This window comes from Pieris brassicae, chromosome 14 (assembly GCF_905147105.1).
Source record: "Pieris brassicae chromosome 14, ilPieBrab1.1, whole genome shotgun sequence".
NCBI lineage: Eukaryota > Metazoa > Arthropoda > Insecta > Lepidoptera > Pieridae > Pieris > Pieris brassicae.
In genome coordinates, this window is record NC_059678.1 from 4,343,078 (window position 1) to 4,401,544 (window position 58,467).

The window sequence follows — 58,467 nt, forward strand, 5'->3', positions numbered from 1 at the left end:
ATTTTAGGTGATAAAAAGCATTATCTTTATGGCAATAACGTAGAAATATCCATGATATATGATCGTAGTAACAAAAATACCGCTTCGGTAAGCTTAAAGCTACTGCATCATGCTTTAAGCTGCTTCGAGATCCTTCAGTATGCTTCAGGACGCCTCGTCAACCCTAAGAACGTTGCAGCATACCAAGATATAGTTCCCGACAGTGTGCGCTTGCATGTAGGAGTGCCAAATTATCCCATTTCTTGCCCCGATATTAAAACACATTTTTGTTGTTTTGGGAAAATTTTTAATGTAAATAAAACAAATTCTCAATAACAATATTATTATTATATTATACAAATTCACAGGTTTTCGTGTAGAAAATGTAATAAAGTTGCCTCGTAATGTTTAGCCGCATGCATTGTACGGAGGGAGTGACGCTCGCCGGGATATACCTAAAAAAAATCAGTAATAATTTATATTACGGATTAATAAGTATATTATCGAGCAAGTTACTGGTAAAATTAAAAAGAAAATTGTCCATAAAGTCGGTTTACGGACGAGAGTTTTCACTTATTTCTACTGATACAAAGAAGCAGTGAATTATCTATCAGATGCGCAAGCGTACAATGAGCGTAACGGGACAATGAGCGTAACAGGACAATGAGCGTAACGGGACAGTGAGCGTAACGGGACAAAATGTGATAAAACATATAACACAAGTCAAAAATAAGTAATTTAATATAAAAAATTGACTAAGGAATTAATTAATTTCAATATTACTAGGTGATACGGTTTAAACAATGAAAAATAGTAAAATTAAAAAACAAAAAACTGTAGAGGTTTCAGTATTACTAGAGGTACTGGAAGTAAAGTAGTTGTTCTTAATAGTAATCGAGTAAAAACCCAAACATTTTAATAAAATATGTGGGTAGACACAAAAAATCTTGTCACCTGAACTCTATGCGGCTTTCCAAGTCGAACCAACTCCGAGAGCAGTGCCGCAGTATGACAGAAGTGTACGTTTTCATCAGCCAGTCCGTGGATTATTAACAGTCTACCCTCCCTATAAAATATATTATATATATATATATATATATTATCCCTCCTAGTAACACTTTAGTGACTACAAAATGATTATGTAAAAAAATCAAGTGAAAAGAAAATAGGGCAGTGTTGGCATGGTAGCTCCAGCAGGTGACTCTCATCCCTGAACCTCGGCTGTGCACCAATGGACTTCCTATGTGCACTTTTAACATTCGTATAAAGGAAAACATCGTGAGGAAACCAACTTGGACCCAACACGACTTTCCCATTAGATTGACATGAGAGATACGACTAACTCTTCAAAATTCGAGCGTACTCCACCCTCAAAGGCCGGCAACGGATCTAAAAATTAGTGTCTATGGGCTGCGATGCCCTTTTTGGGCGTTCCGCAGGCTCGTTTGCCCCCCTATTATATAAAAAAAATGAAACCGATACAGAAATCTCAGCTCCAGACCCGAAGGTCTGAAGAGAAATAGAAAAAAGATGGATTCAAATCCATCCAAGGGAAGTCAAGAGGGAGCGTCAAGTATATATGAGGAGGCTAGCCCAGGATATAAAGGGCCTTTGTCAGAACTTGACCATGAAACTGTTTAAAAAAAAATGTGTGCGTGTAGTGTACACACGTAAGAAGAGAAACTTCTTTATGACCTTATTTTTCGAAAAATGATCTACTATATGCAACTTGACAGGAATTGGTTAAATAAAGTTTAACAAAAGGCTTTTATTATCAAAGACATGAATACAAATAATACAATTATTTCATTTTAACTTATCACTACTAAGATTATTACAGAAATTCATTAATTGTAATAGAATTGTTACTATCATTGTTATCGTTATATATTTTGTTATAAATGTATTCGAATCAAGTGTGGTAGGGACAAGAAAAAGATGGCGCGTAACGGAAAAATGTGACGCGTAACCAAAAAACGTGACGGTAATTTTTTTTTTCAACAAGGAAGTTTCAGTTCAAAAATCTTAACAATTTGTTATTTACATCTGTGCCTCATATTCCTGTATCTGTTTCATTTGTCAATCCAACAGGCAAGTAGATGATTAGCCTTCTCTTGACACACGCCGTAGAATTTTATTCCTCACGACGTCTTCCTTCGTACGAAGACAGTCCAATGTTGAACGGCCAGGTCCTACCACCTAAGAGAAGAGAGTCGCTTGTCGAAGCCACTAGGCCAACACTGCGTTTTGATTACCAATCGTATTTGTTAACAGTTAAAAAGATACTTGTTAGTTAGAAGGATGTTTAACACACCTATCAGGGAAGAACGGCGCATGTGGTATGACGCTAGCGCGACTGTAGGCGTTGTGCCTCTCACTTGGCGATCCCATGTAGCGTTCCGTGTACGCCGTGTCGTACAGGCGCCAACTGGTGACGGGCGCTCCAGCAACGCACACTTTGAATATGTGCGGACGTGTTGCCAGGCCTAGGAGGGACAAATAGCCACCTGCAATTTGAATAATACAATGTAACACATTTTTGAATGTAATCGACGAACCCCAGCTGCAGCACGAAACATGACTCGTTGTCACGTTCCGCCTGTGGCTAGCGTAACATGACTCATTGTTACACTCCGCATGAGGCCAGCGTAACATGACTCATTGTTACACTCCGCATGAGGCTAGCGTAACATGACTCATTGTTACACTCCGCATGAGGCCAGCGTAACATGACTCATTGTTACACTCCGCATGAGGCTAGCGTAACATGACTCATTGTTACACTCCGCATGAGGCCAGCGTAACATGACTCATTGTTACACTCCGCATGAGGCTAGCGTAACATGACTCATTGTTACACTCCGCATGAGGCCAGCGTAACATGACTCATTGTTACACTCCGCATGAGGCCAGCGTAACATGACTCATTGTTACACTCCGCATGAGGCTAGAGTAACATGACTCATTGTTACACTCCGCATGAGGCTAGCGTAACATGACTCATTGTTACACTCCGCATGAGGCCAGCGTAACATGACTCATTGTTACACTCCGCATGAGGCGAGCGTAACATGACTCATTGTTACACTCCGCATGAGGCTAGCGTAACATGACTCATGGTTACACTCCGCATGAGGCCAGCGTAACATGACTCATTGTTACACTCCGCATGAGGCTAGCGTAACATGACTCATTGTTACACTCCGCATGAGACCAGCGTAACATGACTCATTGTTACACTCCGCATGAGGCTAGCGTAACATGACTCATTGTTACACTCCGCATGAGGCCAGCGTAACATGACTCATTGTTACACTCCATCAGTGGCCAGTTTAACAAGACTCATTGTCACGTTCCGCCTGAGGCCAGCGTAACATGACTCATTGTCACGTTCCACCTGTGGCGAGCGTAACATGACTCATTGTTACACTCCATCAGAGGCCATGCATTGTTGGAAATGCTTCGCTACCGCGTTTTAACGTGTGACGTCATCAGCAATGAAAGTGTCCAGATTCTCTAACATAAATGCTGTGGAGGAAGGTGACCAGTTCCTCCTTAAAGGGAAGTCCTGGACAAGTCTGAAAGGCAGATAATTTAAAAATAAGAATTATACTAGCTAGTCACTCTCTTACCATAACTCCATCCATGGATAGCAACTCTCTCCATATCAATACACCCTGTTTCCTTAGCGAGCCATTGGAGCACCTCCACCTGAAAACACCCTGTATTTATATCCAAATACCTCTTTACGTTTACGTTTACGTTACGTGTTTGATGAAACTAGCGATAGAGTCGGACATAGTTGGAGAATTCCCGAATCCAACTAGTATGAACTCCATGTAAAGATTCCAAACTACTCAATTACAAAATCTTCCATCTAAAATGTATGACGATGGAAGTAAACATAAAATTGGCAGAGATTTTTGGTACAGCAAAAAATAAAATGAAAAAATCATCAGCAAAACAGCGAATTAGGTTCGAGATAGACAATAACCAGCTCCAGATAAGTACTGTTTAAATTTGTTAAAATCGCAAAGAATTGGAAAGAGGCTTGGACTCCAGGTTTTTGTAGGAGGAATTTGGAAGGTATTTCTGATTTTAGACCCAGAATATCATGTAAGTGGTGCTGATCTGTATATGACCATTTAGTAGTGTAAACTCCATGTAACGTCACTCGATTTAACGACGAACTCACTAAAGCGTCGAAATCTTTGGCTTTGGTTGGTGTAGCTTGTCTTCCATACAATTACACACTACATAGCATTACATCCACTCTCAATAACGACAACAATTGAGTTATAAAGTACATTTTAAGTTGCTAAAATTAGTAAAAAAAACTGCGCAGCTGTGTACGTTCTTTTGTCGCTTTATTGTCCGAGCCCGCAATAAACTCAGCTGTTTATTGCGGGCATTACGCATCCGAAACTTTCTAAGAAATTCGTTGTTTTGTTTACAAATTGGTATTGATTTCACGTATACTATTGTTAACCATGACAAATAAGTAGGAGTCAAGGATTATCTATACGTTTTTCTTCTCTCCAGTTAACGACAATTCTCTATAACGCCATAAAATGCAGTCCCTTCAATGTCGTTATATAGAGTTTACACTGTATTTATAAAAATACATTTATACACGTCGTATTTAAACTAGTGAACCGATTTTGATAAAATTCCCCTGATTCAAATCGGAAAGGGTTAATTATATGACTTAGTTTCCGATAAATTTGCGGACAAACTTACATCACTTTTTAAATGTCAGTAAATTTTTGTCACTCTTCAAGACAACGAAAAATTAAAAATATAAACAGTTATATACCTGATCATCCAACTCGACCTGCCCCATTTTGCCTCTTATAGCAGCCTCCCAGGCCCTGCCCCTATGCTTCGAGCCTCTCGAATCAACTGATACGACCGTGAAACCTCGCGCCGCTAGCATGTGCATGCGTAACTGGCGTATGCCCTGAAATAATTATATTAATTTTATTAAAGGCCGGCAACGGACTCGCGAGCCCTCTGGCTTCGAAAATGTCTAAGGAGGTAGCACTTATCATCAGATGCGCCTCCTGTAATATATAAACAAATACTAACTATATCCGTCTCTTTTCACCACAGCTTCAACTGTTTGACAGAAAGAGACGACTGGTTCGGTGCATATTTTAATAAATAAGTTTTTAAACGAATCACACAACTATATCCTTCTCTTTTCACCACAGCTTCAACTGTTTGACAGAAAGAGACAACTTGTTCGGTGCATATTTTAATAAATAAGTTTTTAAACGAATCACACAACTATATCCTTCTCTTTTCACCACAGCTTCAACTGTTTGACAGAAAGAGACAACTTGTTCGGTGCATATTTTAATAAATAAGTTTTTAAACGAATCACACAACTATATCCTTCTCTTTTCACCACAGCTTCAACTGTTTGACAGAAAGAGACGACTAGTTCGGTGCAGTTTTTAATAAATAAGTTTTTAAACGAATCACACAACTATATCCCTCTCTTTTCACCACAGCTTCAACTGTTTGACAGAAAGAGACGACAAGCCGAGTGCATTTTTTACGAGTTAAAAGAGACGAAATAATTTTTAATTCTTTAAAGTATCAATAACTTTTCTGTAGTCAACATGGCGTCGCAGCTCTGTAACGGACCACCATACAACGGCTGCGTTCCCGCCCATTTAAAATAATTGGTCGTATCACATAAAAGCTAGTATAATTACCTTATAACTATTAGTGACGATTTGGACTTCGGGTCCACCATACACGTGCAAAACTGTAGGCCGTGGTCCCGCATGCCGACTTCGCCAGAGGGTACAATAAGCCGTCATACCACAAGAGAGACGGGTGGAGTATATCTGTGGTGGAGGCACTTCTATGGTACTGAGAGATCGTTCTGAAATTCAATCAAACTTCATAAAAGATCATCGATATACACGAAATACTTTTGGAGTGAAATACCAAGATCTTGATGGCACACAAAAAAAACCAGCAACAAAACAACCGAGGCTGGTCAATCGCTCCAGGCCACTGCTGCTTCACGACAACGCTGGACCACAGACGGCACTAGCGACAGTTATCAAGCAAGAGGAGCTTCAATTGGAATCAGACATGCACCGTAATCTCCGGACCTTGCTCCAACAGATTACCATTTAGCAAGCTAAAAACATCAACTTTGCTGGGGCAGTCGAAACCTTCAAAGATTTTATTACACCTTCCCAGAAGTTATGACTATATTATATAAACTAAATTGGTGTGTGGTGTATTTAAAGGGAGAATATTCGGGCCATAAGTTTTAACAACTGTTATAAATAACTTAACTGTTGATGAGTTTATTATAATTAGTATGACATATGCATGCCTATGTTAACATTTTAGATTTGTATGATAAATCGATCTGAATGAAATCAATAATCACGATTAATTAAAATATATTTATCCAGAATTCGTGCCAGTGGAATCGGACTGGTCGAGGGTCCCTTTAGATTGGAGACACCATACTTCCACTAAACAACTAAAAAATTAGCTGGACCCTGGTGTCTCCTGGTCTCTGTTTCTAAGTTACACGAAAGCTAGTAGTAATACGATAAATACCTTTGATAAGTAATGGGATATCATTATTCTCGTCCCCATCGCCCATTCTGTCCCAGGTACCATTAAATGGGGGGTCTAGATAATCTGTAAAATTTTCATTTCGCATTTTAAACAGATAACAAATTTGGTTGCGTATATAGTTAACTACTGTTTTAAATTTCAGAATATATATAAGAAAATTAACCAAATAGTAACATCATCGTATCATTTAAACAATTTGACAGCTGTCATCTGCCAATAGTCAAATATCAACACAAATGTAATGAGCTAACACAATGTATGGAGGTAGAAGAAAACTAATGTTTAGTAAAATTTTGACAAAACATTTTTTTTTTTACTTGCATCAGACACAAATATATTTTTAAGTGCCAGCTGTCACCTAATCATCTGTCCATGTCAACTGTCAAGTTTACGGTAGCATAATATGCCTGGACTACTGTGTAGTAATAAAAATAAATTTTAGGAAAATTTTGACATAAATGTTTTTAATTAATTTTATAAAACATCAATAAAGTGTAGTCAGCTGTCAAATGTAAAATGTCAACTGTCATGTTTACGTTAGCAGAATGCGCCTGGAGTAAGTAGTAATATAAATTTTAGGCAAATTTAGACATAAAAAATATGTTTTCAATTTATTTTACCAAACATCAATAAACTGTAGCGTCAGATGTCAACTGTCAAATAAAACTATGAAGTTTACGCTAGCACAATGCACCCTGGACTAGTGAGTAGTTAAATAAATTGTAGGATAATTTTGACATAACAAATATTGTTTTAATTTGTATTCCCAAACTTCAATAAACAGAAGTTTCCCTTGTCAACTGTCAAGTTATATCTGTCAAATGTCAAGTTTACGCTAACACAATACGCGGATGCTGCACTTGTGTAACTAATTGGCGATTGACGAAACGAAATATCTGAAGAAAGTAGCTATAATGTATCCAAATTAAATACTGACCTAACATAGGCCTTTCTAAGAGTGAGCCATACTGGGTCAATGTAACACGCCCGCCCGTATGACACACGTTGTAGACTTTCGTTACAGGCACACTGCTTATATTTGACGAAGTTATTACTGCCACTGTACAATCCTGAAAGTTAATCATATTTTGTATAGGTTAGGAGGCAAACAAACACCATAGACACCTGCACTATATGTGTGTTCAGATTTCATTTGAACATTCCTAGGCCTAGTGGGTACATACTTTAACAGCTGAAGAAGAAACACCAACAGCTCAGAATAATATTATTATGTATGTGTGAATAGATATTGTTTTATAACAATAAATCAGATTTCAATATAGCTTGATCAACCAACTCTGATCCTATAGGTCAGGTGATATTATAGGTCTCACCCATTCATATATTTAAATACAGATACTCCTGACATTTAATACATATAAATTTAAACAAACACACAGTCCACTGGCCGGCAAGCTGAGTTTGTGTTGCCGACCTATTAGGTGTACGCTCTTTTCTTAATCGAGTGTCTATAATTTCTATATATTAACTTTTTTGTTTACCTACTTGTAACATAGAAAACAAAAACATTACACAGACTAAAATCTCTATTTTGGCCATAGCCTATGTTATTTTTGAGGTTGAAGTTTTGGCCTCATAAGATGTAAATTGTCATTTCAATATTATTCATTGACTTTGATATTTAAAAAGTACTGTAAGTACCCTCAACATTTCCTTAACGTATATAACATTCAAATTTCTAATAATTATATAAACATATGTATGTGTGTGTGTGTATACTTACATCATCCATATCAACGGTATGCGAGTGACCGACAGTTGTAAGTAAAGTGATTCCAGATTCTGATGGAGTTATAGACGCCACATACAAATGCCGCTCCAGTGGTGTCTCCCGAAGACCAACGAAGTACACCAGGTCCCGGGTCTCGTCCACCTATGCATGCGGTGTTTTAATCTTCAAATGTATTAAGGCTCCCAATTGAAAGACACGGTGCTGATGATGTCATATTCCAGCTTAGGGAACAGTTAGTTTCATCAAAATCAGTTCAGTAGTTCAGTAGGTTTTGATGAAATATCCCATTAACTATACATTATATAAATACCGAGTTTTTTAGATCTGGGTTGTCTGGAAGACATTACTTATAGCAAAAAGACAGCTCATTTTTCTCCTGCTATAATATTTAGGAGTAGTTGAAAAAAAAACCAGTGGCCTTTTAGGTCTGGTCCTCAAATTTCAGTATTTTTTTCATTATATTTTTAAGGGCAAACGGGTAGGAGGCTCGCCTGTTAAGTGATACCGCCTCACAATACCATAGGGCTCGCGAGTGCGTTGCCGTCCTTTTAGGATTTGTGATGTTCACTTACCCATATCTTCCTCCCCATAACCTCCCAATCACCAGACGTGATCGCCTCTTTACTGATGATGTTTGGTCCACTCGCGTTGTTTTCGTCTTCTGACAGCATTTCTTCAATACCTGTATTCACAACTACCCGCATTTAACTTTTGTTTATGAGGGTACTTCAAATTTTTTTCATCAAAATCATTATTTTAATTATAATTACTTACCATTAGCTTTATCCGGTTGTATGTTAGATGTGATCACATATAAATGTAAAAAACCAGTCTCCTCGGAAGCCCAAATGAACTTAAAAGTGGCACACGTACAATTGGTACCAGTACAACTGGTACAATTAGTTAGAGGATAGAATATGTCGTGAACATTGATCCACGAGTCAGGGGCTGTTTCTCTTAGTAGCACCTGGATTTTCTGAAACATTACCAATTCTTTTAAATCTATTGGATGAGAAATGGAAGTCGACGATTTTAAATAGGGCTGGAGGCTCGTCTGATGTTAAGTGGTACCACCCATGGACAATGCCTGAGGGCTCGCAAGCGCGGGCGTTTTAAAAATTGCTACCATCTTTGCAGGACCTAAGTCGAATTGGTTCTTGGACATATATATTTTTTATTAATTTTCTGGTGATAACCACTAGCCCATCACCCATCTCCATCTTGACGATAAATTATGGGACACCTTGTCGTACAAAAAACTCCAAAACAACATCTTGACAAACTATTTCCTAGAAGTGATAGGTCACTACCGTGTAAATGCTTTCTTTAGGTGGTTAAATTTAAAGGCAAGGTGTCTTTAAAGGGAGAATATTGAGACCATAAGTTTTGACAACAGTTATGAATAACTTAACTTAATATTATATATGGCTGATTGTACGGTTTTTTAATAATTAATTAATCTAAATTTACACTTTCCTTGCAAATAAACAACTTATAAATTATATAATTAAATACAAAGTACTTTACTCACAGAGGGATCAACATTGTTCTGTTCGCTCATTTGTGTTGGATCATCATTTTGCGTTTCTCCATGCGAATAATGTGATGAAACATTAAACTCCGCCAAAGGTATGAGCACCAGTTCCAATATCTGTTGCTTACGGTCTAGAATTTGCGCCCAAACACTGAAAAAACATACAAAGTTGGTGGACCTAAAACATACCCCTTAAAAAGATCAAGGAAAATGTGGGTACAGAATTAGGAGGAGGTTCGAAGCTGCAATATGGGATCTAATACAAATTTGAAAAATACACAACATTTTTGGTACAAATTTATTTGGATTTAATAAAAACAATGGCGCTACAACCCACAGCTTGACCTCATATTTCTGTATTTGTTTCGTAATTTTTCTAGCAAATAGATGATCAAGTGTAGGTGTCACACGCCGTGAACTTTGGTGTTAAAATTTTCATTCATTTAAATATCTGATATTTTGATGTTATAGTCAGTTAGATTAATCCATTTTTTGTTACTGAATTTTTGAGAGCTCCCGCTAAAGACATGTCTAGATTTGAGCTCCCGCTAAAGACATGTCTAAATTTGAGAGCTCCCGCTAAAGACATGTCTAGATTTGAGCTCCCGCTAAAGACATGTCTAAATTTGAGAGCTCCCGCTAAAGACATGTCTAGATTTGAGCTCCCGCTAAAGACATGTCTAAATTTGAGAGCTCCCGCTAAAGACATGTCTAGATTTGAGCTCCCGCTAAAGACATGTCTAAATTTGAGAGCTCCCGCTAAAGACATGTCTGAATTTGAGATCTCCCGCTAAAGACATGTCTGAATTTGAGAGCTCTCGCTAAAGACATGTCTGAATTTGAGAGCTCCCGCTAAAGACATGTCTGAATTTGAGAGCTCCCGCTAAAGACATGTCTGAATTTGAGAGCTCCCGCTAAAGACATGTCTGAATTTGAGAGCTCCCGCTAAAGACATGTCTGAATTTGAGAGCTCCCGCTGAAGACATCTCGACTCAAAATGTCGACAAGTGTCAGGCACAAGGCTGTTTACAATCGCTATTTAAAATAATCACGGACACATAGAAACCCAAGCCATACCAACAAGGTTGTAGCGCCAACTCTTCAAATCAAAATTTCCTAAAAACTATTAAAAAAAAACTCACTATTGTCCACAAGAGGTCCATCCAACACGAGCAAGATACTCGAACCATGGGAACATTTCCTTCAATGGGCTCCTCATTTCATACCATCTTACATCTGTTACATCCATTCCTTCCGTTGGCGATGATGCTGAAATATATAACATGCTGTATGCTTCACGAATGTAGGCACAGAAGGCATTGCTAGGTCCCCTTGGAGGTGAGGGTGAGGCGCGGGTTGGATGCGTCAAGAACGAGCGTACGAACGAACGCGTGCGTTGCGTGATATTCGTAATCGGTGGGCTGAAAACTGAGGCTGTCACATAATAATAATAATAATAAAGCCTCATTCATTGCTTGCAACATTTACAAAATATACACACTTAAAATAAATAAATAATATTATTTTTAAAGACCTCTATAGAGGATTCTTCAATTGGCTCCACTTATACCTTGAGCATTCTCAAGATATAAGTGGAGGTTGACTTCTCCAGTGACAGTGACTACTGAAGATAACATCAGTGCTGTTCGACCATGATAGAGGAAGATAAGAGAGTGACCTATCAGCAGATACGGACATATAGGCATTGGTATGAGTCAAGTTCAAAAAATATTCCACATACATTTAGGTGTCAGGAAGGTTTGTACCAGATGCATTCCCCGATACTTTAACCGACGACCAGAAACACCTTCGCATAGACTGGTGTCGTCAAATCTTAGAGTTCAACAGCGGTGACTCAAATGCTGTATTTGACATCGTAACAGGTGATGAAAGCTGGATATATTGCTACGAACCCGATACCAAAAGACAATCAGTTCAGTGGGTGAAAAAACCTCGAAAACGAGGATCGGCAACTAAGGTAACGGAGGAAGAAGTCAAGGAAAAACGATGATTGGCTCATTCTTTGGTCGGAAAGGTCATTCAAGTTAGAAGAAGATGGAAGGACAGTTACTGCAGACTGGTATGTCAATCGCTTATTGCCTGTTGTTTTGGATAAAATTCGACAGCAACGCCCTCGAAGCAGGAACCTCCTTCACCACGACAATGCTTTAGCGCACTCCGCAAAACGGACTGTTGAAGACTATGGCAGGTGTCGAGATAATGAACCATACAGCCCTGTGACTTTCATTTATTCCGAAGAACTAAAGAGAAAATTCGAGGTATTCGCTTTACGAGCCCTGAAGATGCTGTGAAAGCGTAAGAAAATGCCATAGAAGAGACTCCTAAAGAAGAATGGGCTTTTCTCAATGGTTCCATCGAATGCGACAATGTGTAGAGAAGAACGGAGATTACTTCGAAAAACAATAAAAGTATTGGAAACTTTCTACATTCAGTCATTTTTCATTTTCTAAACATTTTCAGTGTTACCTAGGTATGTATTAAGCAAAAAGCTGTAAATTTTTGACCTACCCTCTCCTAAAACTCTACGGACGGTAATGTTGGTAGGCGAAGATTTCGTTAATCTAAATGTCACCAGCTTCAAAACTGACTTTGCATTGGGTGTGCCTGCTCTTGGGAACCTGGAAAAAATGAGAAATTAAAAGGCCGGACACGCACTTGCGAACCTGGCAATGTGTTAAGTGATGCCAGCCATCACATTCTTAATGCAGAAGGGGTGTCCGTAGCCGGCTTTTACATGGTTTAATGTTTTGTTTTATGGAAGGGGCAAACTGGCAAGTGGCTCATCTGAAGAGATACCATCCATGTACACAATTAATGCCAGATAGCGAGTGCGTTGCCGGCCTTTAAATGGTTTAATGTTTTGTTTTATAGAACGGGCAAACGGGCAAGTGGCTCATCTGAAGAGATACCACCCACGGACACACTTAATGCCAGAGTGCGTATGCGTTGCCGGCCTTTAAATGTTTTAATGTTTTGTTTTATAGAATAGGGACAAACGGGCAAGTGGCTCATCTGAAGATATACCACCCACGGACACACTTAATGCCAGAGTGCGTATGCGTTGCCGGCCTTTAAATGATTCAATGTTTTGTTTTATAGAATGGGCAAACGGGCAAACGGGCAAGTGGCTCATCTGAAGAGATACCACCCATGTACACAATTAATGCCAGATAGCGAGTGCGTTGCCGGCCTTTAAATGGTTTAATGTTTTGTTTTATAGAATGGGCAAACGGGCAAGTGGCTCATCTGAAGAGATACCACCCACGGACACACTTAATGCTAGAGTGCGAATGCGTTGCCGGCCTTTAAATGGTTTAATGTTTTGTTTTATAGAACGGGCAAACGGGCAAGTGGCTCATCTGAAGAGATTCCACCCACGGACACACTTAATGCCAGAGTGCGTATGCGTTGCCAGCCTTTAAATGGTTTAATGTTTAGTTTTATAGAATAGGGACAAACGGGCAAGTGGCTCATCTTAAGAGATACCACCCATGGACACTTAAGGCCAAAGGGCGAGTGCGTTGCCGGCCTTTAAATAAATTATTAAACTCTTTAAAAAAAGCTTATACCTAAATTCATCAACGTCTCCACTCGCTGTGTTAGAAGATGGAAAACTGAAAATTTTGACATCACTCTCATCTACTTCTTCGTACACTATCCTGTATATGTCATCTGAAAATATACATATATGTGTCAAGCAATGCTCGGCTTATCAAGAAATGTTGCCACGAACGTTGCTGAACGAGCCAATTCTTCTTACTTCTTCTATTGTTTGAAGAATTATTATTCAATTTGCCATCATTTTTACGTTTGGAATCATTGCATTGATATTGTTTCGCCCAATCAGAGCAGGAAAGACAAAAATATATATACATATATAACAATACAATAATTGCGTTCGTCAACATCTACTGAAAAGACTCACCATCGCTTTTCGGCTGCCACCAGAAGCCTGTATACCTCGAGAACTCCTCCTGCGTCACATAACATGGAACACCAGCTTGTAATGGGTCTTCTAATAAGCTGAAAACGTGGAAACGATAACAACTGGATATTTTTGTTTAACGAAACAGTGTGAGCTTTATTGTCTCATAGTTTGATTGACCAATCAGAGCAGAGCAAATGTCTCGAGTGGCTTTTCATGCCAAATTTGTTATCTATGCTAAGTCAAACTTTGTGTTAATGAGTGTCATACCCTATCATAGGTGATAGACAGATGACCAGCCTTGAAAGTCAAATGTCAAAATCCGTTAAATTCATATTCGTATTTTAAAAAGATAGAACTGACGAGACTCAGCAAATTTGGCGCCACCAAACGGACAATCGTATAAGCTGCCGGCCAGTAGACTGACTTACACTTGTGATACAGATACCGGCAAACTTCTTGAGTATTAAACAAGGGAGTGGGGGAAAGTTTGCGCATCGTACAGCGCGGGACGCAAACGTCAACTGATTTGACAATCACGCGATCGACACGTCACTCCCCCCTCCCCTCAGTGATACCTAAAAATCGCTTCTGCGCAGGCAAGGACATTTGTTCAAGATGTTTGCCGGTATCTATAAGTGTTAGTACTAACTATATCAGAGTCCTAAGCTCTACACAAAAGATAATCTAATTAAATAATTATCACTGAATTCAAAACTCTCGTTAAACGTAAATTAATCCATAAAGATTTTCATAAATTTGACGAATATGTCAATCCTAAACCTTGGCATTGATTTGTTCCAGTTCAAACAATTTGTATGACTCAACACTTGGCGATTAAAAAGAGTGGCAGAGTTTCTTGCCAGTTCTTCTTGTCTGCTCTACTAACCACTTGCAAACCAAGTACTGAATGTTACTTAAGTATCAATTTAACGTTCATAAGTGTACTTGGTTAGCGCCCAAAGGCTTTCTTGGTAAATAGACAAAAAATTGTTTGTTAGACATATGGTCGCGGAATTTTTGTCTTCTATAAAACTGTAGAACATTGCACACAATTGTCAGTTTCCGCAGCATTTAGGAATCTTTATTGGCAGTTACATATTGGGTTACACTATCGTATTTACTAGCAGAGACCTAACTTTTCGATACATAGCCTATCTTCATCAGAAATAATTTCACATATCATGTAGTTTAGAAGCCCATTCAATGGAAACAAAACTTATCTGGTCGGTTAAAATCCGAGAGGTTCAATTTGGGATTTTTTGGGCTTTCTATGGACATGGAAAATGCAAAGTTTTAAAACAGCTCTCACCGATCATCCTTGCCCTTGCAGGCGTACGTGAGTCTCGTAGGGCTCCCGAGACAGTCCCCAGCAAGCCAGATGTCACCTCGAGCTGCGTGAGCAACCAAACGGGCTGTACTGGGACAAATCGCTGGTGTTAGCGGTGCTCCGCCCCCCGTTGATAGGGAACGTGGGAGTATAGGTGGTGACTGGAATAAAAAAATACACTCCAATATCGTGGCTGGTTTTTTTTTCATTTTGTCGAACTTTTCACTCAGGTTGAATGATTTTTAGAATGTTCCTCAACTTAAAGCGTCTACATGGCCCTAAAATCATTGGCGAAATCAGGACGTTAATGGTGGTGGTAATGAAATAGTCTTATTTATTTATTTATTAAAACTTCGTTACACTATAGAAAATAAAAAAAAATAACATAATTAAATCAAAAGGAGGGCAACTGGCGGCCTTATCGCTTTCGAGCGATCTCTTCCAGGCAACCACTGTGAGTGAAAAAACAAATGTATTAAATTACATAAAATAGGTAAGAAGTGCAAAAATACATGTTATATACAGTTTTTAAGACAAAACTAAACAGGAACAACAAAAAAAAAACAAACTAAACTAAAAAGATGATACCTTAAAAATAGAAAGTAAAAAGACACATGAATCACGATAACTTAAGATCAGTCTCACGTCAGTTAGTAGTTAGTAAGAAAGTTAGGGAAGCGATGTGGGCAGGTAATGTTTGTACAGAAGAAATTTAAAGGAAGATAGAGAAGGAGCTAAGCGAATAGGGACGGGAAGTGAATTCCATAACCTAACTGCAGAGACCTTAAAGGAATCGCTAAGAAAGGAGGAGTTATGAGATGGGATTGAGTTTTAGGGTTGAACAGGATGTAGTTCGTATGCCAGTAGCATACTCTACACAATTTGCCTACACACGACGTGCTCCCCACCACTTCTCCAATATTACCTCTGATCTGAGGACCATAGACGCTTCTGGGTTTTCGGGAAGCTGAAATTTGGATAATGACCAAGACGATTCAAGACAATTGGTATTTACGTAAACCCATGTTTTTAGACTGAAACAAATGTTCAGAATTGCAGGTTTCTAAGATTGGGGGACAAACGAGCGTGCGTGACAGCCATCAAGGCAGTCACCGCAGCCCATGGACACCCATTTTAAGTCTAGTAGGGTCCTTTTTTTTCTCCTTCAATTTCATCCTTAAAAACAACCTTTAAAAAATTCCCTAACAATTTAAAACATCATAGACCATATCATGTGTGTTCTTTGCTGAAACGGAAAGTATTCTTTAACAGTAGGTATAATTGTTAATATTAACTAGACTAGCGTAACAGAGATCGTGTTTTTTGTATGTACTAGAGGACCCGACAGACGTTGTCCTGTCTTAACTATGAATATTGATTTCGAATTGGTATAATTAACTAAAAATGCTTTATGACAACATTCTTTGTTTGTTTATCTTGCGTGTATCTAAATAGTTTTGTTGGTATTCCGACATATAACTGGCCATGTGAAAAACATGGATTTCCAAGATTAATGCCACAAACAATTAGCGACTGTAATTATTTTATGTGTTTTATGAATACAATAACTTCGATTGAAGCATTTGTTTTAAGCGATATTCATTTTTCTTACATTCTCTTTGACAATATTTGCAGCACGCATTCTGTCAATGTTATGTGAAACGCGATAAGGTTATATAAAAAATGCTATCGTATCATGATTACTTAATTTGCTGGTTAAGTATACTTAAATTTTCAATTTTTCCGCGCAATTTTCTTAATTTTTTTCTTTCATAAGAACCTTCTCCTGTCAATAACAAACACAACAAAAAAGAATTAGCGACATCGGTCTAGCCGTTCACGCGTGATGCCGTGACCAAGGGAAAGGGATTTATTTTTATAGGGATAGATTATAAATATTTTCCTTAGATACTCGGACGTACGACGAAACGCACCATTTCTGACATCATATGCCACTAAATGCCGCGACATATACTTGCATAATATTTTTCTATTACAAGGTGAGCCGATAGTACAACTTACACGGGCATAGAGCAGGTTTTGTTTGATGGCAAACTTTGAGACGCAATAAAAGTTACGCTATGCTGGCCTTAGACTCAATGTCAATAATAATAATCATCAATGGCGCTACCTTTTTAGGTCTGGGCCTCAGATTTCTGTTTCAAGTAGATGATCAGCCTTCTGTAGCTAACGCACGCCGTCGATTGGAACTAAGGCAAGCCGGTTTCCTCACGATGTTTTCCTTCGAGCGTATTTTAAATGCGCACAGTAAGAAAATCCCCTGGTGCACAGCCGGGGGTCGAACCTACGACCTCAGGGACGAGAGTCGCACTCAGTGTCACACACATTAAATGTCAACGCTTGTGGCGGAGTCCATACGTGATACTCGTGAACGGGTGCTACTTGTGGTGACTGGTTGAAGTTGAATTCGTGTATACGGTGATGTTAGTTATTTCGATTATTTGTGTGTTGTTCCCACGAGAATGTAAGTGCGTGCTCCTATTTCACCATGCATCCTGCTGATGTCATGTGGATAATGGTGTGATGGTTGCGATTAAAGCGTGGCGGAGAGTTTATTGCCAGTTCTTTTCTTCCGTTCTACGCCCTTGATTTGAGAACTGGCAGTAAATGTAAAATTAGAAGCATTTAATGTATATTTCTGTTTTTGACGTTCATAAGTGTACATTGTGTTACCGAAATGAATAAATGATTTTTGACTTTGACTGTTTACACAATCAGAATGTCTGTTAACTGAAAATGCATACCATATATCTTGATGAATCACGTTTTGACCTGAGTTCCTAATCAAGAGCAGTTTCTGCTCTCTTAAAAGTTCTAAATAACTAGTCATCTCACTGACTCATTAATAAGAGTAACAAATCATCCATAACAATCTCTTGCGGGAGCGTTTAAGTTCTACGTAACGAATTTCGGGGATTCTCTTGTAAAACGTTACGATAGGGGGGAGGGATTGAATTACGTTTTATTGTTAATATTATTTTCCACTTTGCAGTATTTTACACCACATAATGGTACATTTTAGGTATAAAGAGTCACTGGGATTGGTCACGAAACGTTATACTATTGGATACAGAAACGTTACGGCGCGTTTCATGGGGGGGGGGGGGGGGGGGGATGTGTCAAGAATCTCCAAAAATTGCGTGACGTAATACTTGGACGCTCCCTTCCGCAATTAGTGGATGCACCCAACACCTTTTAGGCCTTCTTTTTTTAATTCTTCTGTGAAGTAAGTATAACGCAACAGCTCGTTTCTGGTGTGTGTCCTTAAGGTAATAACTCTCTTTTTGTGTCTGTCTTTTAATCTCTGATTGTGGTGATTCTTACTGTATAATGTTACCATTAAAAAAATCTAAGTAAATTATGTAAAGGTTGATAGTAACTATGAAATCACAACATATGCTATTATTTAATTTTAACATTAATTCATTATACCTGCCCTCTTCCCTCCTCAGCAATAAACAGTGACGATGCACAAGGAAACAACACCCTTCCTGTCTCTTTATGGAGCTCGTATGATGCAATGCCCCATGCTGCAACTCTCTGCCGTTCCCATAACAATTGTTCTTCTTTGGAACATTTGCCGGTGGAAGCACCTAATGCCACATTGGATTTGATTAAAGGTTTCCAATCTAATCTGAAATAGATACTTATATTCCATTATAAAATAGATGATAACATCCTATACTAAACAAACGTTTTATATCAAAATTACTCCCTCCAAAAGTCTAAATAGATTACAAGAATTATTACCTCAGTAAAACATATATCAATTATATTTTAAAGCAGATTCATTATTTATTAACACTTCATAGTATTTAGAAATATAATACAATCAACACATTTAAATGTAAAAAAAAGGCAACTGGCGGACTTATCACTTTTACTCCATCTCTTCAAATGTGAGAAAAAAATTCGATAAGGCAAGACAAAACAAAGCAATCAAAAAAGGGCAAAATAAGATGTACACAATAATCTTATATCAGTTACTACAAATGTTAAGGATATGTTGTGGACAGGTAATGTTTGTACCGTAGAGATTTAAAGGAAGATTATTTTTATTGATTAATAAGAGAAAATTTTGCAAACCAATTATACAGCTTTAATAAATGTCTTTATTGTTTCCTTATAAAAAACTTACGTGTTTTATTGATAAATACATTCAAATCAATAACAAACTGAAGCAACTGTAGCAAAGCAACTAATAGCTAATTTGTATGATATAACTATAGATTCATTTGGTCGTTAATGTGTTGCATCCACTCTCTTGGATAAATATCTATTTAATTTATTTTTAATTATATGATTGTGGTAAGAACAAAGCATTCATTTAATCTTCATAGATGTGGCAAATAGGCTGGAGAAGTTTTGTATTATTATTAAGTTTTCTAGATTAGCATCCTACTTTGATGTTATTAACAATGTAATTCATACGTAAACAAAGCAATGTTGGTACTTAGTTTTCTCATAGGGAAAGAGGCATCCTTTGTCTTAGAAAGATTTGTCTCATTAAGTTATATTCTATATAAAAAAAATGTAATGTCTTTGTTTGCTGACCTGGCATTGCTTGGCTGCAAAGATGGTAAAACATCGGTGTACAAAAGTGTCTCCCATCCGTTTTGTGGAGTCCTCAAAAAGTACACCCTGGTTTTTCCACAGCTGAGTTTTCGAAAACAAATAGCCATCGGCACCATAGTGGACAATGATGAGAGCTCCTTTCTTAAATCGTGAACGGCTTGTCTAACTTCCGCCCAGCTATACTTTTTAGGCGGTTCACGGTCACACTCGCCTGCAGCAGCCCCATCTCCCGCCTCTCGCACTTCCATCTTTATGAATTCCATTCAAGATACAAAATAAAAACCTTTTAGATCTAAGCTAAATTCATGATTATACAACCCAACAATGACGCCCCGCAACAAAACATACAATTGAAAAACTAATAAATTTCATTAATTCATTGCTAAATAAATAAGTTTGCTTGCATTTCATTAATTATTTTTAAATAATAATTTCCTAAACCTAGCCAACACACTAATTTTTGACTTTTAGTTCCCCAAATTGAAATGATGAAATAAGAAATACAGCAGATAATAAATATTTTCTAGCAAAATCGCAGACTCATAAAAGGTACCAATTTCCAAATAACAATGTCAAACACAGCTGACGAAAGTTGTTATTTATCTAAATAGATGGCAGTATAACAAAAATGACAAATACATTTTAAAATTATCTTTTATTCTATTGTGAAATACATAAAATATTAATGGAATTATTTTAAGAGATTTAATCCTGTAATAAAAAATCCCACATTTATAAGGGAAAAATAATATAGCTGTCAAAAGATCGCGGATATGACAACATATATCATAATCCAATCATATTCCTGCAGTTCCGGTAGCTTATTGTCAGTGATCAGTTTGTGAATTCAGAAAAACATTTAATATGTCGGTATAAAATCGAAGTGCTTCGCAATTTAATTTTTAACTTGTAAGGATCCAAAGGAAATGGCATCTGCCCGTATTTTATTGCGGACTTTTTGGATATTTTTTTATGTTGTGTATAATGTGTGTGCTACAAACAATACAGCGGAGCCATGGATAGAGTCTTTTAGAATAGGCGCAAAATCGTGTACGGATTATAAATGTAAATATTTATTATTGGTGCATGGTGGCGAGTTTCTTGGTCATAAACCCTGGAGATTAACCCCCAACGAAGGTTCTAGAGGTGGTAATTGCGAAAAAATATATTCAAGTTACGAACTTCGGGAAATTAAAACTCTTGCGTGGTATTCAGAAATAGAAGTGCTTGTGCCTCGAAAAAATGAAAAGATCTACTTTTGTCTTCGATATAGCGACGGAAAAAATAATCCGTTTGGTGAGAAATGGATTCATCAAGGCAAAGAATTATTTTTAAATCCCGAGAGCCATGAGATCCTTTTAGAAACTACAAAATTAAACGTGTAAGTATCCTTGTGATATGTAAAAAATGCATCGAAGCGACCTTTTGTTTTGAAGCTAACTAAAAATTCTTATTTACTTATAAGAGAATTCTATTATTAAAAATAAACTAAATTGTGATAAATTTCAATTAAGTCAATGTTAAAAGTTGGGGTTTTATTCCATATTTATGATGACATTTAGATAAAAAATTGAAATATTTTACGTAATAATTATAGTGTATATTTGTTTTTAATTTTAATTTGAACAATAAGCCACTAGCTGCTCTAATTACAACTTGTTTAAGAAATATTCTAGCATTTACTAAGAATTAGACATCATATTAGAATTAGAATCATAGTTCTATAGTATGATTCATACGCAAGACGCAGGTGTCTACTCATGATCTCATCGGTATTTAAAAGTCAGTAGTTACATTTGTTCAATAATAATAGTCGAATGAATTCTCCATGAAGAAATATATCATTTCAATTTTGGATTTCGTTGTATACATCTTAGAAAACAGGAATGAGTGTTCCTAAAAACATGTGCTTGCAGTATTTATTTATATATACATTTTAAAACAATGTGTATGCTTAAAAAATACAAGAAAATATGACTTCTCCAATTTAACACAAATACACATAAATTACATTAGATCATAAGCAATATATCAAAGGCAAAAAGAAAATTAAACAGACAACCACAAAATAAATCAAAATAAAATAGTAATAACTAAAAATTAATAATAAACTAAAGGATTGATTTTGATTTGATGTTCCTCTTTAGGAAACCGGCTACTGGTCTGATTTTAAAATTATTTTTGACTTACTTGAAGTTCCACAAAAGCTAAAATAATATATATATATATATGTTAATAATTATAAACAAGTTAAACAAATTTTAAATGTATCCAGATCAGGCAGAGACCTAGCGGTTGTCTCTTTTATGTTTTATGAACAAATGAAACTCCAATATTTATTTTTATTTAAGCGACACAACAACAAGTCTTTTGAATTACATTTGACAGCTGACATTAGGGACTTTCCCTAATGGGATAGGTAGGTAGGATAGGTAACTATGGGAAATTACTTTTCACTCCTCGTTAAATGGTTTCATTCATACTTAGCCCATGTTTTTGTCAATTGAATGCGCAAGACTTACTTTGTTAAAACTGTGATCCATGTACACCAGACCATGCCATTCATGCCTTTCGATGAACCTTAGTTGAACTGGACCGAGATTTTTAACAGTTATGTAATCCCATATGCATAGTATTCATTCAATATAATTTAGAAATCTAAGTCATTGACGTGTAAACATTATAGCGATATTTTTGTGATGTTTTTTATGGCAATGAGCCAGATTTTTTACGATATATTTACGCACTCTAGTTCTGAAACTCGGTCAACTTATTATGCCATAAATATGATTGATCTTATCGCCGGCTACGCCCGTAGCGCGTAGTTTAATGGAATTTCAGTGCCTCGGTTCGGTATTTTGCAAATAATTTCGATTACCCTTAATGTTGATGTTACCTACAATTGATAAAATTTAATTAATCAAGTGCTCGCAAAGGGCTCGCAAGTGTGTTGCTGGCCGTATAAGAATTGGTGCGATCTTAAAGGAGCCTGCGTCGAATTGGTTGGGAATACTTAAGTACACACGTTGTGGTGACGGCAAAAACTGTTTTAAAAAACTCTCGATTTGTAGAACAGCGGATGTTGAGGTGTTACAGGTGGATGTTCGTATTCTGCCTCGACGTCCGATGATGATAGTAACTAAGTCCCGTCTTGCTTTTTACTGTATTTATATATATATATAAGCCTGGGATTAGCCCAATACAATCAAACAAACACTCCGAGCCTCTGATTTCCTGCCTGCATTTCACGTATTTTGGTGAGATTTTTAACGAACTCTTCAACAAATTTTTTTTAAATAAATACTTTTTATCAATGATAATCTGATTTCCTGCCTGCATGCCTGCAAATTACGTATTTTTGTGAGACTTTTAACGACCTCTTCAACTAAAATTTTTGAAATAAATACTTTTTATCAATGATAATCTGATTTCCTGCCTGCATGCCTGCAAATTACGTATTTTTGTGAGACTTTTAACGACCTCTTCAACTAATTTTTTTGAAATAAATACTTTTTATCAATGATAATCTGATTTCCTGCCTGCATGCCTGCAAATTACGTAGTTTTGTGAGACTTTTAACGACCTCTTCAACTAAATTTTTTGAAATAAATACTTTTTATCAATGATAATCTGATTTCCTGCCTGCATGCCTGCAAATTACGTATTTTTGTGAGACTTTTAACGACCTCTTCAACTAAATTTTTTGAAATAAATACTTTTTATCAATGATAATCTGATTTCCTGCCTGCATGCCTGCAAATTACGTAGTTTTGTGAGACTTTTAACGACCTCTTCAACTAAATTTTTTGAAATAAATACTTTTTATCAATGATAATCTGATTTCCTGCCTGCATGCCTGCAAATTACGTAGTTTTGTGAGACTTTTAACGACCTCTTCAACTAAATTTTTTGAAATAAATACTTTTTATCAATGATAATCTGATTTCCTGCCTGCATGCCTGCAAATTACGTATTTTTGTGAGACTTTTAACGACCTCTTCAACTAAAATTTTTGAAATAAATACTTTTTATCAATGATAATCTGATTTCCTGCCTGCATGCCTGCAAATTACGTATTTTTGTGAGACTTTTAACGACCTCTTCAACTAAAATTTTTGAAATAAATACTTTTTATCAATGATAATCTGATTTCCTGCCTGCATGCCTGCAAATTACGTATTTTTGTGAGATTTTTAATGACCTCTTCAACTAAAATTTTAGGAATATATATGGAATACTTTTTATCAGTGATAACCTAGACCAAGAATCACATTTTATTGGTGTAAAACAAGTGCCTGTTCGTAGGCCTATCACGTTCGTAAGACTTGCGAGCCTTCTTGTGGATGTCTACTGGCGGCTTTGTCACTTAACATCACAGGAGCCTCCAGCCTGTAGGCTTGTTCGTCCAACGCTTCCTCTCCTTCCGAGGACCTTTCATCTTTAACCATTTCCTTAAAAACAGAATTATCACCAACATTTCAAAACTGACATTACATACACTTACTAAAAATCTCAAAGAATATCTTGTCAACGTGTCCTATGCTGATACAATAAAATATTCGTATCGTGCAAATATAGTATGTAGAAATCATATAGCTAAATACAGTTTATATGTTAAAAGGATGAGACTGGCTGCCCACAATACAGGGAATCCTAGTGCAGATGCTTTACTTTACCTAAATATCCTGTTTATTGTGTATAATAAAGTTTTTCTTTTTCTTCAAAAAAATATGGACCGGTCAAAGCGTGATGGCCATCCAAATTCGTATATATGAGTCACGCCTGTCGTGAGTGCCCCAAGCTTAAGAATAGATTTATATAACAGTTTGCCCTGATTTTGCAGACTCCAGCGATGGTTTTTGAACCGTCATGTTACTAGTAACATATATCATTATGTACTACGTCATTTGCGTGATGCATAATTCAAGGGCAAACGAAGCAGCCGCTTCACGTCGTCTTTCAATATTGACGTATCACTAACGATAGACAAGACAAGACGAAATCGTTATTGTGACTATCAAGTTTATTCTTGAAGCAGTTATGACTGTAAAAAAAAACATCCAAAATTGTTCAAAACATACAAAGAAACTTGCCTTTATATACCTTTATATCCAACACGGCTATGTGTGCCTGCATGCTCCACCACGATGTATACAAAAAATTGTTACGCTATGGCTATAAAACTGTTTAAACACATGTAATTCTTCCAAGGTGTGTTTATAGGGAGAGAATATAGACCATAAGATTTGACAACAGTTATAAATGACTTAACTTGTTATTATGTTAATATTCTATTATAAGACATTGTAAAAATTGATATGAGATTTGCATGGCTGATTGTGTGGGTATTTGTAGTTGATGGATCTAATTGTACCACTATCTTGGCAAATAAATAATTTATTATTATTATTAAGAATTCATCAATTTTCTTAAGAAACACCTATTTTAGGATGTAACCCTACTCATGTATTATATATATGTATTCATTCTGTGGGCTATAACGAGCTCAGAGTTCTAGATATGTTCAGATATATGTCAAATAAAACACTTTGTTTTAAGATGGGTTGTTACCGTCTTTTATAGTCTAGAACATAAGCTTATAACTAACATAAATTAGGGTTAGCAGAGTTGCGAGTGACACGATCTAAGTGACACCTTTGCTGCCTATAAATAATATAAGCAGGCGACCTATTGGACATTATCGGAAACGAGAATGTTATATTACAATTTACGAGTGTGGGACAAACTAAAAGGCTAATTTATTACTAAACTGATTATTAACTAGAATATATATAGTCCAAGTTAGTAGTCTTTCCACTACCACGAGATCGGTATCTAAGCGAGTGAAACCACGGGGCATTGCTAGTAAAGAATATAAGTAGGCGACCTATTGGACATTATCGGAAACGAGAATGTTATATTACAATTTACGAGTGTGGGAAAAACTAAAGGGCTCTTGTATAACTAAACTGATTATCAACTAAAACATATATATAGTCCGAGTTAATAGTCTTTCCACCACCACCAGATCGGAATCTCAGTGAAACCGCGGGGCAGTGCTAGTAAAGAATATAAGCAGGCGACCTATAGGACATTATTGAAAACGAGAATGTTATATTACAATTTACGAGTGTGGGACAAACTAAAGGGCTAATTTACTAGCGAAATTGATGTTTTACAATTTATTGGCTACGATGTATATTGATTGCTAACATTTGGTTTACGCTTCCAATTATTAACTTATATATATATATATATGTCGCAGCCAAGTAGCTTAATTAGCCGTTCAATTAGCAGCCTCGCCGTTTAACTAGCGGCCTCAAAGATGTTCAGCCATTTGATCAAACAGCTAGGCAGATGACTTGGATCAGTGACGTTTCATTACTCGTCTTAATTCCACATTCTTCCACTCTTAAACTGGAAACGAAACCCTTCAAACTGTAAATATGGCGTCGGCAAACCACAACTTTGATGGTGTTGTCCAAAGTTTCATGAAAACAAGTACAATGGACGAGTGTAGTGACAGTAATAGCAATTTAAATTAAAGAAATATTTTTTTATGACAGACCTTTCATCTTTTTTATTTATGCCAAATAATGACTCTATTGTACGAATGGCTCAAGCATTAGCCAGTTTATTAAATGTTGTAACAAACGCTACGGCTGAATATCTTTGAGGCCGTTATTTAAACGGCCCCGTTTAGTTAAAATGCTAGGCTGTTAATTGAACGGCTAAAGCTAGTTGGCTGCGACATATATACGGATATAGTGAAGAAAAACGAGCGTAGTTTTGAGAGGAAAAAAAATAATGTAATGACTTGATTATACTATGTTCGTATGCAATACACATATACAGCTGTTCCTACTGATAAGCTTTCATTCATATACAATGACGCACTTGGCGTATCTGTGTTAACTATTTTAAGACGCCGAGAAACTAACACGCCAATGTATAGTTTACTATAATTTATTTCATTGTTAAAGCAAGCGCGGTCTTTCTGTTAATGTATAATGGATGTTTGAAGTGTAAATTATGAAAAACTGCCTCATATTAGACGGACTGGTATCTGTGGTTTATATTTAACAATGTATATGTAATTGTCTTTTGTTAAAATAGCTTTTACACATTAAGAAAAACACTTTTTGAACGGATTAAAGCTATGTATTATTATTAAAACTTTTATTAGATAAAACAACTTTCTCTGCAGCTGTGATACTTTTGACATTTAACACCTTTCGTCTTCAGTCACCGTGACCACGCACACTGAAAAGTACGCGAAACGTCGGAAAAAAATTAAAATTATAAGTTTTAATAATAATAATACATAGCTTTAATCCGTTCAAAAAGTGTTTTTCTTAATGTATATGTAATATTAAATTCTCTATATATAAGATTCTTGTGTCACAATGTTCGTTCCCATACACGTTCGGCTCGATGCTTATGAATTTTTTATGCACATTCAGTAATCCTGAGAATTGGATACTTCAAACCCCTAAGTGATACGACAATTTTTTTAAATATTTTTAGTCAATTTTTTTTTTGGAGTTTACTCCTTAAGAAACGATTTGAGTTATAATGCCCGGTACGGAAATTTTATGAGGAGTAAAATCAAGTGTAACACGAAAAGTTGAGGCGTTACGTAGAAAGAGACAAACATATATATCTGTAGGATTGAACTCATTCTCTCTCTAAAATTGGATTTGTATAAATTGAACACAATTATTATTGTTATTATTATTATTGGAGTTTACTCCTTAAGAAACGATTTGAGTTATAAGGCCCGGTACGGAAATTTTATGAGGAGTAAAATCAAGTGTAACACGAAAAGTTGAGGCGTTACGTAGAAAGAGACAAACATATATATCTGTAGGATTGAACTCATTCTCTCTCTAAAATTGGATTTGTATAAATTGAACACAATTATTATTATTTATATTGTTTTGTAACATACTTTATGTAATACGCCTTATTGAAGTAATATAAATAATCCGAATAATTACAGATATATGTTTTGTTTCTCTCATTATTTTAGCAGATACGTTCATTTACCCTTTTTTTCTATTCTATTCGATATATATCATAATTATCGTTCGTAAGGAGTAAACTCCAATCGTGCGTCGTAGCTGACACACACACACTATTTTTTTTTTAATTTTTCATGATACAAGCATACAAATATACATACAACCCTTAATTGTCACTCTACGATCAACCCCTATATTTTCAAACTTATACAAATACAATACATACATGGTAAAACGACGTTTGCCGGATCAGCTAGTAATATATAATACTAGCTGCCCTCGCGAACTTCGTTTCTCCTTAATGTGGTTTTAGTTAGCCTTAATACCGTGACACGAAAGAATAATTTCACAGGATTATCGTCACTATAGTTTGAATTTGATTTACACTTCGGTCTAAGTAACACGTGGTTGGCTATGCTAACACCAACACGTGGTAATCATGATATTGAATTGTAGCTTATATGACACGTTTGTCGGTTTACCATAGCAGTGCCATCTATTGATTACTTACTCAATCCAGTCGAAAAGTATCGACATCTGGTAGAATCTTTTGGAGTTAACAGATAATTGTGACTGTCTAATTAATTATAGATAAATAATTTGCAATAAAATAAAATTGCGGATATAATTAAAGATCTAAGCTATCCTATCTCTTAAGTTGGACCAGACTGCTCACGGTGTGCCGATTTAATTTAAAATCGGTTAAGTAGATTAGGAGTCCATCGCGGACAAACATCATGACAGGAGATTTATATATATTAAGATTATAAAGTTTATCTGTGTATGTATATTTGTAATGTTTTCACACAAAAACTACTGGATGGAATCCAAAAATTCTTTCACTATAAGACAGCTGCATCTTCACTGACTGACAATTGTTATATCACATTTTCAAAAAGAATAGGGTACCTAATAAAAATGCAATAATATAAACCAAGGTGTGAAAAAATTATCCATAAAATTTGTCATCGCGTGCGCTGTGGAACTATTGATGATAGAACGTCATCATCATCAGCACCACGTTTTAATCGACGTAGAACGATAGTTCAAGAAATTGTTCACCCAATAAACTACAGATGGTAATGAAATATGATTAGATCTTTGTAAAAAAAAAAACCAAACTCAGTCGACTCGTTCTTGTGAATTTTGTAAACAAGTGTTTCGGAGTTTCAGCAATTATGTCGTAATTACTGTAGTTTTATATTATATTTCTTTAATTATCATGCATCAAAATAAACTTGAATATTTGTATTTTATAAGGTTATATAGTTTTAAGTGCTAAATTGACTTTAATTTCAACTTTAAAAAAAAATTGTCACGGGCAAAATGGCTTCTTTGAAGTTGTAGGCCGATTTTGATGAATTGTTTACTTCTTTTTAGTGTATTAATAGTTAAATATGAATATTGAGCCCTTCATAAGCATATTCATGCCTTTTTTTAAATAGAAAAACATTAAGATGATTTAAGATTCCCAAATAATATCGACGTGTTCCTCAGGTTTATTGTTAGAACAAACCAAACGTCATAATAGAGAACGTATCAACATCTACACAAATATTGTTTAACCCGTGGGCAATCGTGTGTTGGCCTATGCCGAGTCGGAAGTGAAATTATCTTGCTGCCAAAACAAAAGTTCGTCAAATATTGTGTATATAGAAAATCTACAAATAAATCTCTTTAAGGTTATAGAAGAAATTTTTGCATTTTAAATTATTGTTTTTATTTTTAACACTTTATAAAAAATGTGTGCGTGTAGTGTACACACGTAAGAAGTGAAACTTCTTTTTGAACTTATTTTTCGTAAAATTATTTACTATATGCAACTTTACAGAAATTGGTTAAAGTTAAATTAGATAAAGTTTAACCAAAGGCTTTTATTATCATAGACATGAATTCAATAATTTTTTTTTTTCATTTTACCTTATTACTACTTATTTATTACAGAATTTCATTAATTGTAATAGATTTATCACTGTCATTGTTATCGTTATTATATATTTTTGTTATTAATGGCTTCGTACATGAAATAGATGGCTCGTAACGGAAAAATGTGAAGGTAATTTTTTTTCCAACGCCGATGAAGAAGTTTCACTTCAATAATGTAGGTAAAATTCCTGGACTGATAAAAAAAATCATAACCTACTTGAAATCATGTATTTTTCCATATACTAATGTCCGGACATTCTACGTAAATGATGTTACGAATTTAAAAATGTATAATATATATTCGTTATAAAGTAAAATATTAATTAGATTATGACGCAGTGTTGGTAGTGGTTTCAGCGGAAGACTCTCATCCCTGAGGTTGTAGGTTCGATCCCTGGCTATGCACCAATTAATATTTCTATGTGCGCATTTAACATTCGCTTGACCTGTGAAGGAAAACATCGTGACGAAATCGGCTTGCCTTAGGCCGGCTTAGTCGACGGCGTGTCAGGCTGGTCGCTAATTAGATTAACAAATGATATAACAAATGAGGCCCAGACCTAAACAAAAATATAATCAATAGTCAGGCTTACTAGACTTTCCACTGCCACAAACTACAGTCATAAAAGTAAAAAAGCTTGTTCCATTTAACCCAACACAGGCTCGTTCGTTAGAAAGGTTCTTTTGTCTTTTCTCCTCAATTTAAGGACTTGTTAGAGCTTTACAGCCTCAGTCTACTAGATCGAACGAAGTCCAATTTCACAGTCATATTAAAGTCGTGATGGCTTCCAAAAGGCTGGTCGTTTTGGGGAAGCCGTATATCACTGAGGTACAACGTAAACAGTTCTACAAGGGTTAAGTACGATCTCATCTTTCTTTTGACCACATTCAGAAGAGGGCTTGTCGAATTGTCAGTCTCCAATGTAATATTGATCGGCTTGATTTTCGCGCTGTACGCAGTACGCAGCAGCAATTCTACATAGTGTATAGTCCTGTCTGTGTACACTGTACGATACGAATTCATTTAAACGTTTATCAGCATCACCTTGATGGCTGGAATGATGGCTTCCAGGGTCCAATTTACAAGACACTTTTGTGAACTGGCGAATTGTGGAATTGGGTGATATGATTGTTTAAAAAAAAATGCTTGCGTCCAAAGTACATAGTCAGAAGTGAAACTTGGTAAATTGAAGTAAGTAAAAGACCCAATAGCTGATCATGTACCAGTATATGATCACTCCATGTCTATATACACACTGTATACGTGCTAATGATGATATAAATAAATAAAAAATCTGCGTTTACTGTACAAGACGTTATGCGACAGAATTGCCATCTAAAGTTCTAATATGTAACTAAACGAATACATCAACCAATAGAGTGTATTTCTCTCGATCTCCCTTTCTCACTCTCTCTCAAGACTCTCTCTGAGACCGACTCAATAGCTTTCTTCATTTTCGTCGACAAAAAATCGATAGTCTGTAAAGTCGGTTTACAGCCGATAGTTGAACGTGACAACGTCAAAAGAAAATACGTTGGTAGATTGGTTGCTTTTTCAAAAGAAAATTTTAATTTTATTTGTTTGTTAGATATTTTGTATGGATGTAGAGAAGTAGGTAAATGGGAATCACAATTACAGATGTCGAACGCGGAGGCTGATTGTGCCTCTTTGTCGCTCGTTCAGCGCTCTCGCTCGCACTTCAAGCCTTGAATGCAACGCCTCAGAGCGAGGTAACGCTGCATGAGTCATGTTTCAGCGTGCAGCCGGCTCCATCGAATTATAGGACGTTGTCACGTCCAAGACACTGCACATCTTCGTGACATATTCATCATGTATCATCATCATCACGTATTTCTCATGTGCCTAAACAAGTTACACTTCAAAAAAGGATACTCCTCCCTCAAAGGCACAACCCCTAAAAATGGGTGGGGGCTGCGATGTTTGTTCCTTTTGGGCGTTCCGTAAGCTAGTTCGCTCACCTTTACTATTAGAAATGTTTAATGTTTAAACAACTTTATTTCACATTACAAAATTATATGTTTATTATTAATTAAATATTACGAGCGACATACACGTCCCAATTTTAGTTCATTTCATTGACTTTGACATGCATTTTTAATGCCCCCTTGAATCTGTCAAACACGCCAATATTGCGAATTTTAGATGGCAACTGATTAAACAGTTGCACAACCTCTCACCCAATCGACCTCTTCAAATAATTTGTGCGCGGCTTCGGCAAAATAAGCAAACTCGCTCGACGAGTGTTGCGTGTTGATTTTTTTTAAGATAAGCCACTATGGAGAGAGCCTTTTAATTTTTTTTAATTAAGATACAATTGCTATAAACATACAGTTGTTTAATAGTCATAATTTTGGTTTCTTGGTAAATTTTAATAGCCTGTGTTAAAATTTTTTATCTAAATAGTGCTTTTATTAATTTATTTTGTAGTGTTTGTAAGTTTGAAATTATTGTTTTCAATGCTGTACTCCATATTTCAATTAAATGGGGCTTAACTAAACAATTATAAATTAAATGACGTACGGATTGCGGAATACATTTTGATATTGACCAAAATCTGCCTATAAGTGATTTTAAAACTACGTCAAAAATCACACATTCCCACAAAGTCTTCGAGCACTTTAGTAGCTGGACTAAAAACAAATCAGACTGCCCACGACTGGGTCGTAAATATCTCCATTATTTTAATAGTATTTCGATTTCAGCTCTCGTAAATAATTTTATGGCAGCAATCACTTTATAAAGAGCGCAGAAGGATGAAGCTCTATACATGAATAACTATCTTCATCGTCAGCGTTTATGGTAAGGCAGTGTTTATGTAGCAAACACACACGCAAGCATTTCAAGGTGTCTATTGTGGTGGTAGTAGAGTAGGTCGTCGATTAGAATTCTGGCTGTGGACGGTGAAGGAGAACGTCAAGAATTACATTTGGTGAACAATTATCCTTAGATACGGTGACAATAGAATCCTAAAATAGCTGTAGATGCATATTAAGCGTCGGTTAATAATAATAATTTATTTGGAAGATTTTGGTACGAAAATGTTACAGTGGTACAATCAAAAACTAAGTCTTCTATACGTACATACGGCTCGCCTATCTGCTACTATAAATGGTCCAGTGAATCCAGGCTGTCTCACTCTTACAACTTAATTACTAACATCTAAATATTGATGTTTTGCGACAGTCTGCCAAGTTACCGTAACCTTGTAATCAGTTTAGGTTATTATTGTTATTTTGTTTTTTATCATTTTAGTTTTATTCATTCATTTTTTATTTTTTTTATTGTGATTCTTTGTTTTAATTTTCTCCTTTGATAGATTACTTATGCTCTAATAAAAATGATGTGTATATACGTTAAATTTGTGATGTTATCACATATTCTCTTAACTAACATATTTTCTTGTATTTATTTAGCCATATACATTGTTTTACGAACGTATAAATAATTATAAATAAACGTGCAAATGTGTGTTAAAAGAAATTTTACATGACATTTTAACATAACTTTATCACTACATCATTAAATTAATAAAATATATTGTTACGAGCTAAGGGGTCGGATAGAAAATGCCGTAGATTTATTCAAGGGTTTATTTCTTGGTAAATCAATGAGGAATTTATGGGCACAAATTAACCGCAGAGATGCACTAATTACACACACAAAACAATCACTAATTACTTCACTTATGCACACTTTACACTATAATTTATCACTTGTATTCACTTTGTTCGCACTTTATCGCTTCGGTGTTTCTCTCTTGTTATCGCATTCCAAACTAAAGATGACTAGTCGCGTTTCGGCTCGCTTTTATATCCCTGGGAATAATTCTAAACAATATTCGAGAACTTTCTAGGCGGGCTTGCTACTGAGTAGCGATTGCACAATTCTAGAACGTCCGCACTCTTTGTCTCTTTCGCACGTTGCTCCGTCCTTGTCGTACGGCGTTCTAGAGTGCTCGTCTAGTTTCGAGAAAGTTCTGATCTTCTCTCTCTCTCTCTCTCGTATCATTTCGTCCTTGTCTCACACCTAGAAAGTTCGGTCTAGAATATTCCTTCATCAAAGGGGTATAACTAGGCCTGAAAACGCCTGAAAACGGGTCTCCTGAAAACTGCACCACTCGACTACACATGTTCTGAAACTGACTGAAAAAATGTTTCAGCTTCCTGAAAACTAGGGTAACATTATGGAAATTACAATTAACTAATATGTGATTGAGTCTCTCCTGAAACGGTCAGAAATCATATTTCAGCCTGCTGAAAAGTTCTCTAACTAGTGGAAAAATCTAGAAACATTGTAGTCGACCCGTCTTCGTAACAATATTATAACGTTATCAAATTAATATTAATTATTATGTTTTACGCAATCATTCATAGAATGTTTTTTTCCCAAAATAGTACAATAAGTAGATTTTTAAAAACTCTAGTAGGAAGATCTTTGAATGTTTTTGATAAATTATAAACCTTGATATCCATACAAAAGAGGTTTTCCCTATGCAATTCCAGATTAATTTTCGGCTAATTTGTCCCCATGTTTACTTCGACAGTTGACTTACTTTTGACTTTAAAATATTTATAAAATAAAAATAACGTATAAGATTGAAGACCTATATTAACACCTTGAGTTTTTGACACTAGTATGGTGTAGTGAATTTAGCAAGTCTGGTTCACACCATCATCTGTCAAAACACTATAGACACTAAACAAAATCTAATTTAAGTTATTTATCTTAGAAAATAAAGTCAAAATAATATTACTAATTACTGATCAGTTGTGTATAAACCAGTGCTACAAGCTTTTTAGCTCTGGGCCTAATTTCTGAATCAGTTTCATGATTATTTGTCAATCTAATAGGCATGACACACGCCGTTGTCATTTTGGGTCCAAAACAAACCGTTATATATAACGATGCGATTCCTTCGTACGAGCGAATGTTAAATGCTCACATAGAAAGTCTAATGGTGTACAGCTTGGAATCGAATCTGGGAAAACTACGAACAAGGCATCAGAGTCATTGCTCTATTAAAGAGTATTACGCGAATATAAAAAAAAACATTTAATTCTCAGCGCCATCTCCTTTTTCGGTCGTGTGAAATACAACAGTTGGAGACTGGCAACTGAGTACAGCCCGTAATCCTTTTTTTAAATAATATTTCTCTTTTCAGCCTTCCCGAGTCCAACGACATACCAACTTATAATCAAGAAACAAAAGCGATTGATCTAACCCACGATACAGATGTCAACTATCTTCAAAACATCGCAAATCTCTCTCAAGAAGAGAGAAGAGATATTGAAATACGTTCAAGGGATAGATATATACCATTAGATGAAAGTAATGACAATGATGAAAATAGTACCAAAAAGCCTAATGAACAAAATGTAGTGAGTGAAGTTAGGTTAAACAAAATTAAAGAGAATTTAAATAAAATCGAAAATGAATTTCATAATTTTAATAGAGGCGATAGAAAAACACGCGATACTTTTTATAAAATAGATACTAATGATGAAATTGATAATAGACAAGAATCAATAGATGATAAGAGAGTTAAAAGACAAATAATGTCGCAAATGGCTGATTTCTCGTCTGTAAAGAGAGTGGAGCCGATGGTATTTTTGGATGGTATACGTGTGGAGGAGGCTGAGAAGGATCCGAAGATTTTGGATGATGGAGTGCCGAGTGTGCTGGCTGAAACAAAGGTGACTTTGCGGTGAGTTTGATTGATGATTTTTAGATTTATCAGATCGGCTACCTTCACTATAACACTAGACATATTCTCGCAACTCTAACAAAATGAGTTACGGTAAGAAACAATTGACATTATTTTAAAAACCATTTAAGATGATTTAATATTGACTTGATAGCCTATACAAATTGTTATTTTATTAGCCAATAGTTCAGACTCTATTAATTCTAATTAAACATTCTTAAAACAATATCTATTGGCATTGAACGTCATTCGACGTCAAATATGGCCAGGAGGATCGATGGCTGGCCATGCGTCATACTCCTGAACGGGTGCTACTTGTGGTGACTGGTCAGACTTGAATTTGTCAATGCGTGATGTTAGTTATTTCGATTACGTATTTGGGTCTTGTTCCCACAAGAATATGCGTGCTCCTATTTCACCATGCCTACCGCTGATAGAAGACAAATCTTTGTTTTTTAGTTATATTCTTAATGATCTCACGTGGAATATGGTTAATGGTTGCAGTTCCTTACGAACATTTTGTAAAACAACGAACTTGGCAATTAAATAATGTGGCGGAGACTACGTCCTTGACTTGCGATCTAGTAGTGAATGTACATTTAGAATCAATTTAACATCTTATTTGTTGACGTTCATAAGTTTTCTTGTTTACCTATATGAATAAAGTTATTTCTAGTTTGAGTTTGTTTTGAACGCTCCCTTACCGTCATTCGGGTGAAGGATCATTGCAATCCAGTAAATATAAGTACTGTCTAAACTGGAACACTGATGTCTCAATTGTAATTTCCATTGAATCTTAACGACCACGAAATCGAGGGTTTTGACTAAGAAGGATTACTAGGGTTTCACAAGACCTAACCTAAGTTTTCATATGATGTAAATTTCACAGGCTCTTCGGCCAAGGCCTAACGTCCAGAACGGTAATTGCTTTCACGCATGATGCCCTAGAGTATGGACAGCCGTGTAAATTTCTTCTCAAAGGAGAGTACGTGGTGAGTATTGCCCTTTTCTAATACACTGCCTTAGCACTCCGAGGTAATTCAACTTAGAGTCCTTTAAGAACCGTACCAATTCTTAAAAGTCTTGAAACAGTCGCTCGTACGGTGAAGGAAAACATCGTGAGGAAGTTGCCTTATGTAGTTGACGGCGTGTATCGCCTACCGAAGGCTTGCCTATTAAGAAAAATAATTAATCATGAAACATAAGAAAATTTCAGGTACAAGCTATTTGTCTTACCCTTAAGCGCTGGTATACTCTGTGTGTCTCTTTGTACAATAAACTCTAACCCAAATTCTAGGCAAAGGAAGACTCTGTTACACCGACATCAGCGCTCTTTGAATTTTGGGCTCCATCACCAATTATAAGCTCGAAACTCTACATCTGCACCAAAAACCTGAAACCGGGCATCCTACCGTCAGAAGACGAAGAGAAATACCTACATCAGGGCACAGAGGGTTGGAAGATTTTGGCCACACATAATAAGCTGATGCCGCTATGGGTAGCTTTGATATTAATTCTATCCTGTCTAACGTTTTCGGCGCTATTTTCTGGTCTGAATTTGGGCCTGATGTCACTGGATCGGACAGAGTTGAAGATAATTTCTAATACAGGTAAAATCAGTGCTTATATTAATCTGTTTATTTATAGCCACATATATGAAGAAGAGAAGTTAATAGGTACTGACTTCACTTGGTGTCTTGGACTCTGGAAGGAGTGACTTCCTGTATTGTGCCAGTTGCTGGTGTACCCTGTAACGCGCTAACCATATTAATAACAAATCATTATAATATTTGTTATATGCATTTGTTTCTGGTTATTCGTTATCCTAACTTCCTTAATTGCCATCGATTGGAATCCCTTCACGGGTTAAAACCTCCAGCTTATTCCAAATTCTCCTAAACTAACGCTTCCATTTCCTCTATCTACCTTTTTTGGGGCGCCCTCTTCTCATTCCTTTTGATCCTTCCCATATAGTCTTTAAAATCCATCTTTTATCTTTGCATCTTGCTATATGCTGTGCCCATTGCCACTTCTGTTTACGTCTTATTTTTTCGCTTTTCACTCAATGTAATACGCTTCTTTATATTACTTTCTAGAAGATTGCTTACTTATCAATGGCGCTACAACCCCTTTTAGGTCTGGGAATCAGATTTCTGTATCTGTTTCATGATCGTTTGTAAATTGAATAGGCAAGATCAGCCTTCTGTGCCTGACACCCACCGTCGACTCTTTGGGTCTAAGGCACGCCGGTTTCCTCACGATGTTTCCCTTCACCGTTCGGGTTCGTAAATGCGCTCATAGAAAGAAAATCCATTGGTGTACAGCCGGGGATGAGAGTCGCACGCTGAAGCCACTAGGCCAACACTCCTAGAAGATTACTAGCTGTTATTATTATTTATGTTTTATTGTACCCATATATTCATAGTTCTGATATTATCTAGGTACGGATCAGGAAAGAAAGTACGCGCGTGCTATAATGCCAGTACGGGATCACGGAAACTATCTCCTATGCAGTATTCTACTGGGGAACGTGGCTGTCAATTCTACATTCACGATATTATTAGACGAGTTGACCTCTGGATTGTTCGCGGTGATATTTTCGACATTGTCGATCGTTTTGCTTGGTGAGATAACGCCACAAGCCATATGCTCCCGACATGGGCTCATGATTGGTGCACGAAGTATCATGGTCACTAAGGTAAGTTGTAATGGGATGTTTGATAACATTTTAGAACCATTACAGATTAGTACTTTTGTCTATGGAAGTTATTGTAGTGAAACTTCTTTATAGGCGTTGGAGAAAAAATTACCGTCAAATTTTTCCCTTAAGCGCCATTTTTTTCTTGTCCCTACCACGGTTGATTCGAAGCCATTAATAACAATAATATATAATAAATAACGATAACAATAATAGTAATTCTATTACAATTAATGAAATTCTGTAATAATCTTAGTAGTAATAAGGTAAAATGAAATAATTGTATTATTTGTATTCATGTCTATGATATGGTAAACTTTATCAAATTTAACTTTATTTAACCAATTTCTATAAAGTTGCATATAGTAGATCAAAAAGGAAAAATAAGGTCATAAAGAAGTTTCACTACGTGCGTACACTAGTACACGCACACATTTTGTATTATGTATTTATTTAAAATACAAAAAAAAATGTATGTTACGGAACACAAATTAGTCACAATTTCTCCGTCCACCGATGCGTCATTACGATAATATTATAATTATTGGTTTTTTGTAAACCAATAATTCTTATATTATTCTTGTTCTAAGGTCATAGGTACAACGATAGCTAATGACCCAAGTAAGGTACAGGGTGTCTTTAAAAGTCGACTCGGAATAAAAACCAGTTTTTTTTTATTTTTACAATTTTTCTACCTATAAAATCGCTTCTAAGAAAAATTACTTGAATTGGTCCAGCCGTCTTCGGGTTATGAGGAAGATTTAAGCACCAACTTGAGTTATTAGTATCAGTTGTAAACAAAGCAAATGAGGGTAGTTAGTTATTTCATAATTTTTGAGGGTAGTACATCTTTTCAGGCGGTTATGGCGCTAACGGCTCCCCTGGCATTCCCCGTCAGTAAACTACTGGATTATTTCCTTGGTGAAGAAATTGGTAGTGTTTATAATAGAGAGAGATTGAAGGAGCTTGTCAAGGTAATTTCCTTTGGTTTCTTCAAGAACTTGGAGAAACTGATCGTGGTAACACAGAACGTCACGTGGTCGTTCACCAACCAGGCGGACCGATCAAGTGAGCTCCGTCCTCAACACTGTATACTGTAAAATAGGTGCTGGACAGCAGAATCAGGTGGAAACAGATTGTCCACTAGGACGCTCGGAGATGAGCTACCGAATGATAGAAGAGTGGTTTTGTCTGTCAGACGTAAAATTTATTACTAAACAAACACACAAAGTAAAAATTTATTATTTATTAGAGGTTATTAACATTTCTGTATTGGCCCCTTTAGGGATAAAAGCCTCCTCCATATTTTTCCATTTTTCTTTTTTTTCTCAATGCATTGTTTACACTTAATTGTCTTGTTTTGATTATCTTAAGTTGAATTTACTTAATTTTGTTATATTATATTCAATTTATACTCAAAGATAAACAATATTTTACTAGAGTTTCCTCTACCGGTTAACGCCCTTGTCTATGTCAAACGTAAATATTAAAGAAAGGAATCAATTTAAACCAAATTTAATTAAAACTGTGTATTAGAGTGTATGTGTGTATTAATATTTAATTTTGTTTGTCATTTACTTTGGTAGGTAACAACTGATGTCAACGACTTGGACAAAGATGAGGTGAATATTATATCTGGTGCACTGGAGTTACGAAAGAAGACCGTGTCGAGTGTGATGACGAAAATGGAGGATGTCTTCATGCTGCCCATCACCTCCATATTGGACTTCGAAACTATGTCCGAAATTATTAAGTCTGGTAAGTTTAGCGCAGAGAGCGTGTACGATTCAGAATCAAAAGTCTCGTTAAACGAAACTCCCGTAAAACGAAATTCTCGTTAAACGAAACTCCCGTAAAACGAAATTCTCGTTAAATGGAAGTATCGTTAACCAAAAGTCTCGTTGAACGTAAATAGCCTTAAACGAAGTCTCGTTAAACAAAGCAAAAGCAAAGAGATGTAAGTTTTATGGACGACAAAAATAGAAATGAATTTAAATTAATTATTGTTAAAAGACCGACAACGCACTCGCGAGCCCTCTGGCATTGAGAGAGTCCATGGGCGGTATCTTAAAATCAGACAAGCCTCCTGCCCGCTTGTATTTTTTAAAAAAGTTCGTGCGTACAAAGTACACATGTCAGAAGTGAAACTTCTTTGTAAATTAATTATTACGAAGGTAAAAGCCCCAATAGATGATCATGTACCAGCATATGATCACTCCATGTATATGTATATCTATATTCACAATGTTTACACACTGTATACGTGCTAATGATGACATACATAAATATAAAATCTGCATTTACAGCACAAGACGTCAGAATTGCCATCTAAAGTTCTAATATGTAACTGCTAAACGAATACATCAACCAATAGAGTGTATTTTTTCTCGATCTCCCTTTCTCACTCCCTCTCAATCACTCTCTCCCTTCTCTTCGACAAATGCTGCACATCTTCGTGACGTATTCCTAAAAAAAAATTCCTCATTCGCCTAAAGAAGTTTTACTTCAAAAACATAATTGATAAAATAAATATTGAAACCGGCACTGAGCGTTAGAAAATATATTGCGTTAATACTTTATAAATAGACATCTGGAGGCATTCCAACTCCGGCCCTTGGTATTTACCATCACACACTACTTATACATGTCGATGTGAAGGTCATTGTTACTCTAAGAACGTTTTCGAAGGAGACTGGGATGAGACTCAACTCTAGAGTCAAATCCGCCAGGCACACGGCTGATCACCAACTCGCCTTTTAGAATAATGATCACGAAATATACAGAAACTGGCTGCCCCCGCGAACTTCGTTTCTCCTTAATGTGGTTTTAGTTAGCCTTAATACCGTGACAAAAAAGAATAATTTCACTGTATTATCGTGACTATATTTTGAATTTGATTTACACTTCGGTCTAAGTGACACGTGGTTGGCTATGCTAACACCAAAAATCAAAAAAGTTTAGCCTCAATAAGACGTAGTAATCATGATATTGAACTGCAGCTTATATGACACGTTTGTCGGTTTACCATAGCAGTGCCATCTATTGATTACTTACTCAATCCAGTCGAAAAGTATCGACATCTGTTAGAATCTTTTGGAGTTAACAGATAATTGTGACTTTCAATTAATTATAGACAAATAATTTGCAATAAAATAAAATTGCGACTATAATTAAAGATCTAAACTATCATATCTCTTAAGTTGGACCAGACTGCTCACGGTGTGCCAATTTAATTTATAATCGGTTAAGTAGTTTAGGAGTCCATTGCGGACAAATATCGTGACGGGAGATTTATATGTATTAAGATGAGCAGTGTTGGTCTAGTGGCTTCAGCGTGAGACTCATCCCTGAGGTCGTAGGTACGCTGTGCACCAATGGACTTCCTATGTGCCCATTTTATATTCGCTTGTAGGAAAACATCGTGAGGAAACCGGCTTCTCTTAGACCCAACGGGACGGTGTCATCCATAGGTTGATAAGACAGGTTCAGAAATCTGAGGCCTAGTCCTAAATAGGTTGTGGAACTGATTTATTCTTTATTAAATTATGGTTCAATTCTAGTGGGAACCTCCTATACAAGTCTGGGCCCCTGGTAATGCTAATATTCTCTCCACCTGGAGCCAATGTTATAAGAATAAAATTTGCATGGATATTGGAGTGGAAAATATAATAGATGTTTAGGTTAATCTTAAAATGACAAAACGTTTTCCGGATGAAGTATAATGGTTTGCCTTCCAGGCTACTCCCGAATCCCAGTATATGAGGGCCACCGAGGTAACATAGTGACGGTGCTCTTCATCAAGGACCTGGCATTCGTGGATCCAGACGATAACACGCCGTTACGGACCCTCTGCCAATACTACCAGAACCCATGCAATTTCGTCTTCGAAGACGTCACCCTGGATATAATGTTCAAGCAGTTTAAGGATGGTAAGATTTTGGAAATAAAATATTTGATAAAAGCACACACATATTTATACAGTGTAAACTCCATGTAACGTCCTTCGATTTAACGACAAACTCCCTAAAGCGTCAAAATCAATTGGCTTTGGTTGGTGTAGCTTGTCTTCCATGTCACACACTACATAGCGTTACATCCACTCTCAATAACTGCAACAATTGAATAATAAAGTACTTTTAAGTTGCTAAAATTAGTAAAAACTGCGCAGCTGTGTACGTTCTTTTGTCGCTTTATTGTCCGAGCCCGCAATAAACTCGACTGTCGGCATCATGCATACGAACTTTCTAAGAAATTCGTTCTTTTGTTTACAAATTGGGATTGCTGTCACGTGTAGACTGTTGTTGACTAATAAGTAGGAGTCAAAGATTATCTATACGTTTTTCTTCTCGTGTATATATACCTAATATGAAATTATTTATTTATTTATCTGAGTAGTAACTGACTAATGCGATATAACATACAAGATTACCGCTTATTCCATAATATATATACCTGGATCTTATAACTGATAATATAACAAGCAACTCTTGTGAACTTAGCCCGTGTATAAATCAGTTAAGTTGACTTATTGAAGAGTTTTAAAATGTAAATGACACACACCTAAACCAATCAATACAAACAAAATCCCTAAATCAAAATATCGTTACAATTTCAATGCTGTATTTATGACAGTCCGCTAAAAGCGCCATACACTATCAGCAATTACATAAAAACACTTCTAAACGACATCAGTTGGTGGATATAAAATAAATGATTGATCTAAACTTTGGGAAGCTGTATGTCCTAATTTTAAAATCACACAGGGCGCTACCATTTGATAGTAGGCTGTTCTTAAACAGAAATAGGGATGTTGTCGTCGGTCAGACCGTAAGGACTGACTTCGCCAGACGCAATATGCAAGCAGACTGCATATATAATAAATTAAATAGGCTGCTTAACATGTACATGAACATACCCTACGCAGACTTAGAGCTGCTTCTGAGGCCTAGTATGTAGTTACAGACTTTATTCATTCACTGTGTACTCACTGACTAACTCACACACTCACTTAAGCACTCAAGCGTGTTGATAACAGTTAAACATTAATAACAAACATAAATTTTTAAAAAATGTACCTAAATTATATATAAATTAAATATTTTAAGGAATGTATTAATAAATTTGTTATGAAAGAGCTGGAACACACACAGGTATTTTTTAGGGGCATTTCTAAATGTAAATCTTTTTGTAAATTTCCTCTTTCATGTTAATAGACAGAAAAACTGTTGTTTTTCTAGTATTGTCTTTTGTTAAAATAGCTTTTACACATTAAGAAAAACAATTTTCGAACGGATTAAAGCTATGTATTATTATTAAAACTTATAATTATTTACATAATTCTAAATTTTAAATTTTCACCGACGTTTCGCGTGCTTTTCGGCGTGCGTGGTCACGGTGACTGAAGACATTTTTTTTTTAATTTCGTAGGACACAAAGGCCACATGGCGTTTGTACATCGGATTAATAATGAAGGAGAGGGTGATCCGTTTTATGAGACCATAGGTTTGGTTACACTCGAGGATGTTATAGAAGAGATGATACAGTCTGAAATTGTTGACGAGACAGATGTGTTTTGTAAGTTTAGTTTTACTCATTATCAGGGACATTTTTGTAACTCTTCGACTTAGGATCCATCAAGGAAAAAACGTATAAATTTTTTAAAAGGCCGGCAACGCACTTGCGAGCTTTCTGTGATGCGGTATCATTTAACATCAGGTGAGCCTCCTGCCCGATTGCCCCCTGTTCTATCAGTATAATTTTTTAAAAGGCCGGCAACGCACTTGCGAGCTTTCTGTGATGCGGTATCACTTAACATCAGGTGAGCCGCCTCCCGATTGCCCACGGTGTATAAAAAAAAGGCCCACCCACGATAACCACTAGATTTATATATTTTTAGTGGACAATCGAACAAAGCGACGTAGAAACAAACCCCAGCACAAGTTGCAGGACTTCGCTGCGTTCGCGGAGAGACACGATCATAGAAGGATACATATATCACCACAGCTTACCTTGGCCACCTTCCAGTTCCTCAGCACTAGTATGTAAAAAAAAATTCTGGGTTAAATCGGAATGGCTTTATTTAATACAATCTATATGTGGAAGCTTCAAGTATTACGTAACGAATTTGGGGGGGGGGTCCTCTTGTAAAACGTTACGATGCAGGGCGGGGATTGAATTACGCGTTATTGTTTTTATTATTTTCCACTTTCCAGTACTTTACACCACATAATGGTAAGTTTTAGCTATAAAGAGTCACTGGTGTTGGTCACGAAATGTTTTATTACTGGATACAGAAACGTTACGACGCGTTTCATGGGGGGGGGGGGGGGGGGCGCGTCAAGAATCTCCAAAAATTGCGTAACGTAATATTTGAACGCTCCTTACATGCTAACAGTCGATATAGTTAATAGTCTTGATACATTTTATCCAGTTACTACAGTCGGTACACTTAGTATTTTTCAATTCACCCAGTTGATACACTTAGTATTCTTAATACAGTTTAACCAGTTACTACAGTCGATACACTTAGTATTCTTAATACAGTTTAACCAGTTACTACAGTCGATACATTTAGTATTCTTAATACAGTTTAAGAAGTTACTACAGTTAATAGACTTAATACAGTTTGATTCTTTTTATTAAAAGGTGTGGACGCATTCCGACCTGATACAGTCTCTGAAACGGTTTTAAGAAGACTTCTGAAGCAAGATGTGATACAGCATATCAAAGTGAAAGGCAAGACAAAGAAAGATTCGTCGACATATGTCTTTCAACAAGGGAAACCGGTGAGATGATTTATTCACAAGTAGCCAATATTTTAATGTGTATTAATATGGGTGAAGCTGTCACACTGTCACGGTTTGTACGGGCTGAAAATCAGTGTTACTAATGATTGCAATTGTTTATATCTTGGTTAAATACAATTTTATTTGTTTATTACTAATACTCAAAGCTAAATGCTTGCTTAACCCGCACAAGACCACCAAGATCTCATCTTCTTTGCACCTTCTTTGTGTTTGAGATACCAAGGCCCAGAATTAGTTACAGATCCTTGTTAAAGACGTTGCCTACTGAATGCTGTTTCCGTTTATCGACATCTTTGTCTTCTCAGTGGGAGTTCACAGCGATATTGTGTATCTTATGTATTTAATATATCTATATATATATATAAAATTCTCGTGTCACAATGTTCGTTCCCATACTCCTCCGTAACGGCTCGACCGATTACGAAATTATTTATGCATATTCAGTAAATCTGAGAATCGGCTACTACTACTACTAATCGACCCTGATAAATAAATTTCAGGACAAAAATAAATATTTTATTTTATAGTCAAAATTTGTTGTTTTTATTTTTTTATGATACAACATACAAAAGTAGATAAGTACAACCCTTAATTTTCACCATAGCATAGTAGATAGTTATTTTTATTGAACTAAAAAATGTTTTTTCCTATAAACATATACATGGCAAAACGACGTTTGCCGGGTCAGCTAGTATTATATATAGTGTAAACTTCATGTAATGTCCCTCGATTTAACGACGAACTCCCTAAAGCGTCAAAATAAATTGGCTTTGATTGGTTTAGTTTGTCTTCCATACAATGATACACTCTACATAGCATACCCACTCAATAACGACAACAATTGATTAATAAAGTACATTTTAAGTTGCTAAAATTAGTAAAAACTGCGCAGTTGTGTACGTTCTTTTGTCGTTTTACTATCCTAGCCCGCAATAAACTCGGCTGTCGGCATCACGCATACGAACTCTCTAATAAATTCGTTGTTTTGTTAACAAATTGGGATTGCTTGCATGTGTAGACTGACACTCGGGAACAAATTCTCATTTTACGGCAGATCATGGAGAAGTCAAGAGAATTTAATAAGCCCATGTTCATTTGCTTTGTTGATTTCTCCAAAGCTTTTGACTCGGTGTGATGGCCGCTATTGTGGTAGACCCTGCTAGATATGGGCACACCAAAACATCTTGTGCACCTAGTAAGAGGGCACAGCTTCGGTTCGCACAGATGATGTCCTATCAGGTGATTTCCATCCAAGTGCCGGAGTACCCCAGGGGTGCATAATATCGCCGCTCTTATTCAACGTGTACACGGAACTCATAATGCGCATCACCTTGGAAGACTGGACAGACGGTGTAACAATTGGTGGATACCGGATTGCGAACTTGCGTTACGCGGATGACACCACTCTTTTTGCATCCAGTTCGCAACACTTGGAAGAGCTTCTGTCAAGGATGGAACGAGTGAGCCATGAGTTTGGACTTAAGATAAATCGCAGCAAAACCAAGGTAATGATTGTTGACCGTGTCAGAAATAATTCGCCTCAAGTGACTCAAATCGCGAAATGCAACGTAGTCCAATCTTATACTTATCTTGGGGCTCAGATTTCAAACAATGGCGGATGCATCGATGTGGTCAAACGACGTATGGGCATCACAAGAACGGCTATGGACAAGATGCAAAAAATATGGAGAAACAGGAATATAACAAAAGCCACGAAGACCAGGCTCGCGAAGACTCTTATATTCCCCATATTTCTGTGCGCGGCCGAAACGTGGACCTTGCGAGATGTGGAAAGACAGAAAATAGACGCTCTAGAAATGTGGTGCTGGAGGAGAATGCTTGGGGTTTCGTGGACCGAGTTTCGTACAAATGTCTCGATACTTCAAGAATTTGGTATTAAGCAGCGTTTATTTTTAACAGTACAATCTCGTATCCTTACATTCTTCGGACTCGGCGTAGTGTTCAGTCCATAGAACGCCTTGTCGTCCAGGGGAAGTTAGAAGGCACTAGACCCCGCGGAAGGTCACCTACGCGTTGGACTGACCAGATCAAGTCTGCCGTAGGAGGTACACTCAATGAGTGTAGCAGCATGACCACTAATAGGCAACGATGGCGAAACGTCGTGAAGCGCATCACATCTGCTCCTTTGATTACCACTACTAAATAGCGATCACAACCGCTCTGTCAAGAGTGTACCGGATAAGAAGAAGAAGTAGACTGTTGTTGAGTTGGAGTCATCAATTATCTATACGTTTTCTTCTCTCCATTTAACGACAATTCTCTATAACACCATAAAATGCACAGTGCCTTCAGCGTTATATAGACTTCATACTGTATATCTTTTTTATGTATGTCTATGCTTAGGAAAGGCGTTTTATGATTATTATTTTTGTATAATATAGATTTGTTATTTATCAGCGGCTTCAACCTTTGAGATCTAGGACTAAGATTTCTGTATCTGTGATCATTTGTTTAATAAGCATAGTTGGTCAGACTTGGGCCTTCTGGAATCTTCTGGAATCTTAAGGCAATTACATATATATTCCTTTATGAGCTTTTATACATATTAAAGTTTGTGCACATCAAAATCTATAAGCTCTGAGAGAAGAGTCACTAGGCCTACATAACCGCTTTTCTATTGAAGATGATTTTTGTAGGTGGATTACTTCGTGTTGATCCTGGAAGGTCGTGTGGAGGTGACAGTGGGACGTGAGAACTTGGTGTTTGAAGCTGGTCCCTTCACCTACTTCGGGGTTCAGGCGCTTACGCAGAATGTTGGAGTCGGTAAGAAACCTTTGACACATGTTGGTGTCGAATACGCGACTTCAAAAGGGAGATATTAATGGTCACGTGACCAATACTGACAAAACTCTGATACAAATTCCATTGGGTACCGTTATCCTTCAGCAGAATCCCTGAGGCCATCAGCCATGGTTTCCCATCAGTATTAGCCCCAGTCTCATAATTTACACGTTTTAATAACCTTTCAGCAGAATCCCTGAGGCCATGAGCCATAGGTTCCCATCAGAATTAGCCCCAGTCTCTGATAATATACACGTTTTAATAACCTTTCAGCAGAATCCCTGAGGCCATGAGCCATAGGTTCCCATCAGAATTAGCCCCAGTCTCTGATAATATACACGTTTTAATAACCTTTCAGCAGAATCCCTGAGGCCATCAGCCATAGGTTCCCATCAGAATTAGCCCCAGTCTCTGATAATATACACGTTTTAATAACCTTTCAGCAGAACCCCTGAGGCCATCAGCCATAGGCTCCCATCAGAATTAGCCCCAGGCCCCAGTCTCTCATAATTTACACGTTTAAATAACCTTTCAGCGGAATCCCCGACGCCATCAGCCATGGGCTCGCTTCAGAATATAAATATGGACTCCATGCTGCGTCACACCTTCGTCCCAGATTACTCCGTTCGCGCTATCACGGAGTTGTATTACCTCACTGTTAAACGGTACGTTATGAATCTAATATCGTTCTTGTTTGATTGAATTTTTTCTATAGGTCAGCCATGAGATTTAGATGCCATAGATTTCTGGATAATCTTAGATAATTTGGTATGTTTGCGGGTATGATGCCGACCTTTGAGAGAAAAATCTGTTTCGTCACCTATGTTCTTAGATAATTTGGTATGTTTGCGGGTGTGTTGCCGGCCTTTGAGAGAAAAATCTGTTTCGTTACCTATGTTCTTAGAAAATTTGGTATGTCTGCGGGTGTGTTGCCGACCTTTGAGAGAAAAATCTGTTTCGCCACCTATGTTCTTGGATAATTTGATATGTTTGCGGGTATGTTGCCGACCTTTGAGAGAAAAATCTGTTTCGTCACCTATGTTCTTACATAATTTGGTATGTTTGCGGGTATGTTGCTGACCTTTGAGAGAAAAATCTGTTTCGTCACCTATGTTCTTACATAATTTGTATGTTTGCGGGTGTGTTGCCGACCTTTGAGAGAAAAATCTGTTTCGTCACCTATGTTCTTACATAATTTGTATGTTTGCGGGTATGTTGCCGACCTTTGAGAGAAAAATCTGTTTCGTCACCTATGTTCTTAGAAAATTTGGTATGTCTGCGGGTATGTTGCCGACCTTTGAGAGAAAAATCTGTTTCGTCACCTATGTTCTTAGTTAATTTGTATGTTTGCGGGTATGTTGCCGACCTTTGAGAGAAAAATCTGTTTCGTCACCTATGTTCTTAGATAATTTGTATGTTTGCGGGTGTGTTGCCGACCTTTGAGAGAAAAATCTGTTGCGTGATATTTTTGGAAAATTTAGTATGTTTGCGGGTATGTTGCCAACCTTTGAGGGAAAAATCTATTTCGTGATTTCCCTCGGTAATTTGATATTATGTGTCGATTTTTAAGTGCGATGATACTTTAAAGGCGTCCTGCAGGCTCGATAGGGTGACACCCTATCCTATAAAACATATCTTGCTGATTATGTAATAAGGGACAGCGATGTCATTTATTGTATTAGATTGGCCAAGAATTAATTAATTAATTAAAAAGAAAGAAGATTCTTCGGTTTTCTTAGTTTTATAAGGGCGGCGATTTCCAACATCGCTGGTTACTCCCCGAGACTATAGCCAGCTGTACTTCTGCAATTCATAGCAGAATTCAATAGGGAATATCCTCTTTTATTTTCCCGCTAAACCAGCAACCCTACAGACAGCTTAAAGGATCTTCGATTGGCGAAGGTTGGCTATCATCATGGCTACTTTTATTGTGGACGCAGCGCTTCTGAACAATACAATCTCTTAAAATACAGACATATTACGATAAACTCGATACGTATTCTAATACTATTTTGAACACTGCAATTGTATTTTGTCTGTTTCTGACAAATTGCGTTTACGCCGTGATGAAAAGAGATCGGTGAGTATTTTAGTGAAAATGGTAGATTTTGACTGTTTTTTATTTTATTTTATTCGCACAGGAGTCTCTATCTGGCAGCTAAACGCGCTACCCTCATGGAAAAAGGTGCTTTATCCAAGGGCGCAACCAATGAACAATTTGATACAGAAGTTGATAAAGTGAGTTTCTTACATTTATTGCTTTTAATATGTTTATATGCTGCACATAGCTTTTATATATAACAGTAGTTATACGTAATTAGGAAATGCGTTTGCGCTCAGATCCACTAAATCCATCTCAGGTATTTTTTTTCTTTTTAATGGAATCTCGCTGTTGGCCTTAAAAGCCTTTACTGCTCAGCTTGGGCTATTTTGGCGAGCGTAGTTCGGCCAGAATGGCGTTTTATGCCGCGGCTAGCGAAAGGGTCTCCTGTCAAATACAAAATCAAAAGTTTTTATTTCAAATAGGCCTTTACAGGCTCTTATGAAACGTCTAGTTGCACGGTTCCAAAAAGTGAGTCTCATGGAGAAGAACCGGCAAGAAACTCCATGGACACTCTTTTCAACAATGGTTTAGCTTACAAAGACTCGGTTACAATAGTAATAATCGGCTGAGAAGTTTATATAATGCAAGGTATACAGAGATTCTATACAATGCAAAAGAACTGTGAGACTCGAACCTCGGCTTGGGCCGTCGCGGGGTGCTCTCCTGAAGGTCAGGACTGAAGCTCACTGGAGTGAGCGAAGTGCGAAGTAAAGGTCCTCGCCTTCCCCGGTGAAGGCGGTTTTTTTACCCTAATCTGTGTTTGGCTATTTTTATTATTATTGGCCGCGCGGGCGGCTTCATCTGAGGTAGTTCCTACAAGGCCCATTTAGAGAGGTCAAAGTCAACAAGGTCGCTCTTATACATGACCTGACCTGTCTTATACGTACATAGAAATTCCATAATTCGCAAACCCTGTCAGAACTTTGATTTGCCAGTTTTTACTATCGTCAAATAGTATGAGACCTGACCTGCCCCATAAACATACTTTAAGCATCTCGACAGTTTTATAATCCTAATCCTACCTGTCCTATTGAGATCGCATCATTCCCAAACCCTTTCAGAACTTGGACCGAGCTTGCAGTGATATGACAACGCGGTCACAAAGTATTGTCTCACTTCATACACGACCCGATTCGAAAAACGAAAAGGTTTTATTTATTTTTTGTATGTTTTCTTGTAATTTGACGAGATAAGCTTTAAGAAGCTACACGAAATGTTATTTTTAACTATCTTAAGGCTTTAAGTTCGCCACACGCTGACGGCAAGATGCTGTCCAAGCTTTGACGTACCATGCTCGTAGACGTAAACAAATGTCAAGATTTTTACGTGTTATTTATCATACTTAATCCTAAACCTACGCGTTGGACTGAGCAGATTAAGTCTGCCGTACGAAGTTCACTCAATGACTGCAGCAGGATGACCTCTAACAGGCCACGTTAACCTCGTGACGCGCTTTATATCATCCCTTTTTAATATTACGACTGCATAGTGGTCACGACCGTTTTGTGAAGATAAAAAAAAGAATATTTTTAAATTACACGCATCTATATATTTCCATCAAAACAGTCTCCCGACGTAATGATCGCCATTACAGTATAGGTTTAGGCAGCCAAAGACATTATTCACATTGCACGGGCGATTCGACTAATCCGTCTTCACGTGACTGAAAGACTGATTTGATTCTTTCAATTTTGATTACTTATTTTACCATAACACTTTTTAATTGTTTTGTATAGATTACACTCAGTAACTTTATTTTTTCACACTGTCAAACAGCCATTAGGTAAGATTTAGAATCAAGATCGGACTATGACAGCCGTATCCGTAATGTATGACAACAATTTCACGACGAGAATCACGTAGCGTGAAGTCTGGAGTCCGAATCTAAGGTCAACAATCTGATTCATATCTCGATTCACAATCTTGTCTTGATCGCTGTCAAATATGTCATATTTAATTCAGAAGAAATGGTTTGACAGATCTTGAATCTAGATAAAATTGACGCTCTGGTATACCGTTTTCCGTTGTAGTGTAGATTTCTAAAAATAAAATACTTTTGGTCCTCATATATGATCATTTACAGCAACAAGTAATGGAATTTAAGCAATTGTCCCAAAGCGGTGTCACGGATTCACCCACGTCCAGTGATAAACAATATATTGCTAAATATTTAGCTGATAAATTGGCGAGGAAACTATACTTGCCACTCTCAGATAGTCTAGATAATAATTCGCCAAAATATTGGACGAATAAAGATTCAGGGAGGACGGACAGTCAGATAGCAAATACCTCCAAATATTGGAGAGAGCCTGATTCAAAAGATAAACCAGAGCCAATTGTAAATAAATCAGAGGAATTTGATAATTCTCCAATGTCTAAAACATCAATTGGCGAGAAAAGAGATGGTCAAACAGCAAATCCTTCTAAATATTTGACGAATGAAGATTTAGGGAGGACGGATAGTCTGATGGCAAACACCTCCAAATATTGGAGGGAGCCTAAAACATCAAATGACGAGCAAAGAGATAGTCAAACGGGGAATTCCAAATATTGGACGAATACACAAACTACCAGAATTTCTGAGTCCGGTCTAACTCGACAGTTGTCGACTACTTCTTTACCTGAGGATGAGAAAGGTTAGTCAGGCTAGCCTTCTACCAATGGATTATCTATACGTTATTCTTCTCTCCGTTTAACGACCACTCTCTATAACGCTATAAAATTCACAGTCCCTCAAGTGTAGTTATGTAGTTTACACTGTTTAAAAAGTATCCTTTTTTTCGGCCAATGTTTTGAAATTATCTACAGTACTTTAATTTTTAAATATTATTGTACCAGGTATTAATAAAAAGAAAGCACAATTTCGTACCGAACAATCGCTCCTAACATTTCATCCACACAAGAATGACAGTGTGTCAGAAATCCTACAACAGCTAGACGACGTGTCCGATTCGATTCGAATCCAAAGCGATCCGAGAACCGTTTCGTCTAGTGTGTCGAATTATCGGATTGATGAGACGCAAAAGTTGATTTTGAGGAAGTTGTCAACGATTTTGAGGTTATTGGAGAAGAAGGATCAGACTTGAAGGTTTTTCGTATTTACTTAGCCTTGTCATGCGTCGAAGGCAGTTGGTTTCCTATTTCCCATATATATTTATAAATTTATTTCTAGGAAATCATCAAACAGTGTAGCGTAGTAGCGTAGGTAAAGTATTTTATGGGAATTTATAAATTTTTAAATAATTTCACAATTATAATATTAATATTTATTATCAAACGTCTCAAATTTATTTTAGTATAACTTTATCGACACTTGCACGCAGATACAAAACTTGTCTCTACGTTCAAGTGTCGATAACGTCTTGACGTTTCGCGCATGTGCGTTCACGCAGGTAACATGTAGTAGTGCGTGCGCCAGTCAGCTTTGTGTATATGTATTATGATAAATTAATTTAAAAAATGGGTGTTCTGTAAAGTTGGTTTACGAGCGATAGTTAAACGTGATGAAATTATTGCATACTTAAGTATTCGAGTGGAAGGGAGATACATGCAGCGCAAGCGTACATTGAGCGTAACGGGACAAAGTATCACGCTTTTTCGTACGTCCAGCCGGCGTTCATCAATTTATGAGACTTTGTCACTTCATCACCCCATCATGTTCATCTACCCCATTTATGAAGATGTGATAGTCATTCAAGATCCAGAATGTTTCATTATTGCATTATTAGTGCGTATGTTTATAGATTGTTAAGATGGTATTTAGTTTGATAAATTATTAACAAATTGATGTACAGTATTTCATATGTAGAAATTGTCTATGAGTACAATTTTTCGAAAAGTACAATTTTTAATTTCTCCGCAGTTGCTGCAGTCTGTGGATGAAGATATTAGTATCAGTGGTGAACACAGAACTCCGTCTAGACAGGTACATTAGCACCTAATAACAGTATATTAATAGTTCAGCCAAAAATCTTCAAAAACTTTTTACAAATTTTACTAAATGTGTAATTGTAATATTTAAATGTGAGTACCATCAATAATATTCGACCGTTTCGAAATCTAATCCATAACACAACCTGTCGTGTTCTTATATAATTCACCATTCGTCACCATTGTAGATATTTTAATGTCTGTTTTGCTAATAACATAAGCCAAGTGTTGAAACACTTATTGTTTCTCAAGGATCGAACCCAGCTCAAAGTGTTGGTCATTTTTACACGTGGCAGATATATTTCTGTGTCGTGATAGACTACGGCTATTTAGCTATAAAAATAATTGAAGCCAAAACAAAATTCCGGACCGAAGGACCATTTAACAAGAATTTCGAAACACTTAAAAAAATATTCTATAAATGAATAACACAGGAATTTATTGATTTGTTTTGTAGGCTCCTTGTGATACCTACAATTTAATCCGTATATTTTTTTCAGATATCACCAAATCCGCCTAACCATGGCCGATCATCATTTAGCCGTTCATCACCAGAGCGAAATGGTGATGTATTCGCAGCGAGAGATGAACAAGAGAAATTACTTAAATAAATTTAGTTTTTTTTTTTAGTTTTTGGAAGCGCTGAAATATTTTACGAGGCTGTATTACCAGCGGCCATTTTGAATTATTCTTCTAGAACAATATAGCTTTTTTAGACAGTGCGTACTTATATCTAGAAACTCGTATTGAAAAACTGTGATCTTTACAGAAATATATATGTACAAATTGTCCGTACTTAATACATAAATAGATTTTAGTAAAGTATATATCCAATAATATAGGATATTTTCGCATCACACTTAATAACAGGCTTATAATGCACTCACAGCCTTTCTATACTCGATCTATAATCTAAGATTATTTCTAATCCAGATTTTCGCAAATTTAGATTGATGTCAAAATTCCATATGTCGAATTTAATTATATTATACAAAAACTATCCATCGATCGATTGCAAAAGTATTTTATGATAATTGGATTGAAATATCAATCCCTAGTAGTAAAAATTGAATTGGGGCTAAGTATAGAAAGCGACATTTAAAGAACATTAATGATGTCGTCGACATAACCAAAATTTCGATAGTAATTTTATATTATATATTAAAGAGTCGCAAGCTTGCTGATTATGTAACTTTAGTAAATAATTTTTTTAGGTACCTGTAAGTAATAAAATTCTCGTTTAATAATCATAAAAATATCGTGTCTGGTATCAAGAATATGTACCAAAACTCCAGTGAACCAGTAAAGTCGAGCTAAAATAATATGAAACTAAATATTATACAAATAACAGAAACCCTTTTCCTGTCCATTAATCTTTTCTAAGTATATTTTTAAATCACAGTAAATACATTTCACAAATAGCTATCTCCAGCGAAGAGTTGATAACTATTAAGCTGCGAGACTTACCGTAGAATTGGATATTGTGGACGCTGGACAGTTCTAGTCGAATGCACAGGAAAAAGGTTTCCGGCAGCGGTGATAATTGTGGTGAACAGACTTCTTAATCTCTTGCATCAAGTATACGTTTTCCGTTTCGTCTTATACCAAATTTAATGGAAGCTAAAGCCAACAAAGTTGTAGTGAATTAGGAAGAAAATATTTTTGACGACTTCGATTTCACTTAAGGGTTCAAATGTCAGTGACTCGAATATGAAAATCAATTGAAATTATAATTATTGACAATTCCTTCAATACACTCACTAGAGATGGGTTATACTGCGTATTTAGCTCGCTAATTCATTCCTACGCTGTCACTCACCAATGGCGTATAGTTCCTGTCATTTCACGTCATTTACGTGTCAACTGTCGTAACTTATCTATGTTACCTGTCATCTGTCAAGAAGTCTGACGTAGTTTTGAGTCAGCGTACTTTGCGCTCTAGAAGCTATCTGAATTATCCAAGAATTGACGCAACTCACAACGATAAGGTGTCAATTGTCTGAAATTATTAGTCAATGTCAACTGTCATCTGTCAAGAAGTCTGACGTAGTTTTGAGTCAGCGTACTTTGCGCCCTAGAAGCTAACTGAATTATCCAAGAAATTGACGCAACTCACAACGATAAGGTGTGAATTGTCTGAAATTATTAGTCAATGTCAACTGTCATCTGTCAAGAAGTCTGACGTAGTTTTGAGTCAGCGTACTTTGCGCTCTAGAAGCTATCTGAATTATCCAAGAAATTGACGCAACTCACAACGATAAGGTGTCAATTGTCTGAAATTATTAGTCAATGTCAACTGTCATCTGTCAAGAAGCCTGACGTAGTTTTGAGTCAGCGTACTTTGCGCCCTAGAAGCTAACTGAATTATCCAAGAAATTGTCGCAACTCACAACGATAAGGTGTCAATTGTCTGAAATTATTAGTCAATGTTAACTGTCATCTGTTAAAAAGTCTGACGTAGTTTGAATCAGCGTACTTTGCGCCGCAGAAGCTATCTGAATTATCCCAAGAAATTGTCGCAATTTACGTCAATAAGATGACAACTATCACCTGTCAAGAAGATTTTCTGGGTCATGTCCTATCAGCTGTTCTACATCATTTAGGCTGTATTTCAGGTTAATAAAGTAATTTCTATATAATACAGAAAGATCTAATGGAATTTTTACTTAATTTTTTGGAATACACCCGGAACTGCAATGAAGACTACAATTATTAATCCATTTTTTTAAAACCACAAATCATAAATGAAGTCGTTGCATATTAAAAAAAACAAAGTAGTCCAATTCCAAGATTTTGCTGATATAACCTACAAGTTCACTGGGTGTTGGGACAAATCTCTAGCTGTATACATATGTTTTTTACTATAGTTTGCACTTTTAATAAGCGTATCAATGTAAGATTGATTTATTCACCGCATAATAAGGCTTTTAATTTGTAAGATTTGCCAATACCTAAGACGAAGCATCTGTAGTAGAAGATTGCGGGCAAATGCAAAATATTTATTTATTTACAGAAATACATACCGTACAGACTATGCGAATACGATAATATCGATAAACACATACAAAACTTTAAAAAGCTTAGGGAAAAGTGACTTAATAGTATTTACTCGTGGTAAGCTAGAGATACATTTAGTCGCGAGATACCTATTTGGTATAACGATTAGAGATGTTGCCATATGACAAAATTGAAGAAAAAAAAAACTGTTGCAATTTGAGGCCAAAAACCCTTATAGCGTAGTGTTCCTGAATTAATCAACATTTTTAATTGATGAAAACTCCCATAGATAATAATGTATGTGTAAATGATAGATTGCCTTCCAATCTTTCATACAGCATCACGCCATAAGTCTTTTAAAAAAACACCTGTGTGTACTTATGTATACGCGTTGGAAGTTATACTTCTTTGGCGTAACACGATAAAAATCTTTTCAAAATCTATATCTTTAACTTTTATTTAATACATTGAAAGTTTTATTATAACGTATTTTCTAATTAAATAAAGTTTATTTTTTTATGGAACAGTGGCCAAACGGACAGGAGGCTCACCTGATGTTAAGTGATACCGGAACCCATGGACACTCAATGCGAGAGGGCTCACACGTGAGTTGCCGGCCTTTCATGAATTGGTACGTTCTTTTCTTGAAGGACCCTAAGTCGAATTGGTTCGGAAATACTTTAATGGGCAGCTAGTTCCACAAAGCCGTGGTGTGCAGCAAAAATTGCCTTGAAAAACGCTCAGTCGTGGAACGGCGGACGTCGAGATGATACGGGTGGAATTTCGTATTCTGCCTCGACGTCCGATGATGAAACTCAGCTGCAGGTATTAATCCGAACAACCGGTCCGGTCGGTTTTTTGAGACGGTGCGCGCGCGCATCGTAATAATTTACTCTCATCAACATCCCTAACACGCCAACAGAAGTGTAACTTCAAAAAAGTAAAGTCAGAAATGACTTTACTGTTTTAAACCAGATAGGCAATTGTCTGCCTCCATGCACTGAATGGAGGCAGACAAGGTACACATATAGACGAAAAACAAAGACAAAATAACGTTTAAACTGTTCACTGTATAGTTTTTCTCACTTATAAACCTCAACATCATACTTCGTCTAAGTATATTATTCAATTGAATCTTGTTTAATAAAAATCTGAAGGATTGTCAAATTCACGTCCATACTTGTGAAGTTATTTGTTTTATTTATAACAAGCGAATGCTTAATTTCAATGGCCTAACACAATTAGTTCAACGACAATAAGTATTATATCTAGTCATTGGTTTGTTGACTTTGTGTAATTGGCGGCTTCCGAAGACAGTCTTAGGCCATGGATGGAAATATCGCGATTGGCCCAGACCAGGGCGTAACGCAAGGTTTGTCAGTTTCACCCTCATCTTTAGCGCGCTTCCTACAACTTATATACTGTTCTATGACCGCAAACAGGCAAGTTAGATTGAAGAGTTAGAAAGTTGAATTTTTGTGAGTGAATATATTGCTTGTCTGGAGAACAAAGTCGTAATGCACGATAGTTGTAATGGTTTATCATTTTTAACTTCCTTGGGTTCTATAAATTGATTTTTGACGTGACAACGTCTTATAATTCGATGGAGCCGGCTGCACGGCGGCGTTACCTCGCTCTGAGGCGTTGCATTTATGGCTTGAAGTGCAAGCGAGAGCGCGGAACTAGCGACAAAGTGGATTG

At 36.5% G+C, this 58,467-nt stretch overlaps 2 protein-coding genes across 3 annotated transcripts; one reads left to right on the top strand and one right to left on the bottom strand.

Annotated features, from left to right (window-relative positions):
• Positions 1-308: 308 nt before the first annotated feature.
• On the bottom strand, positions 309-20,255 carry LOC123718098 (dipeptidyl peptidase 9). Of its 2 annotated transcripts, none has more exons than XM_045674481.1 (19): positions 19,733-20,255; positions 18,611-18,812; positions 15,140-15,318; positions 13,828-13,925; positions 13,472-13,574; positions 12,411-12,520; positions 11,024-11,150; positions 9,879-10,032; positions 9,122-9,323; positions 8,920-9,029; positions 8,339-8,488; positions 7,532-7,664; positions 6,574-6,657; positions 5,703-5,875; positions 4,796-4,939; positions 3,612-3,690; positions 2,294-2,486; positions 934-1,045; positions 309-434 (listed from the first exon to the last, which is right to left on the bottom strand). In XM_045674481.1, the coding sequence occupies exons 1-19, from the start codon at positions 20,014-20,016 to the stop codon at positions 342-344; spliced, it is 2,730 nt and encodes a 909-aa protein (XP_045530437.1). In that variant the 5' UTR covers positions 20,017-20,255; the 3' UTR covers positions 309-341. The 2 variants fall into 2 exon arrangements, with proteins under 2 accessions (XP_045530437.1, XP_045530436.1); XM_045674480.1 differs by having other exon boundaries at positions 8,920-9,041.
• Positions 20,256-20,579: 324 nt separating this feature from the next.
• LOC123718049 (unextended protein-like) lies at positions 20,580-57,230 on the top strand. Its single transcript, XM_045674412.1, has 16 exons — positions 20,580-21,134; positions 34,887-35,429; positions 36,319-36,421; positions 36,727-37,039; positions 37,871-38,127; positions 38,985-39,101; positions 39,714-39,885; positions 41,865-42,056; positions 43,555-43,701; positions 44,024-44,164; positions 44,773-44,912; positions 47,591-47,717; positions 48,271-48,400; positions 49,877-49,973; positions 53,702-53,764; positions 54,270-57,230. Exons 1-16 carry the CDS (start codon positions 20,680-20,682, stop codon positions 54,378-54,380), a joined length of 3,108 nt encoding a protein of 1,035 aa, XP_045530368.1. The 5' UTR covers positions 20,580-20,679; the 3' UTR covers positions 54,381-57,230.
• Positions 57,231-58,467: the final 1,237 nt, after the last annotated feature.

What these genes read in the sequence shown, in the direction of transcription:
- LOC123718098 (XM_045674480.1), bottom strand. Translation starts at nt 20,016, where the DNA reads ATGGAATTCATAAAGATGGAAGTGCGAGAGGCGGGAGATGGGGCTGCT. An exon ending in TTGCAGCCAAGCAATGCCAG is followed by an intron (nt 18,813 to 19,732) that starts GTCAGCAAACAA and finishes TATCTATTTCAG; the next exon opens with ATTAGATTGGAAACCTTTAA. An exon ending in TATCCCATTACTTATCAAAG is followed by an intron (nt 5,876 to 6,573) that starts GTATTTATCGTA and finishes ATTGAATTTCAG; the next exon opens with AACGATCTCTCAGTACCATA.
- LOC123718049 (XM_045674412.1), top strand. Translation starts at nt 20,680, where the DNA reads ATGGCATCTGCCCGTATTTTATTGCGGACTTTTTGGATATTTTTTTAT. An exon ending in GTCCGAAATTATTAAGTCTG is followed by an intron (nt 39,886 to 41,864) that starts GTAAGTTTAGCG and finishes TTTGCCTTCCAG; the next exon opens with GCTACTCCCGAATCCCAGTA. An exon ending in TACGCAGAATGTTGGAGTCG is followed by an intron (nt 47,718 to 48,270) that starts GTAAGAAACCTT and finishes ATAACCTTTCAG; the next exon opens with CGGAATCCCCGACGCCATCA.